This window comes from Anoplolepis gracilipes, chromosome 1 (genome assembly GCF_047496725.1).
Source record: "Anoplolepis gracilipes chromosome 1, ASM4749672v1, whole genome shotgun sequence".
Classification (NCBI taxonomy): Eukaryota; Metazoa; Arthropoda; class Insecta; order Hymenoptera; family Formicidae; genus Anoplolepis; species Anoplolepis gracilipes.
In genome coordinates, this window is record NC_132970.1 from 15,545,952 (window position 1) to 15,610,332 (window position 64,381).

Here is a 64,381-nt window from a genome sequence, read left to right on the forward strand (position 1 = left end):
GCGCGTGGTACATACTTTGCACTTCGTTTACTGAGATTTATGAGAACTTGTCGAGATTTTTCCCTCACGCTATACACATATCAAATTACGGCCCACGAGTAATATCGCGAGATTCAATATTATCATTCCAAGTATATTAGGGTGGGTCAAAAAGTAAGGTTCCTTGTCCTATTTATCATTTATGTACAAATTGGACTTATTGTGTTAAAATAGAAGCTAACAATTACGTTTTAATATTTTTTTTAATAACAGTATAACGTTTAAACAGCTATTTTGTATTGCTACATTATTCGGAAATCATCTTCCTCTGGGAAGTTTCTTCCATGACCTGCACAAATGAAAATCGAAAGGGATCAGATCCGCAGAGAGAATGTTCCAATCAAATGATTAAAAATGTTCCTGAATTCAATGTGCAAAATGAAGTCTGACATCGGCGTGAGAAAAATTCACAAGAAAGAAAGAAGCCCAAGTCTTTTTTTTTCAAACTGTCTCCTTGATGATGTAGCAGAAATGCTGCTCAAGAATGATTTAAACATCAAGAGTCGGATTTTTACCGAGAGGGAATCTTCAAATTTGTGCCAAGGAACAAGTGCATCAATCTTCTCAAACAGTAGTCATTAGCTTATATTTTAACACAGTAAATCCAAAAAGTGCATAAATAAAAATTGTAAAAAAAAAAAAAACAGGAAACCTTCCTCTTTTTAATTCACCCTAGTATTACTATATATAATTCTGTGTGAGAATTATATGTATATAAAAATTTAATATTATCGATGATATGCAGCGTCTCATGGTCTGACCAGAGGACTTATTATTCCCAGGCATGAAGAATCGGCGGGGATTCTCCCGACGGGGTGTGCCCCGTAAACGGTTCCCCAATGCTCTCTCGGTCCCCTCCCGCCAATCCCATAAATGGCGCGGTAGTGACGGCGAGACCCGCGGTATCAGCGTCAGGCATCTCGGGCACCGGTGTACCTACTACACACGTGTGGGAAGAATGTGGAATATCGCGAATGGAATGAAGCAACACACAACGCGCGGGCCGTGTAATGCACGATCGCACGCGCATTCGTACATACGTACAGTACGTGTACGTGTACGTATGTGCGGAATACACGGAGGCCCATGGATGCGCTCCGGCGGGCGTGTAAGCGCATAATCACCGGCAACAAAACACCGCGAATTACCGCCTCTATCTTTGTAAATGGGGATCTCCCCGTTTACGCGAGTTCTCCGCTCGCTGCGAATTAACCCCTTCGCGCGAACACACACATACACACTCGCTCCTATATACATACATGTGTTTTGTAAATTGACAAATGTATTCTGAAGTCGGGATAATCATCGGTAGCTCGATAATAGAGGGAAATATTACACGAATTTTTTTTTCTTTCTTAGCTCTCACAAAGTCATAATAATTCTAATAATAATGAAAAAGTGATAAAATTTTCCATAATTTAAGTTTTATTTTTTAATTTTTAATCCGTGAAATATTATAATAATATCAATAGGCGTGTCAAAATATGCTAAAATCGTAAGAAAAGCCAGATGATTACATTGTTTTCCTTAGGAGTGCAACCTGCTAAAACGCAGTTATACGGCCACGCGCATCTCGATAGACAATAACACATGCCCACGATCTGCCAGTTGGGTGGTGTTCGCGATACTGTCAATGGGAAGAACAATGCGCGATTTGGCGGATAATTATGGGTAGTAATTATTTGCGCATTTATATACGTCCGTGTGAAATGTCGGATAAGCAATTAATATTGAATCATAGAAGAAAATCGTACTATAATACGTATTATTTTTAACGTTTTCGCGGGTGTTGGAAGTATCTCTTTTTTATTATTTTGTAACAGCTGAGAGATACGATAAATCGCCTTGTCACCTTTTCTTTTGACAATTTTATCGATAATTAAACAGACTTGCAAATATGAGGAATAAAAACTTGCAAACAATTTTTACATCAGTAATTATTGCAATAATTCCACCTCATCGATCACTTTGTTTTTTACATATGTATGTATATTATAGTCGATAGTATTCTGAATCATGTATATGCACTTTGAATCAGGCAGATTCTTTTCCAGCTTCTGAGATATAACAATTTAGTTTGCATTTCTGATATAGTTTTTATTTCTGATTTATTTAATTTTTTGTACTATGTATATTATTCGTATCAATTTTTTGTTTGTGTACACTATATCTTTTATTTTTAGTATGTACTGTTACACTATCCTCACTTATTTCTGTCAGTTTCTAAACACACTTGTAACTGTACGAGTTTTCAAGTGCAAAAGAAAGCTGCATACTTTATTATTTTATTTTATTACTTACAATAATTACCTTTATATAAAAAAAAAATAATTTATATTTCTCTCATAAAATTAGTACAATATTTTTTTTATTGCTAAAATTAGAAATATTTTTTAAATTATTATTTTTTAATAGGATAGTCAGTTATGGAAAAGCATACAGCTTGCTTGATACAGATTGCTCGATTGAAACAACAAATCGGCATTAGAACTGGGTTGACGTCATCCTAAATACCGAATTGCCTGCAAGCCAGATATCGCAATAATTACAGTCGATTCGTAATCGTCGTGGAAGATCAAGACACGCCGAACAAAGAGGATATTTTCAAAGAGGAGAGAAATCTAGCCATTAGCCCGGTTTTGATTAAAATGAAGAGTAGATGACAGAAGCTATAACTCGATAATAGCGTCCTTTTAAGATTTCGTAATCAAACAGATATGTTATTCGTTTTCTTTAATTTATTACAACAGAACATATGTAAGAAAAAAACAAATATTATAGGTATCGTTCCAAGTAATAATACATATTTGAAAAGCTTATTAGCATGAAAAGATTATCATTGTCGTTTATTTAAAAAAAAGACTATAATTATTTTTTTATATACAAATATTCTTCCATAATTATTCTCGTTATCAAAAAGAAAAAATTATTTTATGCGTTGTTAACATCGATCAATCAATATATACACGAATTATTTCGCATACAACGTGTGCAATTTAAAGATCAAATATAATATCGTTTACTATATTAATCTAAAGAGAAAGAGAGAGAGAGAGAGGGCGAGAAATGAGTTTGCCATCAACGCAATTATAACCATGAGAGGAGACGAGAGAATAAAAAAAAAGATAATTACCAAGCCCGATTGGTAGATTAGGTGTGCATGAAGTAGCTGACTATATCGAAAGCAACCAGCTGGTTTCAATTGCGTCATTCTAGAGATTTTCAAGGACCTCTCTGGGCTGACCATCGACATGTCCGAGTGATCTGAATGATATGTGTCATAGTTTGCAATTACTCGACGATTGTTTCGGTGACAGCACACAATAGTTTTATTATTTAATTAGATATCAAAATTTTTATATATATTTCTACATTTCTATATAAATCACGATATGTGTATAGAACAATTTGTATGAAAAAAATTAAATTTATAATTATATTATAATTTTAATTGATAATCTAGTTTTATCTCAATATAAAAAATAATAATATTCAAAAATACTTTAAGACAGAAGGAGAGAGGGACAATAATTTACGAAATATTTAGCTAACACAGTGTCACATTAGATAATACAGTGTCATCTTACATGTGTATAAAGATAAAAAATTGTCTTTGAAAACCTGCTTCATTAAATCTATGGAAAACAATGCGTTTTATAAATTGACAGAATGCCATCTCTTTCTCTTACGTTCTTTCTCTTTTTCATGTGTGTGATAATATATATATATATATATATATATATATATATATATATATATATATATATATATATTTCTTCTGCATCAAAGAAAAAAGTAGCAGCCGACAATTTGTCGAAAGTGCAATGTTCAAAGATTCGAGATTTGTACAAGTCTAAAAACATCTTTGCACACCTGGCGATAAATGTTCGTCATCAGCGAAACGCGGTGAGCATTCTTTTTAATGATTCACCGGTCGAGATCTCGCTGCGCTTGTTCGTCAGATCCAAGGAACCGTGTATTAACATCATTGGGTGTTGACGCGTATCTCGCAAGATTGTTAAGCGTTTGTCGTGACCTCGTGTCGAGAACCTCAACCGATTTCTCATCACGGTCGACGGCAAAAAGAGCTTGACGCGAAACTTGTAGTAAATAATTTTCAAGCGACAGGGTCTCGCGAATAATGATAATTAAAATAATTAAAATAACCGTAACCTCTATTATGTCAATCATATTCTAACGTAATCGATTGTGTTTGATGAAGAAACGTGATGGCGTCTCAATGCCAAGAGTGCAAATTAATTATTACCCATGCACAAAATTTTTCTTGTATATGTCAACATTTTTCTTTCTATATTCATAGTACATTTTTCATTTTTATTTTCCAATTTCGTATGCAACATTTTCACATTGCCTTACATGTTGTCAAACATAAATATCATTAAGCTCGTAATAAATATGAATAGATATGACGAGATGTCGACGCTCAATAAATTTGCTCTCGCAAAGAAAGCGGAGGGTCTTCTTTTGCGATAATAGTAAAGGCAAAACACGTAACGGCAGGCATTTCGCGGATCATTACGGTCCGTCTCGAGATCCTTATCGAATCGGACATGCCTCATGATTTATCATCCGGCCGTCAGAAGTGCACAAAGAAATGTGATTGCGTGCCGCGTAACGCGAAGAGGTGTATAACGAAGCCGCCCGATGGATGCTCGCGTTGCTCTGACAGTTACGTAGGCATGCGTTTTCGCTACATAAGCGTCTGCGTCTGTACGCATTCGCTGCTCCTCCCACTGAAAAACGCGTCAGTGTGAGATGACCAATCCAGAGAGGCTGGAAAAACGCGCTGCCTCTTCCGCGTCTCTTCCCGTGTATAATAATAAATATTTACTTGTGCTCTTTAAATACATGCCAACAAATCCTGTGCTGCCAGTTTCGCTGGTTTAGAGATACGTGATTTCGCACACTCTTGTTGCAAACTTGATTTCGCAAAGTAAAAGATGTTACATCAAAATAGTAGTTGCGAAAATAAACATACGCAAATAATTTAAAAAATATATATATATATAAAATATAAAATTAAAAAAAACATAAATTAAAATAAAAAATATAAAATAAAATAATAAATTATACATTTATTTTATAGTAAAGTAATAAATAAAATATAAAATTATAAAAAATATGAATTCGATGAAAAATACAAATAAAAAATATGATACAATTGAATACATTTTTATTCTATGATTATTTATATCGAGATCATTCTCAGCTTGAGATCTGTACAAGTATTGTTGCAAGCATTAATAAGCTTCACTCTTTCTTCATCCCCGACACCCTTTCGTAATTATCCTCGAAGCATTGGTAGAATTTAGGTCTCGAAAATTGTGTAAGTGGAAGGATCTATCGGCAATCTACGGGTCAACCAAGCGAGATCTTTATACTCGACTTATCTCGGACGCATCGTTAAAGCAAGATTTAAAGCAAGTCGGCCAACACGTTGCGCTCACGAGATGCCGCGAAAATTGCAAGGAACGAGAATCCGGGGGTCGACAATAAAGACGAGTCTGCGACCGTCGAGGTAGCCTATAGTCGATGGTAGTCGAGATGTTACGATATCTCTATTAGCACATCGAGGTCTCAAGTTGCTGCGATGCAATGGAGCCACAAATCTATATTGTACAAGAATTATCTACGTTTTCATATTAATAGTCTCATTTTTAGAGTTTTTATTGCATGACAGATATCTTCAATAAAAACTGCATAAGAAATAAATTTTATTAAGTATCACCTCTCTCAATGCCTTTACAATCATTTTTGTCTTTAATCGCAAAATTATAATTTTTTTATGACTTTTTATCATTTTCGCAGTCAATTCTTATCACATAATTGTCTCTCTCTTCTATTATAGTGTCATGAAACTATTATATATTTTTTTAATAGATTTTGTAATAGATTTGGAATCTGATTTGTTAGCAAAAGTGTGAAGTTTTAATAAAAAATGGAAATTAAAAAAGTAAAACTCAAGGTTGTAATTCAAATTCTAATCAAATAAATTTTAACTGAAGAATATAGTTTGTTAATCTTTTAATTCTGTTTAATTTTGGAAAAGCTCGTTCTTTATCGCTTGTAATTCAAAAATTGCTGATACTTTGACATTTTGTTAAAGAAAACTCGTCTCCAAAGTGGCCATAAAAAACACTGTTAAAAATATTCAATAATTCAGTAATTTTTCAATGTCCTGTATACAATTAAAAAACTTTTATAAAGGGATAATCCGAAATAAAATTTTTCTTTTTCTTTTTCGTCTCAATTTTCAATTTAACATCTACTCTGATACTTTAAGCTTAAGCAGTCAGATCGCTCTTTTTTAAAACTATTTAATTTATAATTTTACTGAAAATTCTTCTTTTAAATTTCTAAATTTCTAAACCTATTCGTTTATATAGTCTATTTTGAAATACAAAGTAGAGAAACTTCTATATTAACCTGTCGAAATCTTTTAGAGTCTACAAACGTGATATAATTGAGGTTGAAAATAGAAGTGTCAAAATCTCGACTCGAAAATATTTTCGTGTCAGTCGTAACAAGAGGCGCTCGAATTAAAGCGATCTCTATCCAAAGCGAATCCCGGACAATCCTTGGCTCTAATCTACGAGAGAGGAGCGTTTAGGATGATTTGACTTTCACCGCGACGCGACGGTGAATAAGGCTTCCGGTGTGCGCGCGCGCGCACGCGCGCGCACGCCATTGTCAACCACGTTCTTACCAGGGCGACGCGATTCCGCGTGCGGCCTTTGTCGACACAACGACACCATCAGCGACATCGTGTCGTGCCGTCCTCGCCGCCGATGTAAGTACTCCGTCCGCGTAGGCGTCTAATGACGGGTTCCGCGGCGGACGTGTATACACGCGTGTCAACCTCATGTCATCGCATGAGAATAGAATGCGCGAAGCGCAGGGGAAAAGGGGGAGAAAGGGAGAGAGAGAATCCATCGCGATCGTCGATCGCGAATTCCTGACCCGCCTCCATAAACCTCAAATATCACGATCGACGACCCTGAAGTGACACCAACACTTATGGCGAACTGTCATCTGACTCTCTCGGAGACTTCTTGTTGGGCAACGTCAGGCCGCGATTTCGAACGCGCAGAAAGAGAGAGAGAGAAAGAGAGAATCTCAATAATGCGTATGATGTAAGAGATTCTCTCTCTCTGATAAATTGTTATTTATTTATTTTTTTATCTATATATATGTATAAGAACGCGATGTAATTTTATGACTATGCAGAATCGCAAAAAAGAGTTTCTTTGCTTGATATTCGTCGTTATGGGGCGTCATCGGAACATAACGCTGTTTGAAGGCGCCGCTCGATGATTTCTTTAACGTCAACGATACCGACCGCGTGCTGAAGCTAAAGGCCAAAATTTCCAAATCGAAATATAACACGACAATTTTTTTTCTTTTTGTTGGAGAAGAGCCACGGCGAGAAAGAGATCAGAGACCGCCCGCCTTTTTGTCCGACATGACGAGAGATCGCAAAAAAAAAGTCATCAAACCGTGAAACCGGGGAAGGGCCTCTTCTCGTTTCTCCACTCTTCGTCTGTTTTTATTATTATTATTATTATTTTTTCCTCTTTTAATTCACCGCGGATCGTAACTGTCCTGACCAGGTAACTGTGTCAGGACCGCTACGATCACCGAGAAGGTTGCGCAACAAGGCGGGGAGAGATCCACGGGGATCTGATGATGATCTAAGGTCTCGCGGGGCGTATACACCTCGCCTCTTCGATTTACTCGCCGTGCTTAGGTTTCATCAGGCAATCTGAAGCTAAGAAGCTAACTGGAGATTGACCCAGAAACTTATGACTTGGCTAAAGTTTCCGCCAAATATGCCGACGTAAAGATGAGTAATCCGCAGAAAACGTGATCGACACATGTCTCACTCAAGGATAGAGAAGATCAGTCTCTCAGTAAAATTAAAATCTTTAATAAAATAATATATTAAAATTATTTTATATTTTTTTTCTTTTATTATATTGATTAATGTATTAAATATTATATCAATGTCTAGATGTTTCATTGTAGATTTAACGTCAATTTTTATTCGTGTCGAATGATAAAGTAATTACATATTAATTCTTTAATAATAAATCTCGTATAATAAATCGATTCAAATATATATCGATTAAAAATTAATCAACTGTGTTGTATCTACAAATTGCAATAATTTCAAATATTAGTTTAAGATAAGAAAGTAGAGATATAAATCAATAAAAATGAATTTAGCAATCAGAAAAGTATTTTTTTCACACACACTAAAGACATAGTTATAAGATTAGAAGGAGAGAACGAGAACGAGTTGAAAGGCGTTTAAACCGCAGAGTACAAAACGGTAACAACAAGCTGGTCCGGTCCTAGGACAACCGGATCGTCATCGTGGAGAGAAACCGGAGCAGAGTATCTCATGGTGGGGATGGGACAATACAGTTGCAGAGGTGAATTAACGCGGCCGGGAAGCGAAACAGAAGGGATATCACGATGATGAACGTGATGTCGGTAAGAAACGGTTTCGATCTTTGACGGAGATGAGTACATTGACCTACTCTTGGTACAATTGCGTCAATATCGAAATCGAAACGAATCGGATTAAGCAGGGAATAACCGACAAAAAACCAAGAAAGTAACGAAACCGGAGGTACATATATAACTCGAAAGCCGCAATTGATATACAATACAAGGAGAGACTCTCGAGTATCTTTTCTTTGATGATAGGTCCTTTGATAAATTTCGATACCGATTTTATCTGAATGAAACTTTAACGAAACGTTGGCTCGCTGTTCATTAAATACTTGCTGATATTAAATACTTTGTAAATTAAAGCCTGAGTTTGATCTTTTGATGTCACTTAAATAAAATTGGAGCAAAAAATATATAATCGATGAATGTAGAATATATCAAGTTGGACGAAAAAAGTTATAACATCATCGATATTTATTCAATTTATGTTGTAATGTAAAACTTGCATAAATTATTCTCTTTTCTCCTTTTCTCTCTCTTATTTATACGGTTTATTTATAAATCGCGACAAAGTTCAAGATAAGAGTTTAATAATATGTGCATTATTTTACTTCTTCAAACGTATTTTGTATCATACGATACACATACGTATTCAGTTTGAAACAGTATTTTATCCCGAATATTGCAAAAATTATATTATTTAAAACAAACTTTAATACTAAATAAAAAATATAAATCTCTTGTAGAAAAAAAATTGAATTATTTATTATTTAATCTTACTTTTGTCCATCTTCTTTCTCTTTAGCCTTTTGTAAATCGTTCGAAGTCCAAACGTTCCGAACGCGTAAACGAAAAAAAAAAAAAAAAAAAGGAAGAAATTGAGGAAGGGACGAAAATACTTGTGAAACGGCAGTGTCGATACAGTTGCAAAGGTGAATTAGTTGCTTGGGAGGTTACACCGCGAGTAACGATAGAGAAGAGATAGTGACTGTTCGATACTCCTCATCTCCCGTCCCTTTTCCTCCTTCCCCCTCCATCTCTTGCTCTTTTTCTCTCTCGCTTCCGCGAGAGCGCGTCGGCTTGACTGGGAGGATTCCGGTGTGTCGGTGACCATCGGGTGGGAGTGGTGCACCAACACCATCCACCTCCTCTCCGGGGTTCCCGCACGGATCGACGCACAGAGAGTGGGAAGGACAGTCAAGAAGAGCACCGCAGGAACCTAGCGGAGAGGAAGAAACGTTGGCTAGAGGGAGAAACGTCCTTCGACAACGGGGAGTAGGAAAAGGAGCACGAAGAGCAGCGCATAGAAGCAAAAGAGGGAAAGAGGGAAGGGGGGGAATGCAGAAGGAAGGGGGAGGGCAGGTCGCGTGCCCGGCGTGGTGCTACTCCGTGGCTGAAAGAGAGGAGAGTACTTATACCTTACTTTACCGACGTCTCTCACGGTTAACACGCAGGGGAGCTCTCCTTCGCTATCCTCCGCGACTATCCACACTCACCAACACACACACGCACACGCACGAACAGTTACCACGCATACAAACAAGTAACAGACGAGCACTCATACCAATCCGCATCGCGACCACACCATATGATCCAATACGTTCATATACACTGATATATCTTCTCTGTGTGTGTGGGACTCACCTACCTACCTACCTACCTACCTACCTACCTACTTACTAACCTACCCGCCAGCCTACGGATTCAGTCTCCCCGCCCAATCGACGTATATACGTATCCACGTGTTTGTGTGTACCTGTGTGCGTACAGGCGGCATCGCCCCGCTTTACAAACGGCTTACTCACCACCGTACGGGGACCACTCCGCTCTCGTCTCACGAATCTCCTCCGCGAGAGCTGCTCTTGCTGATATTCCGTACTCGTCCCGAGTGAGAGGGGAGAGGGATATCACACGCCTCGCGAGAGAGGACCTGGACAACGGAGCACGGGCGTCAAACGATCGTCGGACGGTGGTGAGCAACGGTGGTCTCTTCCGTCGCTCCCGAAGAGAGAGAGAAAGAGAAACATTGACAGGTCAGGACCTTACGTCTTGTCAACGCGCAACACGAATATATCGGGATCGTCAGTGCGGGAATCCCTCGGGAATCCCTCCGGATTCTCGCTGTATGAGACAACGGTTTGCGAAAAGAGATGGTCCATCATCCTTTAGCGCACCGATCGTAGGACTTCTAGTCAGAAAGAATAAAAACAGAGTTATCTCTCTCGCGAAACGAGAAATTGTCTACGGTGTGTGGTGTATGTGGTATTGAAAAAGGGACAGGCGCTCGTGTAGGTGCCTGAACGGGAACGATCGAGACACCGTTATTCGAGCACGTGGTCGCGCCAAGTGTAGTAGAAACGAGTAGGATTTTCTGATTGCATGTATCATTGAGGAACGATCCAAAAGTTGACGGAATGTTTGTGCGGACGTTTCGATATCTCGTATCCTCGTAGAAGGGTCGACTTGCAGCTTTCGTGCACGTGGAACGGTCGAGGAAGCAGGAGGAAGGGAAGAGTGATCTCTCGAGTGTGAGGATAGTGTGTTGTTGTCAAACGAGTGCTCCTCTGTCATCCCCGTCGTCTGCTTTCATCCTCTTTTCCCAGTGTTGTCTCACTTTTTCTCTCTTTCTCTCTTTCTCTCTCTCTTTTTTTCCTTTTATCTCTCTTTCTTTATCTCGGGCTCGCATTGTGAACAGGGCAAAGATGGAAAAGTGTCACGAACCAACGGAAATGTTACCACCCTCGACACTAAGGTCGTGGTATGATGTATAAGGTAAAGCAACTTATCATTCTTTCTCTTCCTTTTCTTTTCTTCGATATTCCAAGTGAAGCTTTTGAATGTTTATGAGGCTCGTGCGATATTCGTCAACGAATCATAGGAAGAATATCTAAAATTTAGACACTAACAGCTCTAATTTAATAATCATTAACATCAAATCGCTCTGATAAAACTAATAAAATAATCAAACAAATAAAAATATCGCACAATAGATTCTAACATTTCTGAAAAAATGTGAAAATTATTGATGTGAAATTTATGTTAATTTATAATAAAATAAAATTCATGACATCCGTAAAAAAAAAATTCGGAACATAAACATAATATTTTATATGATCCATCAAAATATGTGGCTAAAATTGTGCGAGTTAAAAATATGATACATATTCCTGCTTTCTCTTTGTAAAATGATAGGATGACAATTGTCACGAAAATTGTAGACTGTTTTAATATTTTAATATTTATTGTTTTGAAATTATATATTTTTCTTTTAATTTAAAGAATCTCTAGGCATTTTCTCGTTGTCGACGAAATCTCGACTTGTACTCCTTTGGCGCCGGCGCCTCGTGCTTCTGGTAAAATTACGGAGCTCCCATTTGAGATGCAAACTCGAGGTGTCGCGAGCACGATAATCTACGAACGGGACGAGTGATGATTGGCGCGCGAATACGGAGAAAGAGACTTTCATTTGAATAAAGACAATCGAACGTGCGTATACAGTCGAGAGTGTGATTACGGAAGTTACCTCGTGCTTGTCTATGTTACATCTGATATGTATGCGCACCTCGCGAGGAGAAAATATGGTAATATGGCAGTAACTAGAGCTGATTAGTATAGGATATAAACATTATCTTTAATGACGCGCAATTTACGATATCAGAATTTTTTAAGTGCTTGGCGAAAAGTGTCGATAAATTATTCATGCTATGAATATTTCGGATATCCGGGGGCATAATTTATTAATAACTTGTGACACATTTAGATTATATAATATTTATTAATTTATCTGCATATAAATTTAAAATTTAATTCCAGAATTCAACTGGTACTGTTAATCACATTACTTAAAAATAAACTAGGAAATATTTTTTTCTAATAATCTTTCTTACAATTCGACTCTTCGTTTCTTATTTAATATTATACATATTCGACTCAGGTTAAATTAATTTAACAGCCATTCTTGTACTATCTCTCAAAATTGTACTATTATTTAATTTAATATTACAATACATTCTTACGCTAGGGCCCAAAGAACGAGTCCGAAACGTTTATTTGTTTTTGTCTTGATTGTATAAAATACTTTAATTTGCAATACATCTTTTCATTTATACTAATATAATATTGTATTTATCTTGTATCCTTTATTTATCGACTCTCTATAGCTTACTTACATTTTAATTTTACAAATAGAAAGAGCCATTTTATATATTTATTTATTTATTATTTTATTAATTCAAATATTATCTTTTATAGTCGAGGAAAAAGAAACTGACAGTTTCTGTCATTTTAAATTTGTATAAAATATTTGTGAAATTATAGCCCGCGCATAATTTTTTATGAGAACGCAGCTTAAAAAAAAATCTTACGTAATACAGAATTAAATGAATGTCACGTTTATTATCATGGGGACACCGTAAGTTCGTGTCTTGACATTTCGCACGGAAAAAAAAAACATTGGACATCTAACTCGTTCGAAACCAGTTTCAAAGCTGCGCTTGCGATCCCTCCCGAGCAAAAGCGAAGTCGCCCACGCTCGTCCTTACATCATAGTTTGTTCTGCCGGAAAGCAGATGTTGCAAAAGCTACGTTCCTTCGCCGTTTCTGCTGTTTCCTCGTTCATAAATTTACGTGCCTCCAGGCGTACGCCTCGACTGCGCCCATTCGAGAACACGTGAGACTGCTTGATGCACACACGAGACCTTGATAAATATATTTGTATTAAAACAAATCAAATATTACATATTACATTAATACGATATAAATACAAAGTGACTAGTATCACTGAATTCGTACATTAAATTTATTCGCATAAACGTGCCTGAAATCCAAATCTAAACTGAATTCATCTGAAATTTAGACAAATTTCTAATTTGCGATAAAATTCAGGATAGATTTCTATTTAGAATTTTACATATACAAAAATTATATTTCAAGCAAAAATATAATATATCTGTATATATAATATAATATATTCAATATACTTGTTAAGATAAGCGACACATAAAATTGTAAATAGACTTCTCTCTTGAATTTTTTCGCAACTTAGTTGTAGAGTGAATTTAAGATACATATATTATATTAATTAAATGACAAAAAAATTTATATATAGCTACATGAAAAACCAGAAAAATTGAATTATTATTTATCGATGAGTTTAATCTGTTATCAATCAGATGAAGGATTCCTCTAATTTTATTGAAATTATACTGTCCATAAGAATAAAGAGAGATGGGGGTCACATAATGCTCGATTAAACGAGATATCAAAGATGCATTATTCATAGAATACGACTTGCAATGGCGCACGCAATAAACACACTATCATAGATATCTCGACAGTTTAACAGTTAATTGATAACAGGTAAGTTGGAGTGTCGTGGTTTTTTTTTTTTTTTTTATTACCGCCGTTCACAACACACAGTAACACCGATCAGACCGAGAGCTCTTATCCGATTATTTCCTTCTCCCGTTGCTCTCACTGGTCCCGCCCGATCCATCTCTGTCTCTCGCTATCGGCAATTTGTTAGAATCGGTCTCGACGCACCCACGGACCTTCCGATAAATTGCAAATTACGTCGGACGCGAATCTCGCGTGAAAGTAATTGTAAATGATACACGCCGGAACTCCTTTAGGAATGTCAATAAATCGCGCGAGAGAGAGCAGAAAATTTAAGGAAGAAAATTAGCATGAGTTTGTTTCAACCTTTCTTTTTTGACAAAATTGAACTGATTGTTTGCATCTGTATACGAATTTTTGGAATTTCTTTTGGCTCCAGCAGTTTTATATCATTATATATATCTAGGTACATGTGTGTGTAGGTATGTATGAGCATGTGTGAACTTGCTCGAAGAAAGAGGGCTTGTGATAATAAATTGTATTTTGAGATTTTGATTGAGTCAAGTATTTCAAAATTGACTCTTTGAATAAAATCAGCAGCACTATTCCGTTTAATATTAAACTCACTATGATTGTTTGCAGGTAATATTTAAATAAATAACTTATAATTTTAAAATTTTATTGCAATACAAGAATAAATAAATATAGTTATATGGGAGGTGAAATAAAAAATACTAATAATGATATAATTTCACATTTGAGAAAATAAAATTCTAAATTTTTATTTATATTTATTAAATATAATAACAAAAGTAAATAAAATATATAAAATATAATAAAATATATAATAATAATAAATTATTCCTAAGCATTTTTTCTGTTCAAAAAAAATATAATTATATATATATATATTATTTTAAGCGAAATAAAATCAAATATATGATTTAACAAAAACCATAGATAACATCACCCTTGGTATGTTCTTCTCTTCAATCTAATCCTTGCAAAACCGAATAGAATGTAGCAGTGTCAAGTAATATTACATGAACGACATCAGGATCTCTAATCTCTTTTTTTTGCGTTGCTCAACAAACCGGGCAAATGTACACAAGCAGCGTTGGCAGATCGGTATTTGAATACGGCGACTATTACGAGAATGGAGAGCGCGACAATCATGAGAGATTCCCAGACGTTCGAACAATGTCCTCACCTCAGTTCTGGACTGGCGCAAACGGCAATAAAACGGGCAATACTGAACGACAATACCGTCACCGAGTGTACCGGTCATTAAGTACCTCTGTCGCAGTGATCTCCTACCAACCAGCGTCTTTCATGATCTGCGATTTAATTGCGCATTGTTACAATTCCATAAATTGAAAGGTAGAAAGCCAATGCGAAATGTTCGCAGTCTTTTATCTTCCTTTAATTTATTTCCTTTTTATTCCTTCTTTGTAAATTTTTTTTTCTCATAGAATATTTCTTTTTTAAATATATCTCCCTAACATATGTTTACGTAAATTTCTTCTCTTTTACAAGAATGTTAGATTTCTAATTTTAAAGTTTTGCTCCTTCATAAATAAATTATTTAATAAATAATTAAATAAATAAATTATTTAATAAATAATTAAATAAATAAATTATTTAAATAAGTTTTTTGCGATACAAATAGATTCGTTCTGATGCAAATTGTATCCCGCTGCAAAAAGGAGCTTACATAAGACGTTTAGGAGGGGAAAATTGAAATAATTTCAATAGTCTTTCACGGGGATACCTGTAGCCATAAATGTAAATTCGTCTCACGACAAGATCCTCGGTAGCGTAAAAGTTCCGGTGCGTGGGCTCCGCGTCTATTTATACATTCCCGTCGTACAATGGACTCGCTGCCTTTAAATTAAATTCGACGAGTATCGCAATGCCATTGTTTAGCTCATTGTCGTTTAAAAGACTCCGTCTCGTGTTATAGACAATTAATACAATACTCTGATTCGCGTGGACCGAAAAAGCCTAGGAATTTATGCGGAGTGTCGGTGCGACTCTGTAATGCAAGGAATCACGATCAGTCGCCTCAGATGCAATATTCGCGTATCTCATTGATAATGACATTCGATATAATAAAGTAAATAATAAGCTACTGAAACTTAATGTTGTTCTTCGATTCACCTGTCCGCAGAGAAATATGCGCAGATTGGTTTATTACATAAAATTATATATATGTATATATAATCCGCCATTAGTAATGTCGTATCGCGCTAAAGCTATCAACTTTCTCGCTTGGTCATAAAGTACGTTTTATGCTCTTTCTAGACTTTATAATTAGTATAACGGTCCTTAAAGTGCTTTCAGGAGGATTTGAAAGAGAATCGAAATTTCCGCTGTCGTTTAAAAATCAATTCCGCGAATTTTGCAAATCATTGATCTCCCGACGGAAATGACAATTTTTATAGATAAATTTGGGACGAAAAATATTACACAAAACACGAGAAATATTGTTGCATCTTATCGGAAACATTTATCCTGCATCAAAACGTGAACATGACATTTTGTGATTAAGTGAACATTTACATTGTCAAACATGTGTATATACATTTTACTTTAATTATAATCCGCGTGGAAATAAAACTGTCGTATAAAGACAAGGCACGTTTTAAGCTAATTAAATTCATTATTAATTATTCAAAGCAATAAATGTGAAAATTATTATAAACCTAGTTAGGCATCGGCAATCTCTCATCGTTAACTTATGCAACGGGCAATTTACATAATAAATTTTTCGTCCATTTTTATATAAGACTAATATTATAACAATGTTATAAGAAGAGTATATCGTTTGTTATTTAATTGTAATGGACGCGACAACGTTAGCCTTGATGAAACTGCATCGGCTGCGATCTTCGAATGAACAATGCGGCGACCTTGCTAACGTGGAGAGATAATTGTAGCGCCTCAATGGAAACTTAAATTTGAGGCCACAGCCTACATTCATGATGTAAGAACGACGATAACATCGCGTAAGATAGTAGTGGAGATGTAAAAAAGGGCTGAACAAAAAATCTACATGTGTCATCATTTTATAGGTGTGTATATGCGTATGCCATCACTTTACATTCCGTTCACTCTCTTATTTCATCTTATTTTCCCTTAAGTTACTTAATCAAATTTATATATTATTTTATATGCTGTATAAATATTTAGCAAAGCGATATTTATTTTAATTAGAATAACTACACACGATGAGAAAAATCTACACGCAATTTTAAAGAATGCGAAAAGCAGGAAATACTTTTTGCCCAAATTAATGTGAAACAAATTGACTTTATGACTTCCGAGCTATTTACGTTCGTTAATGGTATTTTTTAGCAGAATAAAAAATTTAATATTTAATATTATAATAATACAATAATAATAATTATAATAATAATATATTATAATAATAATTTTTTGATAACATTTTTTAGTACACAATTCAGCGAAAATATAAAATCAAAATTACAATAAATATAAATATATACTACAATTCTTCAAATTTAATGAAATAAAAATATATATTGTTATAAAGTGCATAAATAATAAAAAAAAAATAAAGAAAGAAGTATATAAGCTTTTGTAAAAAATGAAAATTAAGAAAAAAAGAGACAAACAACTATTAGATACTGCTGAAAATTTCTTCTCTTTAATATATGGTAAGGATGAGAATTTATCGCGTGTGCATCAGATGCGTTTCTGATTTGCTTAATCAGCTCTCCATCATCGTTGATGCTTGCACGCACACTTGCTATTTCTTGCTCGTCATTGCGAGACAAGCCGCCTCCTGTGTTGGCATTGTTACACGCGGACATAATCATGAATTGAAATCGAAACCAACATCTTAAGATGGTCAGTCATCCGACAAATTGAAGGGGATATTAGTGTGTGTATGTACACATGTGTGTGTGTGCTACGATTTCGGTTACTTACTCTCATTAATCATTTTTTAAAATCATTCTTGAGTCAAGATTATGTTCCTATTCATTAATTTTTTCACGTTTATAGATTTGATAGAATTTCCTTAGATTTAATTTATATAGAAATTGTGGAATTCCCAAAAGATTCTATAATTATACCGCGAAAATCTATTTGCCGTCTAAAGATACTGCGATCTATTTCATTTGCCTATTTATCAACGGACATAGAGGGATAGTGGACGTTACACGTGATTGACGATTTGTCAGATTGAAAACGGAAATGTTCTCACGACCGATGCGGTCTATTAACGATCTACCTGCTCATTAAAATTGCAGAAAATCTCAAATGTCCAACAGAAAGAGAAATAGAAAGGGATAGAGAGAGAGAGAGAGAGAGAGAGAGAGAGAGAGAGAGAGAGAGAGAAAGAAAGAAAGAAAAAGATAGACCCAGATTATCCCACACATCCTTTCACCAATTTTCGTTTCGTGCGTCATTAGGCGACGACCTTGTAAATGGTATCTCCGAGTATCATTTCGCTCCAAGGTTTACCGGGCACCTGTAATTTAAACATTGATTAGACCTCTTTCTCTTTAAGCGTATCGCGATAGGTCTTAATATCTTACGGAAGCTATTTCGCGGATATTTTTCGCGAGTTCTATAAAAATTAATAAATAATCAATTTTACGCGTTAATAAACTTTGAATAGAAATACTTTGATTTTGCATAGTACAAAGAATGATGAAATTATTTATTCTCTCATTTTCAACATCTTTTGCTGTGTTTAACCTTTCGACCGAAAAAAAGTAGTGGACTCATGCATCGAATGTAAATGCAAATCAAATGTATTCTAAAATAATTTGCATCTAACTTACCAAGTGAAACGCCAAAGTTTATGTATACGAGAGTACAAAAATTTTTTTGCTCGCTGAATTTATTACTTTTAAAACAATTTTACAAATCTTGATTTTTCTTCAACGTTCTACACTGATTTAAAAAAATAAATTAAAATCTTAATTAATTAGGAAACATAATTATATTGTTATATATTATTATTTACTTTTATATTCTCTTGCCAGCGACGTTTTGCATATAACTATTTATTTTTTTCGTGAATATCTAAACATAATGTGCTGAAAAGTTAATTCATTTTTAAATTAAATCACGCTCACATTTTATAATACATTATTTCTTCGAGAAAAATTGCAATGTATTCTCCCTTATAAAAAAAAAAAAGAGAAAATACATGTCTGAAATCTTATGTACATTCTTGCTCGTGAAAGCATTGTAAAGAAAGAAACATGATGATAACTGAAAGATTGCCAGATCGCAGAAAGAAATGGGCCACGAGGAATGAGATGGGCTAAAAGAGAGACGGGAGAGATGGCGTTGACTAACAAACGATGATTTCGTCGTACTGTGTGAATATTTCATGAAGAAACGATCGGAGATGCCGCATAGAAGTTGGGCGTTTGCAAAGATCGCAACCGGGCAGTTCGGCAGACAATCGAGCGTAGCGAGAGGAGATGAGGAAGACGCGTTTACGAGAAAGAGAGAGAGAGAGAGAGAGTCGGAGAAGAAACGGGACAATCGCAGAAGAGGACGGAAAGCAAGGATGGATGAAGCAAAAGAGAGGGGGTTAAAGAAAGGGAATCAGGCCACAACGAGCTGGGCCCCGAAGGAAAATTCATGAAAATCTATTCCTGATTTCGTAGCCGATCGCTGTATATATTTATGCGCGATATGGAAGAGAGTTCTCTCTCGTGTGTTTAAAATCCCTCTGGGGGCCTTTGTGTGTGATTTGATTGACCGAGGAGACTCCAAAGTACTCGTAAAATTTGCCTTCCCCAAGCGATTTAATATTGATGAAACGTTTAATTTCGATAACCGAGGACAGTCTGTTTCTTTTTACTTTTGTACAAAAGACGAGTTAAGTGTTTGAACCTCGAATAAATGTAGATAAAATATTTTAGTCGTCTACTTAAGGGCCCAGTTTACTCTAGCAAATTATTACGAAATTACGAAATTAATAAACATTTCTTAAACATCTCGATTCGATGTAAACATGTATCGATAATTTTATCATATTTATTAATTATATTTATACATTTATGTTTCATTAATTTATGAATATTATTAAGTTTGTAATTAGAGCGCAGCAATACAATGACATTTGTGCGGTTTTAAATTGACCTCCTTTAAATGACAAAAAGATCAAGTATTAATGGATCTATACATACATATATACATAAATAAATCGTTTATAGGATGTTAATAGATATTATATAGTTTCCCGTCTTTTTCATTATAGCTGAAAGCGCGATATATAAACAAATTTAAATGTTTAATTATGTGACACTTCCCGATTCGCACTGTTTCGTTAACGGAAACTAATAACGAGCTAATATATTAATTAGGAAGGCACTTTCTAGAACATCCAATTAAATTACATATGTTCAGTTCATCGGCCATCACTCACGGGCGTTCCCCCGTTTATTTTCTATACTCGCGCTTCTTGTTTTCTCAGTCGATTTCACTCCTTTTAAATCACAATCGCTCGTTAAAGACGAAGCGTTATATTCTGAATCGGAATATTTGCTCGAGCTTGATAATTCGAGTGGATATTCGCTTAAATAATTAATAGAAAAAGTGTAGCATATTTTAATTACCAGTTTTATCTCATATTCCTAGAACCAAATTTGTGCTTTTTCATGAAATTCAAAACACTCTTTTGATAGACAAAGGAATCATTTATTACAAAAAACAGAAACTTAACAGGTTTCTTTAGTAAATCAGAATCAAAAACTTAAATTAATTTTAATAATCAAGAAATTTTTTTTGGAATAGTGTATTGCAAATTATAATAATATTTATATATATATATATATATATATATATATATATATATATATATATATATATATAAAAGTGTCTCTATCAAAGCCAGTACATTCATTGCGCACTTAATGGCTACAAATAAGGCACATTATCCATAATTTACCCTACGTCATCATTAAAGCGTCTTTCGCAAAAGAAACACGTAGTATCTCTCGATCAATCGGCTGAAAAGTTACAATGTAACTGAATATTCCGAGTATATGTTATATGCGTTACATACATTACATGCCTTACATTAGTATACCTTAGGTATTCCAAGTTAAAAACATATACCATTTTACGTCAAATCTGAATACGAAAAAAATACATCAATAAATGGCAAAAATTAAAGGCAATTGTAAAAATTAATTTAGACACAAACTAATTAATATATAAACATTATAAAAATTACTTAGTATTAAAACTAGTATTACTAGTATTAAAACAATAATAAGAGATTTAAAATTTATGAAAAAAATTTTGATTTTTAAACTTGCATAAATCATGGACGTATACATATATAGACTGCGCCTTCGGCTCAACAGATGTCAAAAATTGAACAGCGAGAGCATGCTTTGGATGACCGTTGATGTGACAAAGACTTTATTTGACAATCACGTTAGAAAAGAATGGAATAATGATCTAAAACATGTTCTCTATCTTCTGATGCGTTTTGACAATTAAAGCCATAGGAAACGCGCAGTCTATATATTATATTATACGTATATGGTATAAACTTGTTCGTCATAGCATAATAAAATATTAACATTTATAGCAGCATTTTTAGACATTTTGTTATATAAATTTCTATCTAATTTCAATATTTGCTCAAAAATGGTAGTATAAAAACATCAATTTTTTGTCCAAATTACCAATAAATTATCTTAAATATACTGCATTTCCCGTATATTATATTCTGAAAATTGTATAAATATTACATTATCATGCAAATTATATACATGTTTATTTATTTTCGAAATATAACAATTGTATAAATAATTATCGCATGCAGCGTGTCAAAGTTTACTATCTATTAATATTTCTTTTTAAATTAGAAAACATATCAGAAAATTTTTACGAAAGATATATTTTAAATTGTATTTCTCTATAAATTACAATGTATTATATAAAATTTTTTGTAAATCTTGCCGATCATACTTTTAAGAAAATTCATCGGCCATCAGTACTAACGGTCGGTTTCGCAAACTCGGATATCCGCCAGCGGGTAGAAATCGTTTTCAGCGCGGTTAACAGAACTAAGAAAATTGTTGTGCCTTGATGATCGTGTCTAATGGCGGAACCAATTGTTTGATATCTCTGTTACGCCAGAACCCTTCGTCGTGTTTCTCCTATCCCTGCCCGATCATCTTTTTCCTCTTTTCCTTCTTCGTTATCCTAATCCGTAGTTCCCCGAAGAATTATTACGGTTCGAACGCGAGTTGGAAAGAATTCGCGAGAAAGGCTCGTGGGGTATTTGCGATGGATCTTGATGTTGCACCTACCTGTTATCCGCAGCCGCAGGTTGTATCAATACTTTCACAGTCGATTTTTATCATGGCAACTTTTTACTAAATGTGAAACTATATTATAAGCAAGATCGGGCAGATGTCTATTGCATCTGTACGTTTCTCGGTATTATAATACTTGGAATTTATTCAGATATACAAATGATATACTTATAAATTGAGAAATCTAATTTCTCGTGCAATTAATATGATTGTATTTATAATTCTTTTCCGAAAGATATCTTTTACAATTTTTATTTCGTTATTTATACAAAAATTACACGAGATTACCGAAAAATGATAATTATTAATATATTAATAAGCGGAAAAAATGTTAAAAGTAAAAATTAATTTTCTAATTAATTAACCTGGCAAATTCCTTCGACTACCGGATATTTGAGAAGTGAAATCTCAATAAAATTGAGGTAGGATGCGAAATGAGAGGAACAAATTAAATGAGCAAAAGTGAGACACGCGCATATTAAAAGTTTATTAAAACCTCCAAAATGCGGCTGAAAATTATGGTTGAATTAACTTTTCTGCTTTTTAACACAAATTATTAATGTTTTCTTTAAATTATTTTCAATAGGCAATACAATATTTACCATAAGTAAGAGAGAAAGAAGGAAAGAAAAATAAATATATGTATGATTATAATTAAAATATTATTATAGTTAAAATATAAATATAAAATATATTAAAATATATGTATAGTCATATTTTTATAAAAATAATTTATATCAAAAATTTACATTTCTTTCTCTCTCTTTCTCTCTCTCTCTCTCTCTCTCTCTCTCTCTCTCTCTCTCTCTCTCTCTCTCTCTCTCTCTCTCTCTCTCTCTCTCTCTCTCTCTCTCTCTCTCTCTCCTCTTTTTTTCTTGACAAATAAAAATACGATATTGAAAAAAGATTAATATAGGATGAACATAGTAATCATTTTTTTATGTAATAGAGGCTTCACTTATGAGTAACGCGGAATTCGAAATAACGAAATTGTTTACTTTATGATTAGAGCATAGGTCGGGATTCCTTTATCGGCTTGCTTTACGCTTTGCTTTCATGAAGGAAACGTCTCGAGTGAGTCGCGCTATGTAACTAAATCACCGTAATCGATAGAGAAAATTGTAAGCCGCTGGATATCGAGATATGTCGGCGCGCGCGCACGCGCGTCTGAAATTCCGCGAATATGTTTTATTATAAAAAGGAAATCTTTAAGCGAGACGAAGATATCGCACGATATCGTAATCGCGTCGTTAAAATCGTCGGCAAGTCCGAAATGCCGATTTCTTCCCCTTTAATATCCCAGCGAATGCTGTTCGGTCAATCGCCGGGACTCAGCGGGCCGGAAAAATGCGTAAGAAATTCGCGAGATGGAAGTTGGTTTCGCTCGGACAGATCGCTCAATCGTTGCTCAATCCTGAAACGGCCGATCTCGCGATATAATAACGACTCAAGTTGTATTACGCAATAGCCTCGACACTTTTTTCCTGCGAGGTGATGATAAATTTCTTCTCGTCGACTTTCGATGTGCTCCTCGCGCTTCTTCGAGATTGTATAAACGATCTTATTGTCACAGTCGTATTCTCGAAAGTCATTTCTTACGATTAATTAAAGCAGATAAGATGTCGATGGATGTCAGAAAAATATATTAAATCTTTGCATAATATACATATTTATAATTTTATATATAAATATAGTTATATTTTTCTATAAATATATTTTTATTTTATATATTTATATTTTTCTTATCTGCTTAATAAGTAAATAAATAAATAAATATATATATATATATATATATGTATATATTTTTTTTTAATTAATGCATTGCCAAATATATTATTAATTTTTTACAAAATTTGTTTAAAAGATATTTCTAAAAGACATTATTATATCGAAATATATTATTATTAAAAATCTTATATTATTTAATATTTTTAAGTAGCTAAAAAATTTTAATTTTAATATTTTACAATAGACATAACTGGCACACAGAGAGACTTTAATAATTCAATTTTCTATTATGTTTAATAGTTTTACGCTAGAATAAAAAAAAGTGATCCAAAAGTGATCGGAAGATGATACGTTGTTCTTTTGAAAGCAGGATTGCGTTCGCAATGACAATATTCTGTTTCCTTTCATGACACCTATTAAGGCCACTGACTGTAAAAGTAACGGCAGCCGGATGAGCCTTAATCAGTTTCAGCACGAAAAAGAGAAAAATATAGTAGCCAATAATCGTTGATGTGCTTCGTATGCGTGCTTCCGAGTAAATGAGACGACAGATCTCGAAGATTAATGATCGCTCGGCGAGGTCTCTATGAAACGTGATGAATCATGAAATTTGAAGTGTTTTTTTTTTAAATCACAATGTCATTTTATCATTAACCTTCACCGCGTTTGACTATTCAATTAAGAAAGTTTGTCTTCATACGTTAACCAAATTGTCGATTTTGATTTTCCATTGATAAGAGATAAGAGAAAGAGAAAAGAGAGAAAAAAAAATGCGCATGAAAGATGCGTTCGATAAATATAGCATGATATAGCGTACTTTTAGATTACTTTTGCGTAAAAGGCAAGTTACTCTTCCAAATAGGAATCTCAGACCTGTCGGTTTCCATTTCCAAGAAGCCAGACCGTCGATTGGAACCGATTTACATGGATTGACTGCGATCGTCACGCGCCGTCTTTCATCTGTCGGTTCACGCGTAACATCGCCAGTAGATTAAAGAGCCATTAATTTACTTTCATAGAAAAAGAATCTCCTGACACATACATGTTTGACACGCACATAATTCATTCCGACGCCGCGCAACATTCACAAATCTTGCGTGGAGACATCGAGAGGATATAAAACAAGAAAAAGAAAGAAAAATACGAGACCGATCTTAAACTACCTCTTAAACGGCTCTTCTGTATTAAAGCACAGGGAAGAGTACGCTTAAGGATGTACACGCAATTACTGGTGAATTATAAATCATTAGTGAATTAATATGTTTGTCAGTTTGACACAAAGACGCACTTATATATTAGATTTCTTATTTATTAGCTCAATTTCTTGCTGTCAAGAAAAACACGTGCTACAAATAATAAATAATAAACTGCAGAAAGATGCGTATATATACATACAACTTGTTTAGTCCATTTTGTAGGCATGTTTCAAACAATTGCAATTCTATCCAAACCGTAATAATACGATATCCAATATACATATGTATATATACAATTGTATTATCAAATATCTATCTATTGTAACCTTATCTGCGAGAGGAGCAATTATGTCGGAAATTAATTACATATAAATGTTAAATCTCGACCCGTAACGTAAAACATAGGACTCCTTCGAAAATGAATCGTCATCAACAGAGAACAGAGTGTCTCAAATATATTCAAATTTTACAAAAAAAACTTGCTGAGAATTTCCTAATTTTTCAAGTATTTTTCTTCAAAATAATTCATAAAATTAAAGAATTTTTAGATGTAACTTTTTAAATAAATTTTTTATTGTCTGCGTTTTTATTTAGACAAAAGAAAAATATGTAAATAAATTTTATTATCATTTAAAATTGTAATAAAAAATTTGCATCTCAAATATGCTAAAATATTGAATATATAAAGAGAAAAATATATATATTTTATACACGCATATAATTTGCAATCGACAAATCCTTGCAAGATAAGAATAAAAAATTATAAAAGGAAATTTTTTTAATTTCACGAGAATTCCCTGATTCTTTTGGGCGGACGCAATTACAATGCGAATTGCACGCATTATTGGCAAGGCTACCAGCTTGACAATGATATAAAGAAACGCGTGGGCGCCGCGCACGTGGACTACCGCGTAACCCCGGAGGACACATACATTCGGCCTTTTATTACGTCCTGCGAAATCATAAATAATAATCGGCGATGCACGCGCGTGTGCGTACCGACGCGTATACACGCTTTATTCCGACACAATACATTGTCGGCGAATTAATTCCCGCGCTATTTGCCGCGCCTCGTACCGCGCGAAATCCATGAATAATGAACGAGTTCTCGGCCGAACCGAGAGCAACATTTAAAAGTTTAAACGCTTCGTACACCGCAACTTCTCTTTTCTCTATGCGTGGCGTCTTTTGAAAGTGCGAACCTTTCCGTCAGGACCTTTCACCACGCGTTCCCTTCGTCGATTATTTATTACTTGCTGAATGCGTGTTAATCGGATTCAAAATGAAAAAACAAAAGCTGCAGCTACAGTATTTAGGTTAATTTTAATGTAATATATTTCTCACATATACACACTTATACCATTACAATTACAAATCGTATTATTATACTGTTCATTATATCAATTGTACCAGTGTAATTTGTATAATATATTGTTGTAAGATTAAAATTTTTTGCAATACTCGAAATAAATAATACGAAAAGAAGAAATAATTAAGAGAAAAAAAGTTGTCATCTAAATGAAAAGTCTTTAAAAAATTATACTTTTCTCGATACATATTGGATTGTTTATAAGATGAAAAAGAATAGTTTTATATCGAAAACAAAAATAGATAATAACATGATAAAATTGCGTTATGCGAATAATGAACGCATGTATCACGTGTAAAATTTCTAAAGATAAATTTTTTATGAGTATATATGTGATTTATGTAAAAAATTATATATAAAAATTATATTTAAGCATATAGTAATTATGTTTCTAATGTAAAATGTCTAACGTCTAATATTTCCAATGTAAAACTTGTACTATTTATTCTGGTAAATACAACTCATAAAAAATTAGTTTACTTTCCAAATCTCTAACAAATTGTTCTTACTTCAATACATGATATATGTAGATGCGATTTAGGAAACTTGTTGTCTAAATGACTATGATTGCAAAATTATATACTTTTTTTTAATATTTCAGACATATATTAATAAAAATTTTAAAAACATTAGGAAAGACGAGAAGATAATAATTTTTATATGATAACTAAAAAATATATTTTAATATATGATTTTCTTCTTAAAGTGTGGAGCTATTTAAGCAATCTTTCTCTTTATAAAGATATGTTGAAATATTAGATATTTATTTGTTTCAAAAGATTTAATAAACTATTAAGACTTTGAATCGATTTGAATTTATTCCCGCTTTCTCGAGAATTTAAATTGAAATTTTCACACAATTGTTCGCTTGAAACTATACTACGCAGATCTATATGCTCCCGGCTTTAATCGCCGGTAAAATGATTCGATCCGCGTGTGTGCGAATATCCTTTGTATCCATTGTTTACATCCTTTCACCGAGAGCCGCCGGACAGCCCATCGCGTACGCGTTCCGATGAATCATAGAGACTAATGAGCCTGATAAACTCAAACGCTTCGCGTAATAACGATTTTTCTTTCTAACGAAGAAGACTCACGCGTTACGTGATCGCGCTTACGTCGTATCTACCGCGTCTCTTTAAAAGCGCGAGAGAAGCGTACGCTCGTCTTGCCGGCTATAACACGATAATGATAATGAGATAGACGCGAGAGATGGAGCAGGCGAAACTATTTACTCGCTTTCAAGATAATGAATATATTTCTTTAGAGTGGTCAGTTTTTCGCATATTACACGCTGTATTTCACAAGTTTATAAAGAGAACCGCGCGCTTCCAGTAATATAGTAATAAGGTAATTGGACAAGAGAGATGTCTGGAAACACATAGTGGTTGAAGTATCAGCAGACTGCGAGAGAGGATGCACTTGTACTATCTTGTAATTTTTTACGAGAGGAAAAACATGCGGTTAAAATGCATTATTTTAGAGAGAAACTTATCTAAAAAAAAAGCGATGTACATGAGTGGGCCAACGAAAAATTTTTATCCCGTTATTTTCTAGCCGAGTGATTTTGACGAAAAAAGTCGAAACACATTTCTTTATATGTTCGAGAGAGATGTGAATGCTACTTTACTTTGTTGGATTATTCTTGAAAAAATTTTAAGTAATTTCAAAAGGAAGCTTTATTATTTTATGAAAGTTGATAGAAATGGTATTAAAGCATTTAATAAAGTAAACCATTCTCGTCGTACATTTTCAATTTACGGTACCTAGATAAGACTTTTAAATATGATTTCTCAGAAGGTATTTACTCAAATTTATACTTTGTTCTTAATTTTTCAGAATAATCTGGTTTCATCAATATATTCAATATTTTATATTAATATTTATATATTAATATTATATATACATCAATCTTATATATGTGTTAATATTATATAAGTCACTCTTTCTCTTTCTTTTTTTTTTATACCCCACATAGAAATTTTATAAAAATATATTTTACAAATTATTATAATCAATTAAAAAACAATTTTGAAAAAAATACGGAAAAATATGATTACTTCATCCAAAACTGCAAAGAGAGAAATAAAAATATAAAAGAATACACACATTTCTGAATTTATTAATAAGAAAGAAAGAAAAGATTGTGCAATTTTTTTAAAATGTATATTAAAACGTAATCTATACACGTTTACATACTCAGAAAATATTTATTCGTAAAATAATTACGTGCCTGCATATTCCTATTTGCATATGCCCAATCACCGATTTTTTTCTGCAACTGCCTCTTGCACACTCGAAAGTAATATTTTCGCGTCGCGCAAATACATATATCAATTTAGCGACGTACGACGCACTTTATCTTCCCGACAGGGCGGTGCTTTAAAGCAACGCGCGCGCGTCGTAATTAAATGCCGGCACTTCTTGGTCCTGCTTATCGGCGGGAACGATCGGAATCCCCATACGCGGATCCAACCGTTCCCGAAGAGCGAAAAAAGAGACGCACGGATCGATATGCTCCTTTATTCTCTTCTTTACGCCTTTCTCAGAACGCAGATGAAAGGGAGAGAGGGAAGAAATTGTCACGGTCGAAAAAAAAAAAAAAAAAAAATAACCGATTGAAATGACGACAATGCACATTTGTGGGCAACTTACTTCCTTTCAGGAGAAAACGAGCGACGAATTTGTTGAACGAACGTAAATTTAAAACTGAGGAGGACACGACACACATATGTCACTCGCGATGTAAGATCCTTCTGAAAGGCGTTTCGCGAGAGTTGAGACGACGAAAACAGAAAAAGGAAGTAAAAAAAGAAAATTTTATTAAACACTTTAAAAAGCATTATATATGCTTAATAAAAAGATTACTTAAAATTTCCGGCAAGTATTATTATTATTATTGATAACTCTAACGTCATTCTGAGAGAACGGACGTTATGTTTTCGAAAGGAAAGAAAATATTAGTGACCAAGTGTTACAATGGTGAATTTTAGGTCGCACAATACTTGAGTAATTTGGGAGTATTATATGAGAATAATTCAAGCATTAAGAAATGCCTATTACCTATTATGTACGCGAGAAGAAAATTGGTGCGCTTCCTTCTTTTGGTCCCGGTTCGGCTCTTCTCTTTCTTCGCGCGACCGAAGAAAGAGGAATTACGTCACACGCGAGAAAAAACGGCCGATTAAAATCTTCCTCGTGCACGACGAGAGACCCAGGGACGTGCCTCGTTTGGATAACAAGTGGATAAATATGCGTTACATGATCGTTTGTCCTGTTACACGCAAGGATTAATTAAAGTGAAAATAATCGTCGTGTTTGTGATTCACAGAGAAATGATCTAACAATGAGATGTAGCGAACAAAATTTAAATATCATTGTAAGGAGGGCAAAAGAAGGACAGAAAAGTTACAAAATTTTAAATGAAGCAGTGATTAAAAATTCTTATGCATTTTTAAAGATCTTAATCTGAATATCTTTCATTGAAAGAATTTTTTAAATAATAATGTGTATATTGACAGTTACAGGAGTGCTTGTAATAATTTCATTTCACTCAAAAAATTATTTTATTCTAAACGTAATAATTTACATTAACTTTTAGACATTTATTAATGCAATAATAAAATGAACACCGCGTGTTTATACTTCAATAATTTTGGTAAAAAAAATATTTAAATTAATAAGAACTTTAAGATTATAGAAGAATTTAACTATCGTTTTATTTAAATTTTTGCAATTACCCTTCTTTTATCTCCTTCTTTGCTTTAAAATTTTTTATACGAAAGAGCTGTTTATTCGATAAAATTAAAAAAAAAGTTTATTTTGATATCTTTAGTAGTTCTTTTAGAGAAAATAATGGAGTTAGTGAGAAAGTATATATAAAATTTAATATATTAAAAATTAAAAATATATGCACACATATAGATACTTATATAAATATAAATTCATCTAAAATTAGATGAATTTCTATTTACTCGAAATACGTAGTTCTCTTCATCATGTAGTAAAATTGATGATGTGTATTCAATAGGGTATCGCATATATCATACCGAGATACATGCGGCCCTGAAGAAGCACTTATCGTACACGTAGGTGAATGTCGGCAGAGAAATCATACCAGCAAGGACGATGTAGCGAGAGAAGGAACAGGGACAGGGAGACGCGGACCAGGCGGGAGAGAGAGATACATACAAACCACGCCCGGGCTCATCCCGACTTTCTAGAAACCGAAAACTGGATCGCGCGACTGCCAACATCTCGGGAGATCTCGAGAAACGTCAGTCTCCCCGAGTTGATTCACGTAACAGACGTCAGTCTTTTCGCTGACCGCACGCTCCCTTTTTCTCTCTTTCTCTCTCCTTCTTGCTCTTCTTATTTTTCTCCTCCTGTAACCGGCCGCCGTTTCCCGTGGACATTACTCACTCTCGGTGAAACTACATTCGAGAGAGAATGTAGATTTTTGAAACAAGTCTAATTAAAAGGCGACCGAGAAGCATTTGCGTTAGATAAGAATCAATCATCTAACCGACTATTTCTCGATTATTTTCGATTGTACATTATATTTCTCTGTCAAATTTAGCAATTATATTCTGAAATGAAGATTTCCTTAGAAAAGGGAGAACAAAATTTACGAGCAGTTTCAACGTTGATTCGATACATTAATTATAGTAATTGATAGCATGTTGGAAAGCAATATTGACCAGAATGTCTATTTCTTGAAACATGGAAAACACGTGAAATTCTCAGGGATTTTTTTGTATCTGAAAACTCAAGATATTCTCATGGAATTCTATTAGAATTTGGGGAATTTTTTAAATAATTTTCTTCTTGATAATTTTGTTCTTATATTGTAAACAGTCGGCAAATCAAGTGAATTACATATATATTTAAAATATAAATATATACCTTTATTTATGTTCAAAAGGTCTTAATCAAATATTAAATATACAGTAAAAATTTTTTATTATAATGTTCAATGATATGAAAATGTTATGCGAGTGATAAATGTTTATTTTACAAAAGCTATTTTTTCAATAAATTTGCAAATCTAACACTTAACTTAGTGGCTCTGTGTTTTTTCTTTCTATAAGTGAAAAGTATTAAAAAATACAATAAAAAACTTGTTTTAAAAAATTGCACTAAAAACTTAAAAAAATTTTTCTTTATTTGGAATTTTGAACAAAAATACCTGGAAAATCAGATATTTTTTACAAGATTTGAGTAGATACTCTGGCTTGATTCATTCGTTACAAAGTACAGTTTAAAACAAAAAAAAAAAAAAACAAAAAAAAGGAACCCAACGTATATTCCATTTCGCATTTCACCGAGTTTCCTCGGTCTTCCCGAATTTGATAGGGCGTCGCCCGAGGATGCGTCTGCTCGCGAAAGTTTCTCTCCGCACGGCGGAGAGTATTATTACACGAGCGAACGCACAAGGGAAAGTACATGTAAATCGAGCTTAATCGACCGGATCTCATGCCGGACGACACACGCTCTACTACTATCACTTTCTTCGGGACGCGCGAAAACGCGGCGCATTTTCTGCAGCGCGAAAAAATTGACAATCCGCGTCATGTACATACACATGTACACACTTTCGACTTCGTTCGCCGGTTAAGTCGCGCGTTAAGACATCCTTGTCGGCAAAGACGTCCATAATTAACGCTTTTCACCATTATTTAGTTGGACGAAGCGTTGGTTGGAAGCGTCTTTTTGCTCGAGCGTCCGCTCCTTTTACGCGTCACCGCTCTTTTTCCGCCTTGCCTACCCACTGACGACGCACGGAGTAGCGGAGTTTCTCTTTCGCCGGAGTGGACACAAATCGCGACGAGGAGCGGATTAGTTTCTGGTTCATAACTGGCTCGAGCACAAAACGATACACACAGGCGTAGCCGTCGTCGATCGATAAACGATCGTGATCTACGAGATCCAGACATGTTTACAGTTCTATAATAGGGGCCATTAAATTGCTGCATTTATTGCTTACATCTATGATTTAAAGGATTTTTCAAATCGTTTGTTTATGCGTATCGACAGTTTATATGTATGGAACATGTATCGGGAATAAGATGACTTATCCCTCTCTCTCTCTCTCTCTCTCTCTCTCTCTCTCTCTCTCTCTCTCTCTCTCTCTCTCTCGCTATAAATTTCTCGCAGTAAAGAATTTTTCTTTCTTTTTATAGTTTTTAATAAAATATATCACTTTTATAGTAACATTTTATTATTTATATATTTTAAATAATTTATATTAAAGAATATTTAAAGAACAATTTATGAAATGTAATTCCCTCTTTCTCTCTTTTCTCTAATAATTAAGATAATATTAATATTCATATTAATATTTATTAAACAATTAATATAGCGTATCGTTTCTTTTGTTGCATTAAATTCTACATAATTAATAACTCGTGATTTTATATTAGATTTAAATTTTTATTAAAATACATTTACACAATATTTTCTCTCTTTCTCAGAAAAATCATACGTAATCACAGTGAGATATGTCCGCGATTTGCAATAAAAGCCTTTCGTGTTTCTACGTTTAGCTCAATGGCACGTGGCGATTGCAGATAAAATATACTCGCCTTCCCGTCATGCGCAGATAGAGACATCAATGCTCACAAGAACGTGCGGTGATCTTGACGCAACTGCATTATTGTTAGCTGTTATAGTACACATATATAGCGATCTTCAAAGCGCATAATCAGTGAAAAATGTTCTATTTTTTTTATTTCGTTAATTTTTTTCTACTTAAATTAAACAATTCGAGCTGTTAATATTTAATAGGTAAATAACAGAAACAAACAGGAGCTAAAAATATACTTATTATGTCCTTGAAATCTATATGTAATCAGATATTTTAAATATTATAAGTTATTTCTGTTGTATTTATATTTTGAACTAATTAAACACACAAAACAGCAGTAGAAACTGTGGAACTGAAAATATGGATACTTATTATCTCTGTAATCTACGAAAAAAATTAGATGTTAGATTTTAAAAATTATTTTATTGATATAAACATCATATATAAATATAGATAATATAAGAATCAATAATATTCATCATCACACGTTTTAACGTTTTGTATTTTTTTTTCTTCGTTTCTTTAAAATACTTTTTTCTGTTTTCCGGAAAGATCTCTTCCAGATCTTATTTCCTCTGCCTTAGCGTGTTATCCATACGACATGTACACTAGATTCATGTATAACAAAATAAATTGAACAATTACTCGATATCTCTTTGTTACAGATATTGATTGGATTGTTACAGATATAGTTATTTCGTTACATATCACGGAAGAACTTGCGGAGAACTTTGTTCGCTGACGAGAAAATCTTGAATAGGATTAATTACGCGTATGATGGTGATCCATTAATAAAATTCTGTCAATTAGCGGGCGCTACAGAGTTCGAAGCACGTGCCGGAAAGAAATGGAGAAGCATTTAGAAAACGGAGAGATAGAATGCGCGCGCGAGAGAGAGAGAGAAAAAGAGAGAAAAAGACTCAATGATCCATAATACGTGCGATCGCAAAAATCTGATAGACATATCTTACGTATCTGGCAGGTGTTCCTGCTCCATCTATATTTTTATTTCAAGCCCTGACGTGTCTGACGTCAAATGGTAAAAATGCGAGCAGTTCGATTTGCCCGGGAGATCGATTTCTTCGGCTTCTAAAATCTTTGCCGATATAGCCTCGGGCCGAAGACACATTTATCACAACGCGATTGATGCCTTGATTTATCGAGTCCCGTTGCGTTCCCTCTCTTTGCCTTTCTCTCTTTTTCACTATCTCTCACCGCTTCTTTCGCGCCGCGATCGATAACGACGATGTCGATAGAGAAAGGAAAAAAAAAAGAGAGAGAAAGAGAGAGAGATCCTTTCACTAATGTTTTCAAATCGCGTCGTTTTCTAGCAGCCCTATAATGCTCTATTCTTCTCTCGGCTCACCATAATCTCTGATCTATCGCGAGCGGTAAGAAAGAAAGCCAATACACGCACACGCACACGATAGGTTTTTGATTTATGAAGCATAAGCGGTAAGGTTCGCTTGTCAACCGGCCGATGTTACGCGATACATATCTCTAATAATCGGTTGTGTCTATCTGACGATGCCATAGATTGGTATATTCAATTACTTTTGACTGACGTTTAAAATGTCGTAATCGGGCGTGACTTAAAATTTGTTTAACACCGTGTGTGTCTGCGTTGCTCAATTATTTTTCATTTCTTTGTCTTTTTGTGTTATCTTGTCAACTCTAAATTTTATTATTACTCAATCTCTTAACAAGTATTGTGTTTAAATTTATTATCATAATTAAATATATATATAAGACATATAAATAATATCTTGAGTATATAAATTTTATAATTTGTATTTTGTTAATAATAATTATTATCAAAGATCTACCATTTGGTAGATTATAGAATCTTAATTCTTCTTTGATATGGCAAAGCACATATACAACTTTACATATAGAAAGTATATTACATACGCGATTAATAATATTATTGCAATATAATTGGTACCAAATTACAAATATATAATAAACAAAATTATATTATTGCATTGTTACTAAAAATGTATTACATTTTGATATCTCGCTGACATATACATATACAGAATATCTCATAATTAGTAATAATAATTGAAAAAATAAGTAAAACTGTAAAATACATTTTTTTCATACAAAGTTTTATTTTCAACAGAAAATTGATAACATATTACACTTTTTTTAAATAAAATGTTTAACAATATTATATTTTACATTATCAGATTTATCTCGATAATGAATATTTACAGATATATAAAAAGATATTTATTTGATGAGCATTAGATTATCTTACGTTTTGATAGAATCTTAGTTTATTATTATTTTTATATTTATATAATTTTTTATATTTATGTATAATAGACAATAATTTTCTAGATATATAACAAAAACATTAAAAGTCATTTAAACTTAAAACGCGTAAATATGTTATTAATTTTGTAATTAATAAAATAATAATTTTGTGTACATTTTAAAATCAATTTCTTTCTTTATAAACAAAAATCTGATGTGAGCAAATTTTATTTTACATTTGCGATTTATTTTTTCATGTAAAATCATTATTTTCACGATTGTATCATCAACGTTACGCGCGCACGAGATATTCTGTATACATATTAAAATAAAAAGTATATAATGTATTATATATAAATTTTCAGAACTGTTTTAACGCTAATCAACGTACGATACGTTTCAGATTATTCCAAGCGAAGAGCAGGAGCAAGACCGAGAGACAGAGGCAGTGTGATGAGCGGATATCTCGGTAGCATTACCCTGCTCCCAACGTTGCTGCACGACCCGAAGTATCCTCCAGCCATGCGGGAGAAGGATTCGAGTCCGAGAAAGATGCCGGGCCACATAAGCCCAAAGCAAGCCAGCATTTATCCCCTGAGCGTCCGCGTGCCGGACGTCGAGGAGTTGCCGTACGACCTCAGTCACGGTCACGGTCGTGGCTTGTCGAGCCCGACGAATCAGCAACAGCCACATATGAGCCCTGCTGCCAGACCACCCCAGCCGCATCACCAGGACGATCTCGACTGCGAGCCGCTCGATCTCCGCGTCGATCACAAGAAGGAACGGCTCAGGGACGAGAATCAGAACGAGATCGAGGTGTTAAATCAGAACAGTCCGGGCGGCAGCCTGCCCTATCACACGGTGCTCTTCCCCCAGCATCATGCGGTACACCCACTGGTCCTGGAGGCGATGTACAGGTCGCATCATCACGGATCATCGGTACCCGATCTGCCAAAGATCCAGGTCAGAGCGCTGCCTACGATGGTACCTCTGCCGCCCAACAGATTCTCGTCGTCCACCACCTCCTCCCCTTCCTCCTCGCAACTGACAGCAAGAGCCATTAGTCCAATCGGTGGTCAGCATCAGCAGCAGCATCAACAACAGAGTCATACCGCGCAGCAGCAACAACAGCATCAGCAGCAGCATCAACAGCAGCAGCAGCAACCGCAACAACAAAGCTCGAGTCTGTCACCCTACTCGATTAGCATACAAGCCGGTCTCAAGCCCAAGGACAGATACTCGTGCAAATTCTGCGGCAAAGTCTTCCCGAGATCGGCGAATTTAACGAGACACCTCAGAACGCACACCGGCGAGCAGCCGTACAAGTGCAAGTACTGCGAGAGGAGTTTCAGCATCTCGAGTAATCTCCAGCGTCACGTTAGGAACATCCACAACAAGGAGAAACCCTTCAAGTGTCCGCTCTGCGAGAGATGTTTCGGCCAGCAGACCAATTTGGACCGGCATTTGAAGAAGCACGACGCGGATGGGCCTACGATACTGGACGAGGTCAGATCGAGGTACCACGGTCAGCTTCCTAGGGCCGATGATTCCTACTTTGAAGAGATCCGCAGTTTCATGGGAAAGATCACCTCGCAACGACAGGCCATACCGTACTTTCCCGGTCTGTTAGGCCACCCCACCGACGACTTTAGGAACGACAAGCAGCAACTCCAGCTGGAAGAGAAGCGGGGCGACTCGTCGTACTTTAGCGACCGGGACAATCTCAGCTCGAGGTCGAGCAGCACGGCTAGCAGGCCAGAAAGCGTCCAGGAAGAACAGAGAGACGCGAACTCACCGCCACTCTCACCCGGCAATAATACCTGAGTCTGGCACGCGACCAGATATAATCCGATTATCAACTGATAGTTCACAGAAGGTCTCATCGATTTGCGGTTTTGCAGTTCGAGAATTCAAGAATTCGAGCCGTTGGAATAAAAGTAAAAGTCTTGGAGAGGTTACACTCGCGATTACGCGAGATTCGCTTCTACCAAGAACCGCTCTCGCGGTGACTCTAGATTAATCCAAAACTACAGTACACGAAATAAATCTTCATCAAAATTCTTGCGAGCCAAGAGATATAAAGATGGAATTTGAAGACAAACAAAAGTGATCTATTCGTGAAGGTAAATCTTACTTAAAAAAATCGGCGATGAATCTTTTGCTCAAAATGGCGTCAGAATGACATCAGTCGAATCATTTTTCTATAACAAATTTTGATAATTAGGAATTTTACAATATATAAATGTATATTTTTTCGCCGAATATTACAAATGAAGAATTAAACGTAAATTAACAGTCTGCTAAGAGAAGAATTAGCATGTGGTGCCTTAAAGAAATATGTGCCTAACTTGTAGGACATATAGTCCTTGATCCTAAAGAATGCAGTCCACAATTGGATCGATATAAAAAACCTTAATATAATTAAGATTTAGATAAATGAGTAATTAAAATTATGCTAAATAATATCATAATATAAGTAATTTTAGACTTAAGCGCGTGCTTGAGCGATCCAGAAAGTCATAGAGAGATAGACAAAGTCGATGGTAATCCCTAGCAGAGCAGTTTGCAAAGATGAAAAAGATAAAACAAATATCTAATAAACTTCCAATTAGAAAGAAAAATATGAATATATTTTGATAAATTTAATCTTATAAATTACGTCTATTACGTCTGAAATTTTTTATGTGTATTCTAGTGATGTGAATATTTGTTACACAAAATTACATATATTTTTCAAGCAAGAAATTACACTTGACCTTAGAAATTCTTATAAAGTATCTCACTTGAATTTTTTACTTGTATATTCATATTTTCTTCTCTATATTTCTCAAGCTCAATATTAATTGTAAGCGTTTATTTGTCGTAATCTGTCAAATTGTAGAATCGTCCCAACGAAATGACATATCTAAGGTACCTACAATTCATTTACATTTGCAGGTCGCAATCTCTCTCCCACCTCTCTCTCTCTCTCTTTCAATTATTTATCAAGAATTACATTACACGAACTAATTGCTGTTTTATACAAATCAACATAATATAATCTTATTATTAATCTTGCATTGATATCGGGAAAAAATGTAAATTACGTCAGCTTATTCGGTCAGTATTATTCGCAAATGGTAAGAGAATCCCGAAGGAAAAAAGAACAACATTGTTCTTAATCCACGTTAAACCACGCCCGTTAAATTACAACGGCATAATGCATGTCTAATTTGCAAAGAAGAAAGGATAGCGCGGGAAAAAAGCGCCGGCGCTGTAATTAAGGCCGCTTGCAATCCTTTCGATCGTCCCTACACTTTTCCCTTTCACGATGCATTCCTTTCGCGCGACGAGATTTTGTAACTTCAAAGCTAATCCGTTTTCGAGTACTTCGTAATACGACGATTTTATTCGTCCGAAATAAGTCGGTGCGTGCAAATCTATAAATGATGTAGTTGCTTTTGCAAGAGTTAATAGATGTACAATGGATTTAAAAGATTTTACAATAGCATAAAAATTATTTGACAACAGGCTTTTTACGAGCATATTATTAGAATACAATTTAACGGTTTAACGTTAATTCGAGGAAAAGTCTATAAGACTGTAAAAAGCATCGTTCGATTTTACAACTTGAAAGTAAATTTTAGTATTCGAGTAATTCGAAACGTAAACCGCGGATCGCGAATCATCAGGTTTGATAATTTTGCCGAGAAAGTCGACAATAAAATAGCAATTAAAACTCAACGAGCGGATCTCTTGTCGATCGATCGACCGCGAGGTAGGAAAACAGAATCGTATGGAAGAACATGAAAAGTTTGTCCTACTCTGCGCATCTCGGATCATTAAGTTTTCAATCGATGACATATCGCAAATATATCGCCACGAAATAAAACCCAGAGTAGTTTTTTTCGATCGTGTTGCAATATTTCGAATGATACGATTTCATTAAAAAAAAAAAAAAAAAAAAAAAAAAAACGTCAATGAACCATCCATAAATACACACATTATACGCTTATTTAACACAGTTAAAATTTGTAAAATTATAATTACGTATACTTTTTCTGATTGACATTTTTCGCGCAGCACCTGAAGATCAATCGCAAATCATATCCTGGAAAGAGAACTGTTTCTCTCCGTCTCTTGAAATAAAGTCGTGTTAAAAGAAGAAGTCGCGATATTACATTTCTCACGATATGTAATTATCCCGCTGGGACACACCCAGAGAGGAGAATTAATTACTGCTAAATAATGATGCGCGCGCGAGATTGTCCGCGAGATCTAAATCGCAGGTTTAACAAATTTCATGATACTCGAGATCGTAATCGGTATCCCGTCTCGCGGACTCATGTGGTCTTTTGAATTAATCCTGTCGCTCGGAAATTAAAATAAAGAGATTTATCGATATTAGTTTTCGCATTATTTACGCGCGCGTTTCTCCCTCACTGTACGAAATTAATATTCTAGAAGAAAGTATACATGAGAGAATATATATCGGGCACGTAATATCCGATCGCATTCTTTTTTGCTCGCGCTTATTTAGCGGAATATACAGCATACGGGGTTCCGTTCGGTGGATGTGTATAAAGCTCCGTTTCTAGACAACGTGTCCGGAAATGATATCCGTGCAAAAACTAAAAACGAATAGGTAATATCACTCCAACGAACGGTGCGAAATCTCACGAGGTTTCCCATCGAATCCTGTTCGCGGCGAAGAAAGGTGTCTCGATCGAAACCGACGCGGGGAATCTGTAGCGTGGAAAAACCGCGTGCTTCCTGCCGACGATGATCGGCAAGAAGAAGAGACGAGTATAAAATGAGCGGAGTACTTGGTGAACGGGTAATCCCCACGCGGATCATGATATATCCCTCCCCGTTTCCTGCGGACGATCGTTGAAGACTGTACCTTTAACGCGAAACGATGTAATCGTCTTCCGCTCCTTAAGTCAGGCGCAAATTTATCGGCACTTTCTAGCAAAACGTACGTTCTAGCATTGCAGGTGCAAATTCCCTTGAAGGGATCTATTGACCCTAAAATTAACCCGAACAACTCGACTCGCAGTAGCAAGAGCGTGTAATGCAAAGGGTCAAGGGCGCGAGGCAGAGTTAAAGAGAGTCAGGGGAAATGATTATCTATCTCGCGTGTGCGAGAAGCTTTGCATGTGCAAGAGTCTCGTGCAGATCCCAGAATCTCACGTGCACTGGGATCTCATATGTTTGAGGATATATTCTCGCGTGTCCAAAGTAACGTGTAGAGAGAGTCGTAGGCAAGATCTTTCTTGTGTGCAGATATTTTATGCTTCAGGACTTCATATACATATACATATATATATAATAGACTTGCCATCGCATACGCGAGGATCTTGCTGTGGAGAATTGATACAGGCGTATGCACAAGCTCCGCTAAATTATAATGCTAAATTAGAAGGCTCGTGGCTTAAGTAGCAATGGATGGATGTATTCAGACGCCTTAGGGTCATCGTCGAGCAGTGTTTCTTATTAATTGCATGTGCTCACATCTCGGTCATTTTATTTATTTATTTTTTTTCGTATTCTGATATTGATCTATTGACGCTATTTTTTCTTCTATATCTTCTTTCGTTTTCTCTCTTCGCATGATATGAAAAAAAGGATATAAACATGCTTATTTCTATATTTGATACGCTTGTAGTCGGTCTAAATGACTGTAGTTAGTCTTTCCGTGTCACTACAAACATCATATCTTTTCAGTTATATTATGCAAGAAGAACATGCAAATATGAAGGATATATTTTCTTAGAAAATGTTAGGTTTCTAAACTTATGAAACGGTCGATTAAAAAAATATAATTTAAAAGATGAACATATATATATATATATATATATATATATATATATATGAATTAGAACATAATTCAAAAACAGAGGAATTGAGCGAAAAATTGGATAAGGAATTTTTACATTCTCGAATGTAAATACTTAGTAATAATTTGTAAAATTTTTCAAGTAATATAAAACCAATAAGTAAAATTTATATTAATGTTATCTGATATTAATGTTTTGTTATAAAAATTGTACATAATTTGAAAAAAATATTTGTTGTTATTTACATATTACATAATTTTATTAGTACTTTATAAAATTGTTTATTTCAAATATTGATATTGTTATGATATTTATTTTATCTATTTTTATTTTTCAAATTTGACAACGTCAATTTATATTTTTATTTTCTTATATGGAACTTTTGCTCTTTAAATATTTATATTAACAAAAATGAGGAACTACTTTAAAAAAAACGAAACAACTTATTAATTAACAATTGATTGAAAACATTCTTACTATTTAAAGAAACATAATAATTAAAAGAGTTTTATTATATCGCTCTTTCTTCTGTCTTTTTCCTTTTTCTTTCTAAATCTTTCTTTTTCTAAATCTTTTATTTTTATTAATATTATTAAATTTATAAAAAAGCGATATAATAAAGTTAATCTTATTAATTATTATGTTTCTTTAAATTATTGTAATATTTTATGTTAATTGTTAATTAATTATATTACATATACATGCAAAAATATATTTCGATGGAAATGACCGGAGCGCGCCTATATTTATATTATTAATTAAATTTACAGTGTTTATTCTTCAGTTAAAAAAAGATCTACTTATTTATATTTGACATTATCTTTGCGAATTCTTTCTTGCGAATAAAATGCGCTGTTTAATTCATTATAGAAATAATACTTTTTATCTTTTACTTTTTAGTTATGGCAATTATATGTATCAAATGGAAATCGTTTGTCAAATAATAATTATATTAAAAAATTCTTGAGTTTAAAAAAGAAGAATAATTTATAAATGGATTTGTTTTTATATTTTTAATTGTTCTTAGAAACTTGTTTTATTAATTTAAATTTTATCTAGATGAAATGATTTATATATTATTTTATTTATTTAAATTTAAAACACCTTTATCTTACCTAAAATATCATCTTTATCTTATCTAAAAAAAACCATATTTATCTTATCTAAAATACATGTATATTTTTTGAATCTTATTTATCTTATCTTAATATTTAGATGATTTAAACGGGACACTGCTTACGATCATTTCCGGTGGAAATTGCGCGTTTTCTCTCGTGTGTATCTCGACTATTGAAGCCGTAGAATAGCATATTTACAGTTGCAGGAATTATACTTTCGTTGCTGAAATAATCTCGCGACACGCGATACTACTATTACTAGCGTGCTCGGTTTTCTCAGACTTCTCTATGAAACGTCGAGTTGAAAATCCCGACCGTGGCGAGTCTTAAAAACAGGCTGATCGCTTCCCGACTCCAGTCCGGCTTCGGGCGCGAGTTTATTATCGCGCTTTCTAGATATCTCGCCGACACCATCGAGGCGGAAAACAAATAGCGCAAATCGGCTTTGTAACTGAAAGTGTTATCTTTTGAATGAGTTCAATTAATTACCAATCTCAATTCAATTATATTCAATTAATTACGCATCCGTTAAATCAGAAATAATGTCATTAGATCATAGAGATAAGAAAAAGTGATATAGATGATAACACGGAAGTTGATTACATTGTCCGAGTGAAAAAATTTATAATCTAATAAAAATCCAATTAAATATTTTAAAAGAATCATGGATTCCAATTGGAAACTCTATAAAGGTTCAGATCGAATGTGTGATGTTAAAAAATGTGATTCTAAGGGAGAAATCTAAGCGAAATATTTGTTTTCAGCAGATCTTATTTCCCTAATATTTTCGTAAAATGCTTTTTCAATTTCTATTTCACAATTAAAAGCAGAATAATATTTAAAACACTTTACTTAGATAGAAATTTAAAATGGCCTTTGGTTTTTGGTTCCTACCTTTGGTTGATATTTAATTTTTGTTGTAGATTTAATAAAATAAAAAAATTAGTTAAATAATTTAAATCCTTTATAAAAATAGAGATTTGAAGATAAGTAGTTATTTGCAAATTTTTATGTAGTCTATGAAATTTAAAGAAATTTAAAGAAATTCTAAGGAATACTATATTTAATATATTTTTTAGTCTATTGGGAGAATTTAATCGCTGGTATATAAAAATAATTTTATTTACTTTTTAATTCCACATAAAAATATTTTATTTAATTTTATCTGCTAAAAAAGATAAAATTCTGTTTTTGTCTTTTTTTCAATTTTAGATAAAAAATCTGTATTTAAAATAACAAGGTTTTTAATTGAAATAATAGTACAATATATCTATTTGGAATAAATTTGGATATTTTAATCAGAATCTATGCTGTATCTGAAAAAAATCTTGGAAAATTGCTATGAGTGACAATGGAAATGCGTGACAATTAACTCAAGCATTAAGTAAAATAGTAATATATCGAGCACTATTTCCGCATTCGTTTTTTATTACAACTCGATGACCGTTGTAAATAGGCTTGGATTAATTTAAAGGCAATATCTTTCGATTATGACAGTACAATCTCTCTTATGAGTTGTCCGCGGGTGCGCTCGCCGTGAAACGATTAAATCGTTCCTTCCGGTACGATATTGACTGCAAATTTATTGACGCTTTCTAAAATCGCGCGGAGATGGTTACGCAGGTGCAAGTCCGACCTTGATTAACTTGATCAGTGATTCGTAACAAGGGGCTGTCGAGGTACACGAGGATGACGTGAGCTACGAGTAGCTCAAGGTGGAGAGTTTGTTGTGCGTTTTCCAAGCACACTTTCCAGGATGCAAACGCACGGAAAGATAGATTCTAGCCTTGCGATAGAGCTGACAATGACTCGTAAATCGCAACATTTTAACGGAACTTTGGCTTCCCCAAAGCGATTTACTTTTGTGCCGGCTTCTACAGAGAGAGAAAGAGAGAGAGAGAGAGAGAGAGAGAGAGAGAGAGGAGGGGAGCAGGACGAGGAAGAAATAATATGTACCTATTTGAGTGTATAACTATTCAAGACATTCATTAAAATTTAATGAACGTCTCGAATAGTTATATACTTGAAACGGAAAAAAGATCGAGATACCGCCGCGGCAAATTTAAACGGTGGATCGAAATTATTGCGCTTTCTAAGCGATAATGTCTAATACGCAACGCAGATGCTTTCGAGATAAGAGCAAACGAGTCTTGTTTTGCTGTTGATTTTTTTAATAAAGGTCAAGAAACTTGTATCGCTATCGATAATTTGTGTAACGTGTCGATGATTATATTTTTTACAACAAAAGAGACGCAGAGTTATACTGTATAGAGAAATCTCACATATTCTCATAAATATATATATATATATATATATATATATATATATATATATATATATTCTTTTTTTTTAAATTAATTTCGCGTCTCGTACGCTGTCTCTCTGAAAAATCTTCTCCACTCGTGCCTTGTCGTCGAATTCTTCATTTTACTCTCATTATTGCCGTTTCGTAACGCGGCCTTGCGCGGTGACTAAGCTCGCACGATGCAGATCTCGGATGAAGTCCTGGCGGATTCTGTTTTTCTCTTTCACACGCGCCCGCGATCGCAGCCACGGATGGCCTCGGACCTCTCTTGCGTTACACTTTTGCCACGCCCCGATCGAACGGGTAAGCTCATCGCGAAAGTGAAACGCAATAAAGGAGCCACGAGAGTCGAGCGAGAGTCTCGACAGTCAAGCGCGAAGGCGGAAGAGAGAAAGAGAGAGAGAGAGAGAGAGAGAGGAAGGTAGATCGACGCCTGAGAGAGAAAGAGAGAGAAATGTAAGATCCCATCGATCAGAAATCTCGAGGCCTGGAAATCAGTTTCCTCGCAGCATCCCGCGTAGAGAGATACGCTCTTAATTCCAATTTCCTTTTGAATTACGCGTGCGTCTTAATCGACATTGATGCGAAAAATACAAATAGTCATCTTTTAATGAAACGAAATTCTTTAGCGATTAACTTTCTTGACCATTAATTATAGTACAAAATACATATATATTTTTATCGAAAATATTTATACATTTATATCTGGAAAATGTTATTGTTAAATTTTTAAGCGGATTACCCTGACATTTAGAAACAAAATGTATACTTTAATAACAAAACCTAGATAACTCTACTTCGCAAATAAATTTGAAAAATTTTTTGCGAATCTTTCCCAAAATGCTCTGCTCAGCACACGCGAGCCTTATGTTACCTTTCGATCGCGAATCATATATTCTGACAACATACATATAAATAAGTGCGTATATTTTATAATAACGAGACAATAGACAAACAATAAAAGAATAACATTGTGCCTATAACTCGTATATAAATAAACGTTAGAATTCGTGCTAGGCTCAATCTTAGGCAAAAAAAGTCCAGTAAGATTAATGAAATTGAAATGTTGTTGAGTGCCTTAAAATTTCTTATACAAGATTACATACTTTGCACCACGTGATCGCGTATCTCGTGTATACTGTCGACATTATTTGCACTCACGTGTCACAGAGTTTCATTAGAGAATCGTTTATTTTTGCTCGAACGTTTCCAGATGTTATTTCGACAGCGAAATAATTACTTGAAAAACCACAAGTTTTTTAAGTAGATTTTATGTAAGATAATAAAAAGAATGAGAGAGAGAGAGAAAGAGAGAGAGAGAGAAAATTTCGCGATACGTGGACCAAAGTCAGCTAATCTCACAATTGCATGCCATCTCGGAGAACTGTAACATCTCATGTCGTTTAACTTAAGTCCGGTTTAGATCTTTACTTTAGTTGCGTGTGATTCGAGAGTCTGACTTGTATGTCGTAATCACACTATATACTGCGATCTCGATCTTCGTCGCTACGTCGAATTCTAATGGAACCGTCGATCCGATTTCGTTCAAGTGTTCGTACCCCACTCTCTTCTGTAATTATATATATAGTCAACGCGCATGCGAAATAAAATGCGTAATAAAAAGAAATTTGTGTAAAGAACTCTTTAATTTTTATATCAGATATATAAATACAAAAACGCATATATATATATATATATATATATATTTATATATATATATACATACAAATAATATATACAAATATAAATATATAAATCGTAGTACCACGATTGTGATTTGACCGAGGTTACCGTATTATATTTACTAATTAGCCGTGTGCTGAGAAAGCTGTAAAGCGCTCGTTACCTTTAGAACAAGTAGTCCTTAAGAGATACATAAAATTCTACACGCATACATACTTACATACATACATGCATACATATTACACACCGGTTTTCATAAGCTCAGTTTATTCCCAGAGATTCTTCTTATGTTTATAGTTAAATATTAAAGAGCGAGTAGAAAAAGAAACGCCAAGCACTTAAAAAAATCTAAACACGCGCGATTGTAGTATTGTTTAATATTGTTATAAAAAGAAGAAAAAAAGATATTATTTTTTTTAATAAATACATTTTTCCATGAGTCATTTAAAGAAATTCCTCGTTTTGTGAAAAGTTTGGTTTAATTTCAAGTCCTTTAAAATAAACTTAATTATAAATGTTTCAATTATTTGCACTTTAATTAACATTTTAAGATTTAATGTCCTTAAAGACGAAAAAATTATGACATTATTTGAATAATAATTGATTGAAATATCCTTCTTTGACAGAGAAGTTATTATGTGCATAATTCGAGCTATATTCGCATCGCTGATTGCTTTTCGAAATAATCCATTAAATTGTTGGATCCTTTCCATGTGGAGGACATGGTTGGCTCATCGAACGGGACGATCGAATAAAGATGATGTCCGTGAACAATCCTATAATTGTTCGTCACTCCTATTCTCCATATGACATTTATAACTACGTAGTCACGCCTTTGTAGCACGATTATACGACTGTATATATGTCAATATGTAATATTTGATGCAAAAAATATACATTATATGTAATGATTCGATAAGATGACTCCTTTCGTTGGACTTATTCCATCAACTCCTTTTCCGCAATTAAAGCGTTGCAAAAACCTCGGATAATGTCACTCATGTGCAGAAAAATTTATATATAAAGAGAATGGCTATCACAGCCAAGTTGTATAATTTTTATTTTTTATATTTTTTGAATACATATTTATAAATACGTGTTTATTTTTCTTAAAAAGTAATATATTATTTATCAGGTGTTAACATAAGAATCTATAAACAAAATTTTTTTTAAATAAAATATGTTATAATAATAAAAAAAAATTAATATAAAAATGCTCTTTTAATTTCTGTTAATTATATGTCATATTTTTAGCATATATTATGTATTTTATTATCCAGAAAAAAATGGGAAACCAGAATTTAATATAATATTGTCGATACAGTGCTTTCCTTAATCAAGAGCATCCAACTGTTTTGCACGAATCGTTTCTTTGTTTCTTTTTGTGCATGCTGGACTATATGTTGAGAGGGTCAACTATGGTGGGTTTAACCGAAAACGATCCTGTTTCCAAGAGATTAAATTCTTTTTTTGTCACAAGAAAAAGAAGAATCACAATTAATGTGGGAAACGATGGCTTGACCAGGATCATAGGTATGTGAGAACCGGAACACTTGTACTACCAGTAAACTTGTTGAAGACGTGACTTGAAAACAAATTTCAAAAATGATGCGACAAATTTGAAACAACATTTATATATACTTATTCACGACAATAAACTGAAGCAGAAATAGACTATGCTAGAATTTGTAAAATTATAATGATGAATTATCTACTATATTATTTATTATTTAATTATCTGAAGTTAATAACTTTCCCATTAAACAAATCATAATTAATCATTTTTTATCCGATATTAAAATTATAGTTCTATTTATAGCATTAGTTAATTAAATTTAATTATTTTATTTGGTACAGTGAGTGCCTTCGAATATACAAAAGAATTGTCCTACCCCATCATCTTTGATCCCATTTGGTGAACATATCAAAATGGCATTTAGAATAAACAAATGTATTTTATAAATGAAAAAAAAAGATTATAGAAAATATACAAAAATCCTACTAATACTTTATATACCTTGCGGCACATAACATATTTTATTACGTTTGGAGAGAATTATAAAATTGTAGAAGACATAAAGTTTGAACGGAAAATTTTTGAACAAAAAAATATACGGTTTTATTATAAGTTCGGAAAGATATATGCAAAAACGGTTTGATAATAAAAGGCATAGACATTGATTATAAGATAATCTGTACGTACAATCTCGAAATCAGACGCAAGTATTGCTGCATAGAAGGGAAGACTAGTAGCCGTGCAAGCGTTATTGTCTTCTATTTACTGGTCAGAGTTTGGCAAGCGAATGAAATGGCTAGTGTGATTAAAAGTTATACCACGTTTGATGTAGATGAGATTTTTGCAAGCAGAAGACGTGACTCGTGTTATATTGTTAAATTCATTGTTATATCAGAATGAATGTTTATTGCCAAGAAGTGTGTATAGCGCAACAAATTCAAAGATGGCCTAACAAATACATCTCTAACATTCCAAGATATGCCGTTTGGCTATCTTTGAATTTGTTGCATTCATTTCATACGCATACTTCTTTTTGGCTTAAAACATTTTGGTCATAAATATTCATTGACCTAACAATAAATTTTACACTATAATTCACGCCTTCTGTTTGAAAAAATTTCATAACTATGCGCACCTCGAACTTGGAATAATTTTTAACCATTTCATTTGCTTACCATGCTCCAACCAGTGAATAGAAGATAACAATGCTTGGACAACTACTAGTTATTTTCTTTATGTAACAATACTTGTTTGTGATTTCAAGATTGCGCGTACAAATCGCATTTTATAATCAACGCCTGTACCTTTATTATCGAACTGCCTACGTAGTTATTCATAAAAGTTAAAGAGAGTATTATGCAAGTTAATCTTATATAGACAAATAAATATAAAAACAAATACTCTTATTTAAATGCATATTACTACCAAGGTTACTATTTATACACAGTGATATTATTTAAAATAAAAATTATAATATTATAAAATTGTAGCAGTACTTTAATTCAGTGTTTTCTCATGTGGTTTATATTATAAAACATACTTTATTTTAATTTTACATAATTTAAAATAATTTATACGTATATTAGTCTCGTAGATCTTAAGTTTAAAAAGAATGCGATTTGATTTTAAGACTCATAATTTCTAATAAGTTCGATGTTCTGTTCGTATTCTATGACAAAATAAATAACAAAATTACTGCACCGATATTAGTTTTTACTCTTTAATTTTATTTTTAAGTTTATTTCATGTTGGTAAATAGCGTGAATTTCAAAAGATCGTTAAATAATAAGATACAAAACAAACATTAGTCAGATTTAAACTGTGTATCAATATTTATGTTCTTCAGAAAATAGTATCTCCCTTCGTGACCTTTCCTAACAAAATTATTCTACGAATACGTTGCGACTAAACAGTTCTATTCTTGTGTTCGATACCATAAATTGTATAATAGATAGTGTTAATATCATATTTCTTAACACGCAAGCAAGTATGGCAAAAAAAGTATATATGAGACAATATAACTTAAAAGAAGACGAGAAAAAGAATCCACTAGAAAACAACGTTTCGGGTAAAAGTTATAAAAATTTGAAATTTTAATTTTTATGAATTTAATATATTCAAATATAATTAATAATACCTATTATATTATATTTGAATACAATTAATAACAAAATTATGTATTCAAATACAATAATTCTATACAAAAGAATTTGATTTATATTATACAAATGAATAATAATAATAATAATGGAATAACTATTACAAATATTTCTTCTGATAATGTTGTGCAACTTAAAAATAACGAAATTATTCAAATTAATAAAATTTACTCAAAATTACAAGATGATGTTTTAAATAAAGAAAAACTAGTATTAATAAAAGGATTATTATATCATGACAAAAGAGATGTTTTTAATTATCCTTATAAATCATCTCATGTCGGTTTATGGCAAGTTACTTTAAGCAAATATCGTCGCGTTTTTCAACTTAAAGAAATTAAACATAAATGTGTACTTTTAAACGTTAAGAATATTATTTATGTCACACAATTATAACACAGTTAAATTTTCAGCTTTGGTAGATTTTCTATAAAATTATTGTAAAATAAAATATATTATTATATGATATATAATATATCATATATCATATTTTCAATATTTTATATAATACATATAGTTAATGTATAGTAATAATTCACGTACATATATGTAAGTAAATGTACATAAATATGATGTATATATATTTAATTTTGCATTGAATAAATATTTTCAATACATTTTAAAATGTATATTGTATATATATTATCGATCAATTTGGACTTTAGATATGCATTTGTTCGTTGATTGCAACTACAACGCAATAAATTCAAAGCGTGTGATGTTCAATATTTTTTCTTTTTTCCTTCTACCATTTATATCATTATTTATATTTTCCCTAATAAATTTTTATTTTGTGAAAAAAAGTGAAATTGTATTTTAAGTTCAATTCAATATTTTATTACTTTTAACGAAAATATCATTATTGCATGTTGTTACTTCGTCGCTATATAAAGCAGCTCATTACAAAACGGATATACGTCAACACAATATGAGTAATTTTTCGTATTTGTAAGTATAATGGTTGATTTCTAAATATTTTATTGCTTTAACAGTTTTTTTTACAATAAAACAATTGTAACTAATTATTAATGTTAATTGTATAGAACCGAATTAAGTGAAAATATTACACACCTAATAGTCTGGTTTAACCATATTCGACGATAAAATAAAAAATTGTGTATCGATTTAGTACCAAAAGATTGGTTATTAAAACCTAAACGCACATGGCTTTGTCAATATCCACCAAAATCGGATTATAGTAAGGTCCAAGAATGGAGTAAAGAATGTAAAGCTCCGGAATTAACATGGAAAAAATATCCTGTCAAATTATTGAAAGATGCTAGTAAGTAAAAGTTAATAAAAATAAAAATGTTAAAAAGAATATATTTCAAATTATTTATATTATAGATAACTTCTATCAGGGACAACGACGCATGGCACGCATGTACGAAGACACTGTATTACTGTCTAGTGAAATATCTGATGTACCCGAAAAATTATCAGATACAGAAACAGATGATTCAAATAACAATCCTGATTTAGAATTTGAAACATTTTCGCATCGAAAAATTATAAAAAGAAGAATTATGGAATCAGATAAAGGTATTTATTGTTCGTAAATATTCTTTTGTTTATATATTTAATATTTTTATTTCATAGACAATGATGCTTTAACCAGTTCATCGGAATCAGTTATTCTTTCATCCAATTCAACAAAAAGTTTGACGCAAGATTCAACAGCTAAAAAAATTAAGCGTAAAGAGATTCTTTCTCTCTTTGACGAAGCCGAAACTTCAAACACATTTAAAAAACCTAAATCACATAATGATTATACTAGAAATAATGGTATAGTATTTTTAATATTTAAAAATAATAAAAATAATAAAAATTAACAATAATATGATTCACAGATTTATAATTCAATATAATATTGATATAATAAATTGTATATAATAAATATTGTATATAATAAAATTTCCTTGGCGACTAAAGCTGGGGACTCTAAACCCAAGGATTTTTTTTAAGTAATATGTATAATAATAATAATAATAATAATATAATTCAGATTTTCTTATGATTTTTAAAAATCATAAGAAAATCTGAATTATATTATTATTAAGAAAATAAAAATTTATTTTAAATATTAAAAAAACTTATTTTCTCATATCAGAATTCACTCAAATCATTGCTAATGCTTGTTATGAGCAAGTAAAAACATTGATACAAAAAAAAATGGATAATATAAAAAGAAGTATCTTATGTGACATGCGAAAAAGTTTTGAAGAGTTAAAAAACAATTTATTGTTAAATTTACTTCCCAAAGATAAAATAAATACAATTTCGACTCTAAAACAGATTATTGAAATTAAAATACCAACATCTACATTAGATGAATTCAAAACTTTGGATGCTTTAATGGAAATTGACGAAAAAAAAGATGCCTTGGTAATTAATTTTCTTCAAAACTCATATTTTACTTTAATAATTTTATTTAATAAATAAAATACTTAATAGATTCGTATTTTTACAGCGTACATTATTTGAGAAATACGTTTATGTAACACCAACGCACAAAAAGGCGATACATAATACATTATCAGCTGTGATGGATAAAGAAGTACAAATATTGTTCACGGCTTTTGGAAGACGAAGTGAAAGCAAAAAATTAAATTTCAACAAAACAAAAATATATAGTTTACTGATGGGTACGCATAATTTCAAATTTATATTAATATAAACTTAATCTTTAATATAAACATTTATATTATATATATATATATATATATAATCAAAATTTAAGTTTGTGTGTGTGCATATATACACACAAACTTAAACTGAAATAAATAAATATATTGTTATTTATAAATATAATTTTAATTATATTTATAATTATAAAGATTATTTATATAATTATTAAAGAAATTATTATTATATAATTATTTATATAAATATTATATAAATTATAAAAATAATTATAAAGGGATATATATAAAAACATTAACACTTAATTAAATATTTATTTAAATATTTGTTCTTTTTTATCAATTTTGATATAGATATTCTAATAAGTAAATTTGGGACAGAAGAAGAAAAAGAAATAAATTCTTCAATGAGTCGATGGTTTACGATAGCAGCAGATCGCAAGGGAGGACGTAAAGAAAAAGGAAATTTAGATAAGATTACCAATTCGAATTAAATTATATAATGTTTAAAATTAATATTTTATATTTTTAATGTGTTATATTTCATATATGTAAAATTAATAATTTTAAATATTCCTTAAATTTTCTATATCTATATGTTATATATATATATATATATATATATATATATATATATATGAATGTATAAAAATAAATTTAATAAAATAAATGTATATATTATTAATAAATAATAAATAAATAATAAAATTATTTTATTTTATTATAATATATATTATATAATTAATAAATATTTTTATTAATATACTGATCCTCGGTAATGTTAGAGTAATGATAATCGGTAAAGAGTATTCAATACTGTTATTGTATTGAGAACTGGTATTGATTTTTGGTACTGTTTTGATATTGAAAACCGGTACTGATTTAATAATGGGAATCGGTACTGCAGCAATTCTGGAATCCAGTAACACAATAGAACTGTAATTCAAGTCTTGGCCCAATTCTATCATCCCAGTATTTTACCAATATCGCAACAGTACTGGAATCTAGTACAACGCCAATACTCAATACTGAAAATCGGTACTGGACCATTGTCTCACCAGTAGTAATTTCCCACATGGATAATTAAATTTAATTAATTAAGTAAATAATATACAAACAGAAATATAATACTAGACATTATTTTTTTATATCAAATAACATCAAACTATTATTAATATATAAGTTATATATAATTTTAATTGATACATTTTAATTATATACACACACATAATTATATTATAATTTATAAAACAAAATATTAATATTATAGAGAATAGATTTATTCAATTTTTTTATACACATTTTGTAAGAAATGTGGACTGTTGATTTATAGTATCTTGTGATAATTCGATTATCTTTGTTGACAAAGAAATCATTCGTTTCAAAGACTACACGCAAATCCATAAATAAGGCCTCACTCATCTCCGGACCAAACTTGGCCTGGAGGCGCTCAGATCCGAAGACAGAGGCAGAATAATGCGCCTTCGGGCTAAATACCTTCTTAGTCTCGCCGAGGACGTGACTTTGACCTAGATATGAGTAAACTGTGCCAAGTAACCTGCGGATGTTCATTCGTATCGTCTGGATCAAAAATATGCCAAAAGTAGCCTTGATTGATCTTTTGGCTTTCCACTCTGTATCATTTGATTCTAATTATAATGTATGTTGCTATCTTCCAATCGAACGACTGAATTTAGTAATATTATAACTTATTCAAAATATATGCGCGTATTGAACAATGTTTGTCGTGATTATTATATACAATTATATAATACACATACAGGCACACATATTTCATAAGTATTTGTACAATAAATATTGTTATAACAATATATTAAGGGAGAATTCAAAGTAGAGACACGTGAGCCAAACATTAAGATAGAGTAGGTTTAGGGTTAGTTTCTGTTAAAAAAACTAGTAATAATTTTACTAGATTTTTTATTACAATCGTACTAAATTGTAACGTTAGAAAACAAGCTCAATATGTAGTAAAGCAATAGACACAACTTAAATAATGTAACAATGTAATAACTTTGCTGTTTTCGTAAAGATACTTTGTTAATCAACAAAAATTGAATGAGTTAAATTGATGTTAAATTTAAAAATATTAATATAAAAAACTTATAAGTAAAAAAGTAATCTGATAAAATTGATAAAATTTTCTTTAATCAAATTTTCTTTGATAAAATTTCTTTGATAAAATTTCCAAAATTTTTTTTGCAATTTTACCTACCATAATCTTTTACATGTAGACTTAAAATTCATGATAGTTTCCAAGCTAATGTTCTTAATAAATTGTATAAAAAAATCATTATATAATATTTTTTTTATAAAGTATTCTTCTCTTAATATACTTAAACAAAATAGACATTATACATAATCATAAGTAATGCAAATTTTTTAATTGTCGAAAACATAAAAAACCGTGGCAATACTCTAATTTGATAGTTTTTTATTTTCCAGATTTCAAAAACAAATTCCTTTTTAATTTACAATTTACGTTAGCTTGAAAGAGACACGTTTCAATTTTTTTGAGTATCTTGATGTTAAAGTCGTCTTTGACGTAGAAAGTTGTACAATACGATCACTCAAATGCTATATCTGTTCCTAACGCACTATTATTAACCCTTATTTCATAGTTGTGAATAATTTTTGTCCATGATTTTTCTAACAGCATCAATTTCTCGAAAATGAATACTCGTAAAACAATATATTTACCTAAGCAAATTATTTCTTAAAATTTATTATTCTAGTCTTTATTTAAAAGAACCAAAGAAGATATGTAAATTTTTTTAGATTTTTAAAAATTTTTACATATTAATAAACTTATCGAAAATAGATCAACACATACCTTTACAGTTAAAAGATCAAAAACAACAGTACAGAGTAAAATGTTAAGATAAGACGCAACTTGAATTTCGCAAGTTATGTCGGTCTCGGAAGTCGTACTATCTTATCTGATAACAGCTTATATTTCTTCACCATTATTTGCATTTTTATTTTGATATATTTTGGCCCTTATTTACTTTGACCCTTGACCGACATTATTAGTAACGTTTTAAATACTGTATTAATAATTTGCGTACCACTGGGAATCCTAAAGAAAAAAATCGAAACGTCTGGTATTGTAATTAGATTTGTTTTTTTTTTCAATTTTAAATATATACTCACTCATCCTTACATCATATATTGCATTTAAATTATTATCGCTGAAGCCTATGCGAATTGTTTTCTTTATACGATAAGAAAGCTCAAAGGACATAAATTACTCACGATATTACCTTGATTCCCATTTATTCAATGTTTGATTTCTGTGTTAATTCAATTATGTGTTAATCGAATTAAATAAAACAATAAAGGGACAACGGACTATTGGAATCTGCCTTAAATGTATTGTTCTCTGTACTTTAATTATAGTTTGCCAATGTAACTCATTGTTTGATCGATAATGATTCAAAGTAGATCGAAATGTCTAAATTTCTTTTACTATGTTAACAGTAATGATTATATTTGTGCATTCATTACTGTGACAGACTCCACACAATGGTCTTTTTATCTTGTTTAATCGGCGTATTTTGATTTACTAACATTTTCCTTATTTGCTTTCGTATCGTGGAAGATACCGAAACACGAATGAAATAAAATTATCTATACATATAGGGAAAGGTGGGGTAAAACAGCAAACGTAAGCATTGAGCAAGTTTTCAACATATTAAAAAAAAATAAATCGATCTTTTTTTTTTACTAAAAATATTCTTTGGAATATCCACTATAAGAAAAAACACAAGTTTATTATAAAATAATAGTTTAAATAGACGAGATTATTGATTTAGTAAAAGCCTAGATTTTCGTGAAGCCGTGATATGCTTTTCATGCGGGGTATAATGGACTACCTCCAAAACTTGTTTATTTCATTAACATTGATGTCTAAAACTTCTTAAAAGTTGTATATTATAATATGATATATAGAAGATAAGAATATAGATATGTATTTTTAAATTATAATTATAAATTAATAAATAAAAACAATTCTCTTGTTATAATTAATATTTTTCTCTTTAAAACATGGAAAAATATCCTTTAATGTAATAATTTTTGATATTAATTTTGAAAGACAGCATCTATGTATACTCTCGTTCTTTCTCTAGTATAAAAATGAAAAGTACAACATTTTGTGGGCTAATATTTTATTAAGCCTCAAAACGTATTTATTTACTTTTGATCATATAAAAAATTATAAGTAATCAATATTTACATAGACACAGTATGAAATTAATAAGAAAAGATCATTTTAAAACATAAATGTATTTACGGTAATAAAAAATAGGATTTTATCATTGTTTACCTTATGTAAATATATCGAAGAATTACAACTCAGTCGCAGAGAGCACAGCAAGTGCATTAAACAATTTATAACAACTTTCAACTAAAAATATTGCGACCACTGATAACAGCACGCAGAAAGAGACACAAAAAAAGGGATTTGCAATACAAGCGAAACATCTAGCATTAAAGAAATTCAATTTAAATTGAGTTTCCCCCCTTTTGCCCTCTCCATCTCTCTCTCCCTCTCTCTTGTTTTTCACTTTTTTTCTTGTTTTTCCCAGAATTCTTATAGTATACATATATTTTAGAAAAGATCAAGATTATAACATACCAAAAATCTCTATTTCAAAAAAATTATATATTTTATTTTGTAATCAAGATATGACGATTAAAACTATCGTATTAATTAATTAATCAAAATACGCACGAGGAATACTCTCTCTCTCTCTCTCTCTCTCTCTCTCTCTCTTTCTCTCTTATTTAAATATAACTTTTACATAACACAGAATAACATAAATAAATGTATGTTAAAGCATTTATTACTGTATTAATAATTTTATTAATTTTCTTATATGATTTAACTCTAAATTTATATGCTTTATATTCAACAACATAGTCTATTTATGTCCTATCTTATTTATAAGATATCAGAAAAACATTGCCGAATGTAAAATGTATACTTTTTCATCTTTTTGCGCCGCTCGCTCATGTATCACACAAAGCAACTTACTTCCTTTTTCGTTACTGTTTTTTAGGAGTCGATCGATATATATATGATATACAGATATGTATACATATATTAATATTACGCATATAAGATTTAAATTGCAAATTATAATATAATAAGAAATATTGTGCAAAGTCAATTTATCCGTGTCAGAGTTTGAGACTATTTATTAATAAAATAAGTAGTGCGATTAGTTATTAAAGAAATAAATCTCGAAAACTTAATAGTGATAACATAATTTTAAACAATTCTGTTTTTAATATATTTTGTTTCAAATTTATTTCAATATTTATAAAAAAATTGCAACATTTATTTAGCATTATTTTAATACATTTATATAACAAACTGTACACTTTAAAATAATAAAAACTATTGATTAAAAAGTATCTTGCAAATTGTAGCAGTATTGCCCGGATAAAGTTTTGCTAATCTTTTATTTGGTAAATAATAATTACACTGGAATTTAGAAAAGTATCGTCCTATTTCTACATTTTCTATCCATTTTGGTGGATATAACGATAAAGCCGTTAAAATAAAAAAAGATATATTTTACAATACAATACAGATTATATAAAAATGATAGATGATGCATTAGAATACATATGTGTGTAAAAATGCTAATAAAATGTAAATTAATATTTATCATCTTCCACATAACATATTTCATTATTCTCGAGGAGAATTGTGTAATGCGGTTGTTTTTTATAAAGACCTTCTTTAATACGATGAGTTGATGAAGGGCGACAAACGATCATACCATAGATATATCCGTAGCATCGACTCAGATATGAAAATTCCGACGACATATGAGATTTTTTTAACAAACTGTCAACGTCTCTATAGCCATAGCCAATTATGACCCCAATCTTTATTTTTTGTTATTCTTGTACCGCTAAAATTAATAAAAACTACTTATAAAAAGTTATTAACCTCTATATTAGAAAGTTCTTTATAATGATAATTTTGTCCAGCATATGGATAAAGTTGATAGGAATCGTCACGTACATGAAACAACTCTGTCATATTTTTTTCTGCACGACTGAAAATAAGAAAAAAATATATATTTAGTAAAACTTCTGTTTAGGGGAAAATGCTTCAATGACCTTGACCTTGACATATATTGTCATCAACCTGAGTAACCTTCAAAAGGGCTTAACCGTCGCTCGTTATTTGTTAAAAAGTTATAAACAAAAAAAAGTTTTATATATAGAACATAATTTTTTCACATCTATGGCACACTGACTCTTCGATTCATATCATATTTGACCGCAAAAATCAAAACAAAATAGCGAACTTCATCTAATATATGTTAGATATATATTAAATTTCTGTGCAGCAGATCATACATTTATTTCTTATATGTACAAAGTGTCGAAAAACTATAGTCTTTTGAAATAAAACTTTTTTCATTTTATATATATATATGTATATACATAGAGTGTCCGGTAAAGATTGAATCAACATTCGTCAGCATGTAGAGCGCATTAAACTGAACAGAGAAGTCCTTCATCATTTTGAAATAATTACTAAAAAATTCATTAAAAAATATCAGCCAATTCGCGCCAATACATTAGCGCTCTGCGAAAAGACAGCCCGCTGTCAAGGGGTCGCTAGGAACACCGCGAAAAGAGACAGCCCACCGTTACACGGTTACTATACGTGCAACTACGTGACAGCGGGGTGGCTTTTCTCGCCTCGTGTTAATACTCACGAATTGGTCGATATTTTTTAATTAATTTCTCAATAATTATTGCAAAATTGCAAAATGGTTAAGAACTTTTCTGTTCAGTTTAGTGCACTCTATCTGCTCACCAGCGTTGAGTCAATCTTTACCGGACACTCTGTATATATAATTACACAAATGTAATTTTTTTATATAAATCAATACATTTAATTTCTTGTATATAAAATCTATTAAAATGAATTCTTCAAGAAGTATATAATTTACTTAATGTTATAAATTAAAAATTCTTAATATGTTATAATAGGTACAAAATAATACACCTAATACAAATTAAATTAAAAAATGTATTAACTATTATTAATGTTTTTTAAATTTACTTGAATATATAAAATGCTTGGATGTAAAGTAAATAAATAAATGATTTATAAATTAATTACAAACAAGTATTCGAAAAACCGTAACTTTACAATGAACAATATACACATATGTACATACATACATGTATTTATGTATATGTATATACATATATACAAATATGTATAATATGTGTATAAAAGTGTATATATAAAAATAGAAACAAAAAAGATTGAAAGCACTCAAAAAGTAAAATTATTTACTTACTATTTTAGTTTCCATACGATTGCAATAGGCTCGAAACGACTTTTATAAAGCACCAGAGCACACCGTACACCGAGTCTTCTGGCTATGCAGTGACACATAGACAGTACAGATATATGTTTTGTATCCTGTGTTATAAATTAAATTAGAAAAATTGTATATTGAACATTTATAAGATATGAATAACATGTTATTGTTATGATAAACAGAACAAAAAAAATAAAATTTCTTTAACATAATTTTAAATTAATAATTTTATAATCTGAAATAACTTACATAATGTGCATTTCTAAGTACTTCTCTGAATTTTATATTTGTATCTAGTCGTTCTAATAAATCATAGAAATTTTCTCGCAAATAATATATAAAAGCACGTAATTCATCCATAATTTACTTCGTTTCTACTGCATTCCAAAAATGGTCATAAATGTTGTTGTCTTTCCAAAAAGAAAGTTGTTCAAAAGGTGTCGAGAATATTGAATGTGCAGGATATTTTTGTTTAAGGCGGGATAAAAATTCTTGCGTAATATCATTTAACCATGTTTTTATAACTGAGCAAGAAATATGTGGTTTAAAATATTGTGCTGAAATAGTAAATAATTTTTCTAAAATTTGCTTTTCTCTTGGGATATCCATAAATTTGTTTATCTTATATATAAATTGATATTGTTTCAGGCAATTTAAAATTAAGTGATATTTGTGAAAGTTATTGTTAGGTGTAAAAGTTATTGTTACAATAAAACGAAGTGGCTTGAAAAAATTTTACATATTAACTATACAATACTTACATTATTTTATTTAAAATAAAAGCAGTTAAGTTTACTAAATTTTACCATGGTAATTTTGCAGGAATAATTCTATTTAACTCATCATAAACAAAATAATAAATCATAGAATTTTCAGCTATAAAATGTAAAAGACATTCTAAGTCTTTTCTGGTAATATCACACTTTTCTGGTAATAACTCGCCCTTCGACATCAAATCTACATAATACTGTAATTTTCTAATACTTTTTATTCCTTTTATTATTTGTTTTTCAAAATTTAATTTAGCAAACTTTTCTTTTTGTTTTTTTGTCTCCTTTCCCATATATTTTATTCTTGCAATATAACATCTGAAATTAAAATAAAAAGTTCTCAAAAATTATATTGTACATCATAACAACAGTATCAGCAATAAATAGTGGACAATATATTTCTTAAGGTATATATACATTTTTTAATTACGTACATACTAATGTTTAAAATACATAAGTTTAAAAAATTTTAATTAATAGTATAAATATCTTTGTTATAAAAAATATATATAAACTACTGTACTTAAATTGTAAATATCATGATAGTATAATGGATAGCAATTTGTGTACGTAAACAAATGTTATCAAGATGTATCTACTGCGATACACATGTCAATAAGATGAAAATTAAAACTAAAGGGAAATACAATCTTTAAATTAAAATAAAATTGATTGCATATAATGTTTTATATAATTTAAATAAAAACTATAAAGTTTACACAGAAAGTTAAATAATACATGTTGTATTATAATAAGATCCAAAAGATATTATTTATGAAAAGTAAAAAAGAATAACTCTTGAAATAAATAAATATAAGAAAAGTGTCTTACATAAATATTATATAAATAAATATAATTATGTAAATTATTATACACAACTATGAATATTTTAAAATTAAAATATGAAAATATGTAACATTACTCTAATTGAGTGTTTCATGATGTTTTACACTATAAAACAAATAATAGTAATCAAATTGCGTGAAGTTTACAATTAATGAATGAAGATTTATTATGATTATTTGATGAACTTATTATGACTTGTCAAATTTTTAGACATTTTAAAATTCCGGCTTTACTCCGGATTTTGCTTTTTTATTACAATCCTACTAAACTGTAATATTAGAAACGAGTTTAATATGCAGGGAAACAACAGGTACAATTTAAATAATGGTATAACAATGTAGTAACTTTACTGTTTTCTTAAAAATACTTTGTTAATCGATGAAGTGTATACTAAATTAAAAAAATTAATATCAAAACTTATAAATAAGAAAATATCTCTGAGAAAATTTCTCCTTCCAAACTTGGTTGCGCAAATTTATCTTCCGTAATATTTTACATGTAGATTTAAAATTTACGATATCATTTAAGTTAATATTCTCACATGAAAGAATCTTTTCAAACACTTCGTTGGGTAAGTCTGTTATCGTAGCCATTGCAAAAAATTTAATTATTCACAAAAGAAAACTCAAAACGTTATTTATTGATAATAAGTTCCGTATTATTTAATTAAATTTCGTTATTATATTTATGTGATAACGAATCACAAATGTGAGCATAGAAAGTTTATGTAGCTTGTAACACTGTCGCGATGCGTCTAAAAACGTGCACTTCGTTCGAACTGTTCGTTCAGACTAAAGATAAACTTTATTTAGAAATGTTTCGAATTTTAGTTACTAAGCAGAAAAAAGACAATAACAATAAGATTTCTTGGTTTTGATTAGTTGAATGAAATTGACAAATAAAAGCATAAATTTTTTGAAGAAATATTTCTCAACAAATCCTCTTCACTATTCTTGAGATTTCTTTTCACTATTGTTGAGATTTATGGCTTTGTTCCTTTATTGTTAACAATTGACTCTGCTTGAGGTCTCTTTAAGTCAGTCGACAACTAGAATTATGAAATATTCAGTAATATATTCTGCATACGTAAATTTTTTCTTTCTCTTAAATATGCAGACATATTTTTACCAGAAAAATTATAAAATATCAGAATTAAGTTATGCAAAATATCTTGCAGGTAATTGTATAAATATAATATCAGTTTAAAAGATAAAGCTTCAAAAGAAAAATAAACTCGTTTAGTCACTGGTGACAGTCCAGCTCTTCGGAAATCTTAACCACGGTTTTACATACAGATCTTGACACACACATAGTAATAGTCAGAGATTTAAATAGCAAGTTAGTTTTACTATCCAAACAAGTTTGTCTTGTTGCCACAAGTACCGCGTTATTTACCAGGAATGCGTGCATACGAAGTGCATAACTAATAACACTAAGGATTTAAACATTATAAACAAGATATTAAATATTAAATATTAAGAAGAAAGGAAGAAGAGGGAGATAGGGAGAAAGAGAGAAAGAGAGAGAGAGAGAGAGAGAAAAGAGAGAGAGAGAGAGAAAAGAGAGAGAGAGAGAGAGAGAGAGAGAATCTTCTCTCTTTCTTAATATTTAATATATTATAACTTGTTTATTGTGCTCTAAGTATTTAATATTAATAATATGTATTTATTAATAATATTGACTGGGACTTTTTGAGAACAATACTAAGAATTGCAGCCTGCCGTTTCTTATATTGTCCAATGTTCGACTTCAAACATTAAGCATTCTCTTCTATTATTCTGCAACCCGTTTTACATTTTGATACGGCGCACTGCTTGATCATGGTAACTTTTTACTTTTTCTGAAAGAAACAATTTTCCGATGAAAACTCTTAACGACAAAAAAAATATTGGTATAAAATATATGGATAAAATTAACCAAAAAAAGTAAAGCTGTCCGATAAAAAATTAAATTTTCCGACAAGAAGATTGCATTATGGGTATTCCTTTAACTTGTTATTTTAAATCACTATTTCGGTCAAATATACAAGAAATTTAATAATTTTGCTCTATGGATTATATTTAAAAATAAAAGTAAGAAATTCAACTCGTAAATGAAAACACTGTTTAGCATAGTAACTTTGATCGTATTAACTTAGTTATCATCTACATATAAATTTATAAATCTAATTTCAAACTGTACTGTTGTCAAGGCACTATTCTTATAAATGCTTCTTGGCTTTCAAACAAAGGAGCATTTTTTCTTTCAATTCTTTTTATAATCCGACTTTTCGCTCCTTCTTTAATATTATACACTTTTGATTAAGTTTTAATCAATCTAACAGCCATCTTTATAAATTTATTAATTCTTTTGTTTTTATAAGTTAACTTAAAATTTATACACTATTCTCTGTTTTATTCTTGAGATTTCACAATATATTTTTGCGCTGAAGAAGGCCCAGAAACGAGTCTGAAACGTTCGCCTTTATTTGTTTTATCTAAATTGTACGATTTACTTTCTGTAATATATTTATCTATCTATACTCAATTAATATTGTATTCTACTTTTTAACCTTTATATACTGATTATGCTCTTCATAGTCTACTTACATTTGAAATTTAATAGAATAAATACTGAGACGTTTCGACAATTATTTTTATCTTTTTAGTCATAAATTAAATAAAAATCACAATCCTAGGTCAAACTATATAAAACAACGCAATTCGACGTGATTTCAGCAATATTACATCGTTCACCATTGTCATGTGTTGTTGTAGACCGTTTCTTATTTTTATATTATTATATTATTATATTATATTATTATGTATATATTATTATATTACATT

The 64,381-nt window shown here is 31.8% G+C and overlaps 2 protein-coding genes and 1 long non-coding RNA gene across 3 annotated transcripts; 2 read left to right on the forward strand and 1 right to left on the reverse strand.

Moving 5' to 3' along the window:
- Nucleotides 1–10,453: 10,453 nt before the first annotated feature.
- Nucleotides 10,454–41,165, forward strand: LOC140669674 (uncharacterized). Its single transcript, XM_072899710.1, has 2 exons — nucleotides 10,454–11,289; nucleotides 35,720–41,165. The coding sequence occupies exon 2, from the start codon at nucleotides 35,770–35,772 to the stop codon at nucleotides 37,138–37,140; it is 1,371 nt and encodes a 456-aa protein (XP_072755811.1). The 5' UTR covers nucleotides 10,454–11,289; nucleotides 35,720–35,769; the 3' UTR covers nucleotides 37,141–41,165.
- An 8,356-nt stretch (nucleotides 41,166–49,521) lies between these two features.
- Nucleotides 49,522–53,052, forward strand: LOC140663112 (uncharacterized). Its single transcript, XM_072887063.1, has 8 exons — nucleotides 49,522–49,825; nucleotides 50,813–50,864; nucleotides 50,960–51,198; nucleotides 51,264–51,458; nucleotides 51,516–51,701; nucleotides 52,027–52,301; nucleotides 52,387–52,561; nucleotides 52,913–53,052. Exons 4-8 carry the CDS (start codon nucleotides 51,290–51,292, stop codon nucleotides 53,050–53,052), a joined length of 945 nt encoding a protein of 314 aa, XP_072743164.1. The 5' UTR covers nucleotides 49,522–49,825; nucleotides 50,813–50,864; nucleotides 50,960–51,198; nucleotides 51,264–51,289.
- A 5,493-nt stretch (nucleotides 53,053–58,545) lies between these two features.
- Nucleotides 58,546–60,552, reverse strand: LOC140670550 (uncharacterized). Its single transcript, XR_012047583.1, has 3 exons — nucleotides 60,190–60,552; nucleotides 59,917–60,041; nucleotides 58,546–58,650 (listed from the first exon to the last, which is right to left on the reverse strand). It is a non-coding gene; the product is annotated as an uncharacterized lncRNA (long non-coding RNA).
- Nucleotides 60,553–64,381: the final 3,829 nt, after the last annotated feature.

Bases quoted from the DNA above. Each gene is read 5' to 3' on its own strand.
- LOC140663112 (XM_072887063.1), top strand. From the start codon at position 51,290: ATGGCACGCATGTACGAAGACACTGTATTACTGTCTAGTGAAATATCT. The intron at 51,459-51,515 runs GTATTTATTGTT...TTTATTTCATAG, and splicing joins AATTATGGAATCAGATAAAG to ACAATGATGCTTTAACCAGT. The intron at 52,562-52,912 runs GTACGCATAATT...ATTTTGATATAG, and splicing joins AATATATAGTTTACTGATGG to ATATTCTAATAAGTAAATTT.
- LOC140669674 (XM_072899710.1), top strand. From the start codon at position 35,770: ATGAGCGGATATCTCGGTAGCATTACCCTGCTCCCAACGTTGCTGCAC.